At 43.0% G+C, this 70,354-nt stretch overlaps 1 protein-coding gene and 1 pseudogene across 1 annotated transcript; one reads left to right on the top strand and one right to left on the bottom strand.

Annotated features, from left to right (window-relative positions):
* Window positions 1-10,008: 10,008 nt before the first annotated feature.
* On the bottom strand, window positions 10,009-55,496 carry LOC106588639 (delta-type opioid receptor). Its single transcript, XM_014177816.3, has 5 exons — window positions 54,908-55,496; window positions 17,724-17,956; window positions 17,348-17,470; window positions 16,613-16,907; window positions 10,009-16,450 (listed from the first exon to the last, which is right to left on the bottom strand). The coding sequence occupies exons 1-5, from the start codon at window positions 55,150-55,152 to the stop codon at window positions 16,210-16,212; spliced, it is 1,137 nt and encodes a 378-aa protein (XP_014033291.1). The 5' UTR covers window positions 55,153-55,496; the 3' UTR covers window positions 10,009-16,209.
* On the top strand, window positions 41,912-51,233 carry LOC145864349 (glycerol-3-phosphate dehydrogenase, mitochondrial-like; annotated as a pseudogene).
* Window positions 55,497-70,354: the final 14,858 nt, after the last annotated feature.

Raw genomic sequence — 70,354 nt, 5'->3', positions numbered from 1 at the left:
ACAAACACACACCTACTTATGGGACTCCCAATCAGAGGCAACTAGAAACACCTGCCTCCAATTGAGAGTCCAGCACCCAAAACTACACATAGAAAAACAAACCTAGAACCTATACCAAACTAATACACCCCACTACACCACACACAAAAACCCCATAATACAAAACAAATATACCTCTGCCACGTCCTGACCAAATATAATAGAAATAATACCTAAATATTGGTCAGGACGTGACAATATATATATATATATATATATATATATATATATATATATATATATATATATATATATATATATATATATATATATTGCTCAAAAAAATAAAGGGAACACTTAAACAACACATCCCAGATCTGAATGAAAGAAATAATCTTATTAAATACTTTTTTCTTTACATAGTTGAATGTGCTGACAACAAAATCACACAAAAATAATCAATGGAAATCCAATTTATCAACCCATGGAGGATTTGGATTTGGAGTCCACCAAATTAAAGTGGAAAACCACACTGCAGGCTGATCCAACTTTGATGTAATGTCCTTAAAACAAGTCAAAATGAGGCTCAGTAGGTGTGTGTGTGGCCTCCACGTGCCTGTATGACCTCCCTACAACGCCTGGGCATGCTCCTGACGAGGTGGCGGATGGTCTCCTGAGGGATCTCCTCCCAGACCTGGACTAAAGCATCCGCCAACTCCTGGACAGTCTGTGGTGCAACGTGGCGTTGGTGGATGGAGCGAGACATGATGTCCCAGATGTGCTCAATTGGATTCAGGTCTGCGGAACGGGCGGGCCAGTACATAGCATCAATGCCTTCCTCTTGCAGGAACTGCTGACACACTCCAGCCACATGAGGTCTAGCATTGTCTTGCATTAGGAGTAACCCAGGGCCAACCGCACCAGCATATGGTCTCACAAGGGGTCTGAGGATCTCATCTCGGTACCTAATGGCAGTCAGGCTACCTCTGGCGAGCACATGGAGGGCTGTGCGGCCCCCCAAAGAAATGCCACCCCACACCATGACTGACCCACCACCAAACCGGTCATGCTGGAGGATGTTGCAGGCAGCAGAACGTTCTCCACGGCGTCTCCAGACTCTGTCACGTCTGTCACGTGCTCAGTGTGAACCTGCTTTCATCTGTGAAGAGCACAGGGCGCCAGTGGCGAATTTGCCAATCTTGGTGTTCTCTGGCAAATGCCAAACGTCCTGCACGGTGTTGGGCTGTAAGCACAACCTCCACCTGTGGACGTCGGGCCCTCATACCACCCTCATGGAGTCTGTTTCTGACCGTTTGAGCAGACACATGCACATTTGTGGCCTGCTGGAGGTCATTTTGCAGGGCTCTGGCAGTGCTTCTCCTGCTCCTCCTTGCACAAAGGCGGAGGTAGCGGTCCTGCTGCTGGGATGTTCCCCTCCTACGGCCTCCTCCACATCTCCTGATGTACTGGCCTGTCTCCTTGTAGCGCCTCCATGCTCTGGACACTACGCTGACAGACACAGCAAACATTCTTGCCACAGCTCGCATTGATTTGCCATCCTGGATGAGCTGCACTACCTGAGCCACTTGTGTGGGTTGTAGACTCCGTCTCATGCTACCACGAGAGTGAAAGCACCGCCAGCATTCAAAAGTGACCAAAACATCAGCCAGGAAGCATAGGAACTGAGAAGTGGTCTGTGGTCCCCACCTGCAGAACCACTCCTTTATTGGGGGTGTCTTGCTAATTGCCTATAATTTCCACCTGTTGTCTATTCCATTTGCACAACAGCATGTGAAATGTATTGTCAATCATTGTTTCTTCCTAAGTGGACAGTTTGATTTCACAGAAGTGTGATTGACTTGGAGTTACATTGTTTTGTTTAAGTGTTCCCTTTATTTTTTTGAGCAGTGTATATATATCTAAAAAGCTGCATTAGACAGGATTACCTACACATACTGACCAGCTCAAATAGACAGAAGCATGCTACATGACAGATCAATCCAAACTCATCTCTCGGCATGTCCAGCCCACTCATTATTTCAGCCAATCATGGCTAGTGGGATGGTTGCTGTCTTTTTCCGTGGCTAAACCAACTAGGCTCGTAATTTGTATTTACAGATGGCGTACACTTTTATTATTAAGACAAGTGAAAGTTGACATGTTCCAGAAGGGATTTCTGCCCCCAAAAATTATTTTGATAAAAATAAATAGTACGTTCAAATGGCTCTCCTGTGAGGTAGTGATGCACGACATACACCTAGTTTGCTGAAACAAGTCACATTTGTAGATAACTGGCCCTCTTTCTGAGACTCCCCCACAAACAGGACCAAGCCTGGCCTGCTGAGGAGTGACAGACTCCATCCTAGCTGGAGGGGTGCTCTCATCTTATCTACGAACACAGACAGGGCTCTAACTCCTCTAGCTCCACAATGAGATGTTAGCCAGCCTGCCAGCTTACTGGAGTCTGCCACCAACACAGTCAGTGTACTCAGCTCACCTTTCCCAATTGAGACCGTGTCTGTGCCTCAATCTAGGTCAGGCAAAACTAAACATGGCGGTGTTCGCCTTAACAATCTCACTGGAATAAAGCCTCATCTAATCCTGTCATTATTGACAGAGATTGTGATAATACCTCTCATCTCAAAATAGGACTACTTAATGTTAGATTCCTCACTTCCACTCACTAGTCAATGATCTAATCACTGATTATAACCTTGATGTGATTGACCTGACTGAAACTCGGCCCAAGCCTGATAAATTTACTATGTTAAATGAGGCCTCTCCTCCTTGTTACACTCGTGACCATATCCCCTGCGCACCCCAAAAAATATATGACAGCAAATTTCAATCTACAAAAAAGAAGACTGCGTTTTCATCTTTTGAGCTTCTAGTCATGAAATCTATGCAGCTACTCACTCACTTTTCATAGCTACTGTTTACAGGCCTCCTGGAAGGTATACAGCATTCTTCACTGAGTTCCCTGAATTCCTATCGGACCATGGCAGATAATATTCCAATTTTTGGTGTCGTCGATATTTGCATGGAAAAGTCCACAGAGGCTTTTGATTATGAGTTTATTTGTGCTTCTAACGGTGTTCTTTTTCCAGAGGAAAGGAATTTGAACAGGTTTGAGGAGCCAGTGCACAGTGAGCGTGTACCCTCCACATCTGCTATAGCATCCTTGAGAGAAGATGCTGCCAACTCCTTTCAGCAGAGAACAAAAATATGACCATGCATGAGAAGTTAGCCAGAGAATTTCATGAGCGTAAAGTGAAAAATCTGAAGGAAGAACATGAAATTAAAATGAGAATTCTACAGGTTGAATTGGATATGAAGTTGGAAGATAGAGGTATGATCCAAAAAAGATACAGTAATGAGACAATTGTGATTACCAGCCATGGTGAACAATATTATATGTAACAAATAAATGTTTAGTCATTTGGATATTCATGAGTGAGAGTATTTTATTCACCACAAACTAGATTTTAAACCAGCCTTGGTTTAGTCACTCATTTAATTTTGCTGCACACTATTTGAATTTTGTTTCAGAACAAAAGTTATCAAAACAAAAATAACCCATAATGAATACATTCCATATTTAAATACATCTCATCTAGTTGAAGTGCTGCAATGTGAAAGCAACTCTCTGTGCAGGTCCTCGTTGGTCATTGCCTGCCTCAGCCATGGGCGCATCTGGTTGATCCTGATCTTCCATTGGAGGATCAGGACAGCAATGCTGCTTCAGGTAGTTGTGCAGCACAGCTGTAGAAATTATCACCTTGCAGCATCTTCTTGGCTTGAAACAAAGTGTATTAAGTAAACACTGGAATACATTTTTCCAAACTCCAAACATACACTCGACAATCCCTCTCGTGCGGATATGAGCTCTGTGGTATCTTTGCTGCTCAGCTGTTGTGGGATTTATGTATGGAGTGAATAAAATGTTATTCTGACCATATCCACTGTCACCAAGTAATAGTCCACTATGTTGTCCTCCCTGAAACTGAGCACACAATGAAGAATTGAGAAAAATCCTTGAATCGTGAGTTGCACCTTTCCAATGGGCAACAATGTTTGGAAACTGTAGATTAGGAGTGCAAACACACTGAACATTGATGGAAAACCTGTTCGTACGGTTCCTGTGCTCCTCAGCATCAGGGGTTGATGGACACTGGATGGGAACATGACATCCATCTATACAGCCAATCATTCCTGGGAAGTGCTCATATTCATAGAATTGCACTTTATAGTTGGCTTGGCCAGTAGCATCAGGAAACTTGATGTAAAGACTCCTCAGCTCACAAATGGTTCTGCAGACTTTGTGAACTATTCTACACACAGTTACTTCACTGGCACCACACAAATCACCAGTTTCACGATGAAAGATTCCAGATGCCAAAAACCTCAAAGTGATCAGAACTTGGAGAGAATTGGATAAAGGCCTTCTTCTTGAGACAGAGAGGAAAGTCTAGGCTCAAGCAAAGATGTTATCTCCAATTCATTTTCTTTGTACGTACAAAAGTGGACATTTTATGGATTACTCCTGTCCACAAGTACTCGTCTGAATGGCCTCTGTAGTGCATGTTGGTCTTCATTTAGATATTCCAAATAGTCCATGCTCCCTCACAAACAATACTTAGCAGAAGTTAAACCTAAATTAATCTAAAGGATTAATTTAAATTCTAATCCTCCCCTTGCAATCGGCTTTGTTTAATCCATAACAGGCTAAATCTACAACTATTTTAAAATAAATCTGTTCAAGTCGCTTTTTAAGACAGCTCAAACAGGCATTTTAGTCTGGGACTAGGATTAAGCCTTGTCTGTGAAACCGGCCCTAAATGTTTTTACTCATAATCCTGGAGTAACGGACCACCATTTTATTACGTTTGCAATCGCAACAAATAATTTGCTCCGACCCCAACCAATGATTATCAAAAGCCTTCCTATAAATTCTCAGACAAACCATAGATTCCTAGATGCCCTTCCAGACTCCCTCCACCTACCCAAGGATGTCAAAGTACAAACATCAGTTAACTTCCTAACCGAGGATCTAAATTTAACCCTGAAGCAAGCTTCCAGAAATTGGAACGTAAATGGTGCTCCACCAAACTACGTTTTCTGACTATCTTGGAAAGACACTACCGTGCAATATTGAAGAGCCATCACTGCTTCTCGATCAGCCAACTTTCAAAACCTAATTGAGGAGAATAAAAACAAACCAAAATGTAGTTTTGATACGGTCGCAAAGCAAACAGCCTTTTTGAAAAAGGCGTACAGCTAGTGCCCGGCCTCGACATCATCCGGTGAAATTGCAGAGCGCGAAATTCAAAATACAAGATAAATAACCAAATGCGCACCACAAACATTTTCCAACCAAGCAGAGGCGTCACAAAAGTCAGAATATAACGATAAAATAAATCACTTACCTTTGAAGATCTTCCTCTGTTTGCAATCTAAAGTTACCCAACAACGTCACAAATGGTCGTTTTGTTTGATAAAGTCCTTCTTTATATCTAAAAAAAGTCAGTTTAGTTGGCGCGCTTCATTCAATAATCCACCAGTTTCCCTCTTTCAAAATGCATACAAAATGAATTCCAAAAGTTACCAATAAACTTCTTCCAAACATGTCAAACAAAGTTTCTAATCAATCCTCAGGTACCCTAATATGTAAATAAACGATACAATTTAAGACGGAAAATAGTATGTTCATTACCAGAGATAAATAACGAAGTGCACGCTCTCATCCACGCGCGTCATAACACTGGAAGCCATAGGAGCTGCAATCTGGGAGGATTTCCATTGATTTCTCAATAGAAAGGCATTTTAAATGGTGTCACCTCCAAAACAAAAAGTTCTGGATGGATTCTCCTTGGGTTTTGCCTGCTATATCAGTTCTGTTATACTCACAGACATTATTTTAGAGTGTTGTCTATCCAATACTACCAATTATATGCATATCCTAGCTTCTGGGCCTGAGTAACAGGCAGTTTACTTTGGCCACCTCCTTCATCCAAACTTCCGAATACTGCCCCCTATCCCTAAGAAGTTAAAAACAGCTTTCCCCAAGAGAGAGGATGGCCTTCACTTCAGCAGTAATTAATTCTTGAACTTTTTCAATGAAAAGATCATGATCATTAGAAAGTAAATTACGGACTCCTCTTCGAATCTGTATATTTCTCCAAACCTCAGTTGTCCTGAGTCTGCACAGAACTGTCAGGACCTAAGATCAATGGAGACACTCAAGTTTATTAATCCTTTATCTCTCGACATATTCACAAAAATAGTCATGACCTCTAAACCTTCCAGCTGCCTACTGGACCCTATTCCAACTAAACTACTGAAAGAGCTTCTTCCTGTGCTTGGTAGGTTGAACATAATAAATGGCTCTCTATCCTCCGGATCTGTACCAAACTCACTTAAAGTGGCAGAAATAATGCCTCTCATGAAAAAGGCAAACCTTGACCAGGAACATTTTCAAAACTAACGGCCTATATCGAATCTCCCATTCCTCTCAAAATTCTTTGAAAAAGCTGTTGCGCAGCAACACACTGCCTTCCTGAAGAAAAATAATGTATATGAAATGCTCCAGTCTGGTTTTAGACCACATCACAGTACTGAGACTGCACCCGTGAAGGTGGTGAATTACCTTTTAATGGTGTCAGACCAAGGCTCTGCATCTGTCCTTGGGCTCCTAGACCTTAGTGCCGCCTTTGACACCATCGATCACCATATTCTTTTTGAGAGATTGGAAACCCTAATTGGTCTTGCCTCGATCTCAGTTCATCTCTGTGGATGGTTTGTCTTCTGACAAATCAATTGTACATTCCGGTGTTCCTCAAAGTTCCATTTTAGGACCAGTATTGTTTTCACTATATATTCTACCTCTTAGTGATGTAATTCGGAAACACAGCTGTACACTGCACTGCTATGCGGACGACACACAGCTGTACATTTCGATGAAACATGGTGAAGCCCCAAAATTGCCCTCCCTGGAAGCCTGTGTTTCAGACATAAGGAAGTCGATGGCGGAAAATGTTTTACTTTTAAACTCGGACAAAACAGAGATGCTAGTTCTAGGTCTCAAGAAACAAAGAGATCTGCTGTTTGATCTGACAATTAATATCGGTGGTTGTACAGTGGCCTCAAAAAAAATGTGAAGGACCTCTGCGTTCCTCCGGACACTGATCTCTCATTTGACGAACATGTCAAGAATATTTCAAGAGCAGCGTTTTACCATCTTCATAACATTGCAAAAATTGGAACATTTTTGTCCAAAATACGCAGAAAAATAAATCCATGATTTTTGTAATTTCTAGATTAAACTACTACAATGCTCTACTCTCTGGCTACCGATAAAGCACTAAATAAACTTCAGTTAGTGCTAAAATCTTGACTAGAAACAAAACATTTTATCATATTACTCCAGTGCTAGCCTCTCTACCCTGGCTTCCTGTGAAGGCTAGGGCTGATTTAACATTTGTACTGCTAACCTAAAAAGCATTACATGGACTTGTTTCTACTTATCTCTCTGATTTGGTTCTGCCATACATACCTACATGTACGCTACAGTCACAAGACGCAGGCCTCCTTCTTGACCCTATAATTTCTAAGCAAACAGCTGGAGGCAGGGATTTCTCCCATAGAGCTCCATTTCTATGGAATGGTCTGCCTATCCATGTGAGAGACGCAGACTCAGTCTCAACCTTTAAGCTTTACTGAAGACTCATCTCTTCAGTAGGTCCTATGATTGGGTGTAGTCAGTCCCAGGGGTGTGAATGTGAACAGCAAGGCCCTGGAGTGACAAACCACCCTTGCTGTATCTCCCTGACCAGCTCCCCTCTCTCCATTGGGATTCTCTGCCTCTGACCCTATTACGGGGCTGAGTCACTGGCTTACTAATGTTCTTCAATGCCGTCCCTAGGAGTGGTGCGTCACGTCGTGCCAGGCTTTTTTAAGCTGTACTTGACTTGAGTGGGATGAGTCACTGACGTGACCTTCTTGTATGGTTTTGTGCCCACTCGTGCGGTGGAGGAGAACTTTGTGGGCTATACCCTGCCTTGTTTCAGGGTAGTAAGTTAGTTGTCTTTTGATATCCCTCTAGTAGTGTGGGAGCTGTGCTTTGACCAAGTGGGTGGTGTTATATCCTGCCTGGTTGGCCCTGTCCTGGGATATCGTCGGACAGGGCCACAGTGTCCCCCGACCCCTCCCTGTCTCAGCCTCCAGTGTCTGTTCTGCAATAGTCTATCTGCCGGGGGGCTAGGCTCAGTGTGTCCTATCTGGTCAAATTCTCCTGTCTTATTTGGTGTCCTGTGTGAACTTAAGTATGCTGCCTTTAATTCTCCCATCTCTCCCTCTCTCTCGGAGGACCTGAGCCCTGGGACCATGCCTCAGGACTACCTGGCTTGATAACTCGTTGCTGACCCCAGTCCACCTGGTCATGCTGCTGATCCAGTTTCTGCTGTTTTGCCTGCGGCTATGGAAAACTGACCTGTTCAACACACGTGCTATCTTGTCTCGGATCTGCTGTTTTCGACTCTCTCTCTCTCTCTCTCTCTCTCTCTCTCTCTCTCTCTCTCTCGACCTCTCTCTCTCGACCTCTCTCTCTCGACCTCTGAATGCTTGGTTACGAAAGCCAATTGACATTTACTCCTGAGGTGCTGAGGTGCTGACCTCGTGCACCCTCTCAACCACTGTGATTAATATTTTACCTTGCTGGTCATCTATGAACATTTCAACATCTTGAAGAACAATCTGGCCTTAATGGCCATGTACTTTTTAAATCTCCACCGGCACAGCCAGAAGAGGACTGGCCACCCCTCAGAGCCTAGGTTTCTGCCTTTCTAGGGAGTTTTTCCTAGCCAACGTGCTTCTACATCTACATTGCTTGCTGTTTGGGGTTTTAGGCTGGGTTTCTGTATAAACACTTTGTGACATCTGCTGACATCTTATAAATACATGTGATTTGAAATTCCAATATATTTACATACACAGCTCTGATTGGCGAACAGGATTGTCTACACTCTAGCCTAACCCTTCAAAGTAGGAAGATACATTTGCAAATAAAAGGTGACTGGTCATTGTTCAGAATAATCAGATCAGATTGTGATGTCATGCTGTGGGCCACAAACTCCATCCCACCTGAACAGGTTTTTTTTTTTTTTTTTTTAAAAAGCTCTTACAATAAAAGGGCATTTTTCATGAATTCAGTGTTATTTCAACCTCACAGTGTGGAAATATAAATATATATATATATAAAGGATAATTATTTTGACTTCACTGCCCATTTAAGTGAATTCCAAAGACTTATTGGTTCAAAATGAATTATGTAGGGAAGATCTTTGGTTCACACTTGATTTGGATAGTCCAGATTATCCACTTGCTCTGCTACCAACATACTACCAACAAACGATCTGTTGATAAGCAACTGCTTGCTAAAGTTAGGGTTATGGTTAGGTTTAGAATAAGGTTTAGGGTAAGGGTTAATTAAGTAAAGGGTTAGGATAAAGGTTAAGGTTAGGGTTAGAGCGAGGGTTAGGGATACTAGATAGTTAGTTGAAATGCATCTACAGATGGACTATCCAAATAAAGTGTTATCGGTCTTTGTTTTTCTGTTTTTGGCTTTTGACTGTTACAATGTACAGTGAGGACAGTAACTAATAGTTTAGCTATCCATCCACAGTTCCTCAAACTAGACATAGTACACCCCTGACCCTAACCCCTTACCTAGCTAATGCTAGCCACAAATGCTAACGCAACAAGGCGTATGATACTGTACGACCGCTAAGATGTATGATACTGTACTTCCTATATTCTGCCACCAGACCATTCGTAACATATCATAGAAAATGGAGGACGTAATACAGCATACAAAATGGAGAGCATAACATATCATAGAAAATTGAGGGACACAAGAAAAAACATTATATAATGCGAATGGGTGTGAGACACCATTGGCTCTACAAATCAATCCATGGTTTTTACAAATTGGGACACATAATTTGCTACCATGTTCATTTTATTGATTTGTGTTTTTTTTTTAATCAATAATCCGAGACAGGCTTCTTGTAAAACATCTTGGCTTGCTGTTCGTTCATCAATGCATTTTACAATAGATGCTCATCTATCTTAAACTATAAACTATAAGGATTACTGCATGACCACTGCAAGGTTAACCATGATGGACTCAAGTATGAATAGCACAAATACCTTACAGTCTCTGGCAATACATTGAATACAAGCAAACATACATCTTTTTTTTATTAATGTTACAGAAACGTTCCAATATTTTATCGTTTTTAAAGGAGTTCCATATCAATTTATATTAATTCATGAAAAAATTAGCTAACTGCAATATCCAAAGCACGGCAGAAGAAGAGTGATAGAAAAAGTATAGGAAACACTTTGTTTGGATTAGATAGTCAATCTGTAAGCAAAAGACAAGCTGTTGAAATGCTGCTGATTGTCTACAGATAGTTTGTTGAACATCTGTAGATTAACTATTATATAAAGTGTTACCAAAATATAAGTATAAAAAACATGAACGATAGATTGTGAACAAAGAAGATAGGAGATTCAACACAAAGAGTCATTCACATAAAGAGAGTACGCAAAGGTACAATACTGCAGCTATTGACAGCGGTATTTGAGAAAAATGATGCAGGAGTTAGCCTTAATCAAAGTAACATCCATTATTCAATAGCAGACACTCAGAGGCAAGAAGGCTATAGTAGGCTATAGTAGGCTATTAGCAACAGTGGCCATTTTCTATTTTATGACATTAGCACGCTTTTTTCAGTGTGACGTACTGTACTCTTTACCATTATGGTCCCACGGTGTATTAAAGGGTGTTAAAACCATACTTAGATGGCCATTATATTGCCATGTACAGTTCATTTACAGAAGGTGTGAACATTGTTACACGGTAGAAAAGTACTTAAATATCTCTACCCGGTAGATTTGTGCTTGTTTGCAAAGCTAATGCATGTCAACATGTCAATATCATATCTGTAATACATAACGATGTGTAGGCTGTTCACATTTTAATACACTATCTTCCTTTGTTGCTACCACGTAAATACATGATTTTAGAATCACATATAAGGTGGGTCTCAGGAATACTGACAAAAGCGAAGAGAACATAAAGCAGAAATTGATTCAGCTGTAAATAATTCAGTAGTCTGTGTTCTTAGTGCTGAAGCATTTTTACTCACTGCCAGGAAATATACTGCAAATAAGACCAGGAATAAAATAGTCTCAGTTAATAATTACATTTGTACAATTTAAGTCGAACTGAATCAGTTTCTTTCTTATTTTTTTTTAGCATTTAGGGCTAGCCTCAGCAGTAGACTATGTGATCAAATATCACTATGAAAATATCATAAAGTTATCATAAAGAAAGCATACAGAATCACATACACCAGTTGTTTCACCTATAACTGAAAAAGAGGGCGAACTTTTGACCTCAGAACAGCCTCAATTTGTCTCTACAAGGTGTCAAAAGCGTTCCACTGGGATGCTGGCCCATTTTGACTCCAATGCTTCTCACAGTTGTCACGTTGGCTGGATGTCCTTCGAGTGGTGGACCATTCTTGATGCACACGGGAAACTGTTGAGCATGAAATACCCAGCAGTGTTGCAGTTCTTGACACACTCAAACCGGTGCGCCTAGCACCTACTACCATACCCCGTTCAAAGGCACTTAAATCTTTTGTCTTGCCCATTCACACTCCGAATGGCACACATACACAATCCATGTCTCAATTGTCTCAAGGCTTAAAAATCCTTCTTTAACCTGTCTCCACCCCTTCATTTACACTGATTGAAGTGGATTTATCAACAATAAGGGATCATAGCTTTCACCTGGATTCACCTGGGCAGTCTATGTCATGGAAAGAGCAGGTGTTCTTAATGTTTTGTATACTACAAAGTCATGTTAAGTGATTTTAGTTTAGAACTGACTTTTGTTTTGGCAGCTGTTGTATCCTTCTGACTTCAGTATGTCCACAGACATACAGATACATATCATTAGAAATATGTAAGAATGAAATCGACATAAGCAGTAATTATATTATATTTTCTTTTTTAGTCTGTGCTAGTTAGTATCATTTGTCAAAATGATTCACAAAACTTTCGTCATCATTTTGGGGTTTGTCACAGTGGTTCGTGACAGAGCATCGTGTTCAAGGTCATTCAAAACTATAACTGCGTCTGAAATGGTCCCCTAATCCTGCATAGTGCACTACTTGGTCAAATGTAGTACACTATGTAGGGAATAGGGTGCCATGTGGGATGCAATCTATGGCAGGATTTACAGGCTGGATATTTCATCAGCATTGATTTTTTGCAAGGTTACCAGGAGAATGTATACCCGATAATAAACTCAAATTATAGCCTATGAAATACAAAGAGTGATTTTCAACTTAATGGCTATCATTGATTGATGCCCTCAAAGTTTAATTGAGCGCTGCTATCATCTATTTTTGGAATTTTATCATGACTTAATGCCATAGTTAAGTCTCTCTAATCTGCCATAGATTTATCTAGACAGATGACACAATGTTTCTCTCCAACTGCACAGTTTCATAGAGCCTGCGTGCCAAATTGCTCCCTATTCCCTATAGTGCACTACATTCTTATAAAAAAATGGTTCCAAATGGGTTCCTTGGCTGTCCCCGTAGGAGAACCCTTTTGGTTACAGGTAGAACCCGTTTGGGTTCCATATGTAGAACCCTCTATGGAAAGGGTTCGACATGGTACTGAAAATGGTTCTACCTGGAACCAAAAAGATTCTATCTGGAACCAAAAAAGGTTATTTAAAGGATTCTCCTTTGGGGACAGCCAAAGAACCCTTTTAGGTTTTAGATATCACCTTTTTTCTAAGAGTGTACTTTTGATCAGAGCAGAATGGACCTGCTGTGTGTTCAAAAGTAATGCACTATATAGAGAATAGATGCCTTTTCAATGCATCCTTATTTAAGCATAGTTTAATCTGCCATAGATTTTATTTGACAAATGACACAATGTTTTTCTCCAATTACACAGTAACACAGATAGTGAGTCCTATTCAAATCTCACTTGGTTCAGCTATATAAATGCTCAGTGAGTCTCAAGAGGTTTGTGGTTTCGGTTTCACAAGCCGCCATACTCTTCCAGTTTAAAGTTGTTTTGCTGTCCACAGTGAGTGTTCTGCAGTTGTTGTTGTTGTCATCAGAGTAGTAATGCATTCACAAAGAGTGTAGATCAAGATTGGACTATGCGGTCCCAGCGGCTTCTGTCTGCTCCTCCAACCTCAATCAGTGGTCTATAACTATTTCATTATTCCTCTCAGTGGTCCCTTCTACCTCTCTGCTCCAACCGATAAAACCTTCCCATGAAAGTAGGCTTGGAGCCGACAGCCAAGGTGTCGTTGGAAAGAAAATGTTATGGTACAGTAGTTTGAACCCTCCTGGATTCTCAGCTATAGGGCACAAGTAGGTACAGAGCTCTGTGGTAGATTTCGATGTAGAAATGTTCCATGTTGCGAATGTCATAAAATATAAAATATTGAGTGTTCTAACATTATCTCACTTTGACAACAACGGCGGTGTCGGAGCGTATTTTCAGTCAGTAGGGAATTCTCTAAGCAATGTTTTTATTTACAGTATATAGTATAAAAAAATAATGTTGGCTACAGAATCACATAGCTATCAGCCCCATTTTCCCATTTTGTTTATGTGTCTCGTGCCCTAGTGCTTTGCACTAAAGTATGCTTTCATCCATCATCCAACCTGTCAAAAATAATCTGTAGTTTCTTCTTCTTCCGTAGCATGTGAAATGTAATTGTTTTTCCTTTTGAAGTAGATGGGAAAGTGGAAAATAATGTTTGGTTTTTCCCATTAGATCTTAGTTTGACTCCATGGAAGTAGAGTTAAGTGTGCTTAGAACATGCCTCAGCAGTCTTTAAAGTTCCTCATCAATGTTAGTTTACAGGTGCTTGCTTCCCAGGGAATAAAAAGAAGATCAAACAAGGTTGAACATTCATGCTTCTCCACTTTCTCAGTTTGTCAAAGCACAAGGCTACTGTGAGGAGCATTGACATCACACACTCAGTGTACTGTAGCCAAACTAAAGTCTGTCCTTTTCTATTCTCACTACTTCAAGATGGATGATGCAGTTTCTGGTACATGAGATACAAATCGACCACTGTTTAGTATTTGGAATCTTTGCCAAGTCCGTTAGCTGTAACTGTCATTTTCACTGAACTGTTTTGGGTGTTTTCTCTTCCCCCTCCAGGGCCAAAAGTCCATATTTCAGATGTCCACATGCAATGCATTCGGAAAGTATTCAGACCCCTTGACCTTTCCACATTTTGTTACAGCCTTTTTCTAAAATGTATAAAAATATTTTTTTGTCCTCATCAATCTACACACAATACCCCAAAATGACAAAGTGAAAACAGGTTTTTTGATATTTTTGCAAATGTATTCAAATTAAAAAACCGAAAACGTATTTACATAAGTATTCAGACCCTTTCCATTGATCATCACTGAGATGTTTTTACAACTTTATTGGACTCCACTTGTGATAAATTCAGTTGATTGGACATCATTTGGAAAGGCACACACCTGTTTGTATAAGGTCACACAGGTGACAGTGCATGTCAGAGAAAAATCTAAGCTATGAGGTCAAAGGAATTGTCCGTTGAGCTCCGAGACAGGATTGTGTTGAGGCAAAGATCTGGGGAAGGGTACCAAAAAATGTTTGCAGCATTGGAGGTCCACAAGAAAAGAGTGGCCTCCATCATTCTTAAATGGAAGATGTTTGGAACAATCAAGACTATTCTTAGAGCTGGCTGGCCGCCCGGCCAAACTGAGCAATTGTGGAGAAGGGCCTTGGTCAGGGAGTTGAACAAGAACCCGATGCTCAATCTGGCAGAGGTCCAGCGTTCCTCTGTGGAGTTGGGAGAACCTTCCAGAAGGACAACCATCTCTGCAGCACTCCACCAATCAGGCCTTTATGGTAGAGTGGCCAGACAGAAGCCACCCCTCAGTAAAAGGCACATGACAGCCAGCTTGGAGTTTCCGAAAGACACCTAAAGAACTCTCAGACCATGAGAAACAAGATTCTCTGGTCTGATGAAACCAAAATTTAACTCTTTGGCCTGAATGCCAAGCGTCACATCTCGAGGAAACCTGGCAACATCCCTACGGTGAAATATGGTGGTGGCAGCATCATGCTGTCGGGATGTTTTTCAGCAGCAGGGACTGGGAGACTAGTCAGGATCAAGGGAAAGATCAACGGAGCAAAGTATAGAGAGATCCTTGATGAAAACCTGCTCAAGAGGGCTCAGAACCTCAGACTGCGGTGAAGGTTCACCTTCCATCAGGACAATGACCCTAACCACACAGCCAAGACAGCGCAGGACTGGCTTTGGGGCAAGTCTCTGAATGTCATTGAGTGGCCCAGCCAGAGTCCGAACTTAAACCCAATCAAACATCTCTGGAGAGACCTGAAAATAACTGTGCAGTGACGCTCCCCATCCAACCTGACAGAGCTTGAGAGGATCTGTAGAGAAGAAGGGGAGAAACTCCCCAAATACAGATGTGCCAAGCTTGTAGTGTCATACCCAAGAAGACTTGAGGCTGTAATTGAATACATTTTAGAATAAGGCAGTAACATAACAAAATGTAGAAAAGGGGTCTGAATAGTTGCCGAATGCACTGTATGTACTCATTTGGTGGTTTCCCTTACCCTGTTGCCTATATTTTAAAAACATCCCCAGTCCCATATTTGTGCAGCTTGTCATCAGTCAGAAACAAGGATGACTAATTGATGAAACCATGTGGCACTCTTTGGACAACTGTCCTTGACAACATCCTGTGTATTCTCTCTGCAGCCAGACATCCATTTGTCACAAACCAGAAATGCGCTACTCAAAAAGCCCTGGCACCGTCACAGATTGTCTCTGGATAGCGGGAAACGATTTATGGTGAAACATTGAATCTGTCTCCTTCTGAGCAACAATAAAGAACATTCCTAAATCTCACTGGGAGGAATATTAATGATGTGGTCAAAAAAAAACCTATGCTGTGGTTTGGGTCCCTCTTTACTGACAACTGTGTGAGTCTCACTAAATCATTGTTTATCCTGTCAGAACTCTGTTGTGGAGATCTGGGTGACCTCAGACTGCAAGTCTTGCTGGGCCCTCCTGGATTGAGAACCAGAACCACAAGGGATCTGGTCCATGCCTAGTCATACAGGCTTCCTTTCCTTCCCAGCTGCAATCGGAGCGCAGACTGACACGGGTTCCCTGTTGGCATTCCGACCCGTGTTGAGAGAGTTGCGTTCCACGCGGGTCTGGCAGGGCAGGCAGAAGTCCCGGAAGCACCTCTTGAAGTTCTCATCCAGGAAAGCGTAGAGAACGGGGTTGAGACTACTGTTCATGTAGCCCAGTGCAATGCAGAGGTGCCAACTGGCTTTCACGTAGGGGTTCCTGTTAATAATAAGCAATGATAAATGATGTATAATTCATTTTATTTTATGCCCTTTTTCCAAGTAATTTGACCTAATAAAATAAGCAAGATTAATAAAAAGCAATACAAGCACACAGTAAAATTAACAAGAAAATAAAAGTACACAAAACATAAATTCTTACCTAGAGTTGATCTCCACCAGGGTCTTGATGATGATGAAGATGTGGATGGGTGTCCAGCAGATGATGAAGGCCGCGACGATCACGAGGACCATGCGGGTGATGCGGCGCATGTTGCGATCCTTCTCCTTAGAGCCGGAGAGCAGGCGGACACTGCGCAGACGCAGTATCATCAGACCATAGCAGATGGTGATGACCATGACAGGGACGATGAAGGCAAAGATGAACACGCAGATCTTAGTGACCGTGTCCCAGTACCAGTCAGGGTCGGGGAACTTCAGCGTGCACATAGTCTGACCTAGGAAGAGAGGGGTGAAGGGGCGGAGAGAGGGGTGAAGAGGCGGAGAGAGAGGTGAAGAGCCGGAGAGAGGGGTGAAAGGCGGAGAGAGGGGTTTTGACCAAAGATTTAACATGCTGTAAATTTGCAGGAAGAGAGACTTATCCCCTTATTTAATGGGATTAAAAAACAGACAGTTCTAGAGAGAAGACTGTAGTAGGTTTATGTTATAGAGATCATTCATATGTTGACCAAAGATTTAATATACTGTACATTTTTGTAGTAAGAGGGATTTATCCCCTTATTTAATGAGATTAAAAAACCAAGAATTTAACAGAAATATTCCCCAAAACATGTTGAGTTTCAAATGATGAAAACTCCAACATGGGTGAGGCTATACAAGAAATCCTTTGAAAGAAGTGTAAAAAAACGTGCTTGCTAGTTTAACGATGCTGTCTCACCACTGTCTGTCGTTTTGGTCACAGCCATGACCATGATGGGCACTCCAATGGCAGAGGACAGAACCCAGATCAGAACATTGATGATCTTACCCTTGGCAGGCGTCCTGAACTCCAGGGCTCTCACTGGGTGACACAGAAAATTACGGTTCAATTGCAACATATATTACAGCGACTGCTGGACTTTTTTCATTTTTATGTGGTGGATTATTGGTTCTAAGCACCCTTTCATTTATTTACGCGAGATGATAGGAGTTGATCTGGATGCATTCCAAATGGCACCCTATTCCCTACTAAGTGCGCTACTTTTAAGCTCTGGTTAAAAGTAGTGCACTATAAAGGGAATAGTGTGCCATGTGGAATGCTTTTCTCCCTTTACCTGGGTGGCACACAGCGATGTAACGGTCCACAGACATCATGGTCAGGGTGAAGATGCTGGTGAACATGTTGTAGTAGTCGATGGCGATGACCACCTTACAGAGGACCTCTCCGAACGCCCAGGTCCCCATCAGGTACTTGGCGCTCTGGAAGGGCAGTGTGCTGGTGGCTAGGGCGTCCGCTAGAGCCAGATTAAAGATGTAGATGTTGGTGGATGTCTTCATCTTGGTGTATCTGTGGACAGAGGCAGAGAAATGAGTTAAGTAGATGTTGCTATAAAAGCGTCTGTTGGTTTCTTCGAAGATGAGTAAAGATAATTGATCTCTTGCTGTGTGTTGAACATGCGTGGAACAGCAAAACATGCTGTTCTAATTGTTTTCGGAAACATTTCTATTTCTATCTGAATGAGTGATTAAAGATTAAAGCATTACTGAGCTACAAGTAGCTCTAACCACATAATTCAGTGTATAGTTTTTCTAAAGCATTGTCATGATCAGATCATGATCACTGTTTAAAGATGAACATTTTCCTGATAACATTTCCCACTATGGGATCTGTATTAGATCATAACTACTTCTGATACTTTTTTGTTCTATTCCTCTAAAAAAAGGCCAATTTCGAATTTCCGTAACTCCCCCACAGATAAGTTTTCTTTAGAGTTTATTAATTAGACCTTCTCAAGAGCATGTTGGTTGACTCACTAGTTACAGAGATATTGGCTTAATGGGGACAGCAACTCTCTGAAGGCACAATATACAACTGAAGTCGTAAGTTTACATACACCTTAGCCAAATACATTTAAACTCATTTTTTTTTCACAATTCCTGACATCTAATCCTAGTAAAAATTCCCTGTCTTAGGTCAGTTAGGATCACCACTTTATTATAAGAACTTGAAATGTCAGAATAATAGTAGAGAGAATGATTTATTTATTTATTTTATATTCCCAGTGGGTCATTAGTTTACATACACTCAATTAGTATTTGTCAGCAATGCCTTTAAATTGTTTAACTTGGGTCAAATATTTCAGGTAGCCTTCCACAAGCTTCCCACAATAAGTTGGGTGAATTTTGGCCCATTCCTCCTGACAGAGCTGGTGTAACTGAGTCAGGTTTGAAGGCCTCCTTGCTTGCACACGCTTTTTAAGTTCTGCCCACACATTTTCTATAGGATTGCGGTCAGGGCTTTGTGATGGCCACTCCAATACCTTGTCTATTTGGAAGACCCATTTGCGACCAAGCTTTAACCTCCTGACTGGCCGCTCAGCAAGGAAGAAGCCACTACTCCAAAACTGCCATAAAAAAGCCACTCTACGGTTTGCAACTGCACATGGGGACATAGACTGTACTTTTTGAGAAATGTCCTCTGGTCTGATGAAACAAAAATAGAACTGTTTGGCCATAATGACCATCGTTATGTTTGGAGGAAAAAGGGGGAGGCTTGCAAGCTGAAGAACACCATCCCAACCGTGAAGCAGCATCATGTTGTCAGGGTGCTTTGCTGCAGGAGGGACTGGTGCACTTCACAAAATAGATGTCAGGAAAATTATGTGGATATATTGAAGCAACATCTCAAGACATCAGTCAGGAAGTTAAAGCTAGGTCACAAATGGGTCTTCCAAATAGACAATCACCCCAAGCATACTTCCAAAGTTGTGGCAAAATGGCTTAAGGACAACAAAGTCAAGGTATTGGAGTGGCCATCACAAAGCCCTGACCTCAATCCTATAGAAAATTTGTGGGCAGAACTTAAAAGCATGTGCGAGAAAGGAGGCCTACAAACCTGACTCAGTTACACCAGCTCTGTCAGGAGGAATGGGCCAAAATTCACCCAACTTGTGGGAAGCTTGTGAAAGGCTACCCGAAACGTTTGACCCAAGTTAAACAATTTAAAGGCAATGCTACCAAATACTAATTGAGTGTATGTAAACTTCTGACCCACTGGGAATGTGATGAAAGAAGTAAAAGCTGAAATAAATCATTCTCTCCGCTATTATTCGGACAATTCACATTCTTAAAATAAAGTGGTGATCCTAAATGACCTAAGATAGGGAATTTTTACGAGGATTAAATGTCAGGAATTGTGAAAAGCTGAGTTTAAATGTATTTGGCTAAGGTGTATGTAAACTTCCGACTTCAACTGTATATTCTATCTTAACTGACTTTGTCTTCAAAACAGTTTTCTGTTAGTCATAGCCCATGGGTCTGTATGTAAAAGGCTGTAGAGGTACAGACTACACTAGTGTTGTCATTGGTTTGCCTAAAAGAGTACAGTGCTTGTCGATTAGATTTTTGCACTCCGCTGCACGGCTTTGTGGATAAATTAAGTCAATTTAGTCAATGGTCCAGATGTGTGTGTTCACCATAAAAGCTATTGCCTTTCAAACACCAAAAGGACAACAAAATTAAACCAAACAACACTCAGAATGAAGTAAACAACATTTACTGGAATATGGAAATCAGCTCTTGGCGTTGGTCAGTTGTTGACAGTGACTGTAAGCTCCAAACCTTACTGTTCCCTGTTGCCCAGTAATAAATACATTGTAGCCTGTTGATTTTCCTCTCCTTGGTCGATAACATGTATTAACAGTCCGTGCACTTCCAGCTCATACTGCATAAACACTACCAGCCAATTCCCTCTGGGGACTGGTGCTATAATGGAAGTCAGCAAAGAGACCTAGAGCCAGAATTGTGATGACCATCCCATGTTTAGGCATCCCATTTGCGTATGAGATTAATGGTGGGTTAGGGGTGAGAAGGGGCAGGGCTGTCGAGTGCCTGCTGCTTTGAGCTGCTGGTCATTTGCTGCTTTCTCTTCTGCTCCTTCGGCTCCTACAGAAGTGTTAAACCCTGCTGACTTTGCACTTGACCTGCTATTCATTTCAGTCAAAATACGTCTCATCAAGTCACACAGACACGCATGCCAATGCACACATAGACACACACATCTAATTACCAGACAACTGGAGGCTCTAGTCCTCGATCTTGATCAGGGGAGGGTTGCGATTTAATCACAATTGGTTTTGGAGTTGGAATTTGATAAATGTCCTCCTTTCTGTAATGCATTCTCCCTGTAGTTAAGGAACTAATCAATATGTGGTATGGTAAGACACAGAGCTCTGAGCTCTGAGCTGGGGTGGATTTATCTTTCGTTGTGCTCCTCTTGCACACAAAAGTCTCTTCGCTGTCCTTATTCTGCCTAATATCATGGAGCAATGAACTGAGACAATCAAAATGGCCTATTGCATACATATCATCTCAGTTCCCCGAGACATACAGTGAGGGAAAAAAGTATTTGATCCCCTGCTGATTTTGTACGTTTGCCCACTGACAATGAAATTATCAGTCTATAATTTTAATGGTAGGTTTATTTGAACAGTGAGAGACAGAAAAACAACAAAAAAATCCAGAAAAACGCATGTCAAAAATGTTATAAATTGATTTGCATTTTAATGAGGGAAATAAGTACTTGACCCCTCTGCAAAACATGACTTAGTACTTGGTGGCAAAACCCTTGTAGGTAATCACAGAGGTCAGACGTTTCTTGTAGTTGTCCACCAGATTTGCACACATCTCAGGAGGGATTTTGTCCACTCCTTTGTTGCCTTGGCCGTGTGTTTTGGGTCATTGTCATGCTGGAATAGCCATCCACGACCCATTTTCAATGCCCTGGCTGAGGGAAGGAGGTTCTCACCCAAGATTTGACGGTACATGGCCCCGTCCATCGTCCCTTTGATGCGGAGAAGTTGTCCTGTCCCCTTTGACGGTGGGGATGGTGTTCTTGGGGTCATAGGCAGCATTCCTCCTCCTCCAAACATGGCGAGTTGAGTTGATGCCAAAGAGCTCCATTTTGGTCTCAGCTGACCACAACACTTTCACCCAGTTGTCCTCTGAATCATTCAGATGTTCATTGGCAAACTTCAGACGGGCATGTATATGTGCTTTCTTGAGCAGGGGGACATTGCGGGTGCTGCAGGATTTCAGTCCTTCACGGCGTAGTGTGTTACCAATTGTTTTCTTGGTGACTATGGTCCCAGCTGCCTTGAAATCATTGACAAGATCCTCCCGTGTAGTTCTGGGCTGATTCCTCACCGTTCTCATGATCATTGCAACTCCATGAGGTGAGATCTTGCATGGAGCCCCAGGCTGAGGGAGATTGAAAGTACTTTTGTGTTTCTTCCATTTGCGAATAATCGCACCAACTGTTGTCACCTTCTCACCAAGCTGCTTGGCGATAGTCTTGTAGCCCATTCCAGCCTTGTGTAGGTCTACAATCTTGTCCCTGACATCCTTGGAGAGCTCTTTGGTCTTGGCCATGGTGGAGAGTTTGGAATCTGATTGATTGATTGCTTCTGTGGACAGGTGTCTTTTATACAGGTAACAAACTGAGATTAGGAGCACTCCCTTTAAGAGTGTGCTCCTAATCTCAGCTCGTTACCTGTATAAAAGACACCTGGGAGCCAGTAATCTTTCTGATTGAGAGGGGGTCAAATACTTATTTCCCTCATTAAAATGCAAATCAATTTATAACATTTTTGACATGCGTTTTTGTGGATTTTTGTTATTCTGTCTCTCACTGTTCAAATAAACCTACCATTAAAATTATAGACTGATCATTTCTTTGTCAGTGGGCAAACATACAAAATCAGCAGGGGATCAAATACTTTCCCTCACTGTAATAACATATTTCTATTGATCAGGTGGAGGGCGATCTATTGCATGACGGATGGCTGAAAGACCTGTCAATCATGGGAGATATCTGAATTCTTATTAGCCAATGCCCGTCGTCACGTGATTGGGTCCTTCTCACAGGCATCTCAGCTCCACAGTAGGCTACAAGTGAAGACAGACACACCTGGGATGCAACTGCACTTGTTCTTCTTACTGAATTCTGAGGTGCATATTGAAGATCTTAGAACTGTCTACATTTAGTTTTCGCCCGCCAACAAGATGAGTATGCCTGACGAACAGCAAAAGCACTAGCCTACAGGTATGTCAATCTACTATGCCCCAAGGTACATTAAGTTTACCTAACCTATTGGTCAACTTGTCATTCTGTGCGAGTAAACAATATTCCATACATACTCTGGGACAGTTGTGGGATGCGATAGATCCAAAATGAATATAACCACTCACATCAAAAAAAAATTTAAACAATGAGGCTAATGCAACAGAGAGGCTATTTCTTCATATTATAAGTGCAGCAATACGCAAACGGCAGTAGATTATAAGTGCAAGTCAGAGCCAGAGTAAAACTATTGCCTGGAGTTTCTGGTGCTCAGATGTGTTCTGAGGCAGAATATAGCAGGATACAGACATTTATACTGTTCTTGATGGGAGGTTTCTTTCGCCGTCTGTTAGAACCCTTTGATTCAGCATAACTTAATCTATGAATCCGTCTGTGCTTCCTAGCTCCACTGTCAGCACTGTCTCATATTTAGCATATTTATAAAACAATAGTGAATCAGAGGGAGTTGTTATACCCCTTGGATGGGTTTTCTCTCTGCATATGTAGAATCATCATCGCCAGCCCTAAGCTGGCGTGATCGGGACTACATTCCTACACTACACCCTCCACACACACACGCACATGCACACATACACACACACATCTCCTTCACCACCAAGTCCCTTCTGGTGTTAACTGTCCAAACCATGGCCTACTTCCATCTGCCTTGAGCCAATGTTACAGGAGCCAGGGCTTACACATGATGCACACACACACAGACACACACTCTTGCACACACGCACACTGAGACGGAGATGCGACGAGAGACGCATCGAGTGGGTGGCCTCTGGGCTCTGTGGGTGGATGTTGATGAAGTGGCTAGAGAAGGAGAGAAGACGTGGGTGGTGGGGGAAGAGCCATGATGTCATATGCACAGTGTCACACACACACACACAGGAGCTGAAACACACCAGTACTGGCAGGATGGTAAAAGGATACGGTGTTCTGTACAGCACTGTACGGTACGGTCGGTTCAGGGAACTGGCTTGGATATTTTTACGGGGGTGCAGCTGCCAACCCGAAGCATTTTCTCAGCAGGTTACAGCATCAAGGCAGGATTCATCACAACGTGTTATGTTGATGACAGCTGTGCATGCATTAATCACAGAAGACGGAGAAGATTAGCTTTGATATTTGCCCACAGTGCCCACTCTGTTAATGCTATCCTTTTAACTGGTTCTGGACCTGTAGTAGTTAGCTAATGTCACAAGTTTATAGGGGTGGTTTTGTATGTCCATCCTCCCTGTTGGAAGCTTGAAAAAAAAAAGTGGGATATTTGTTCCAACGTTGTATTAAATCATGCTGTTCACAACGATAAACACGAACTCTGATAGTATCATAGACCCCTGTCTAATTGGGGATTGTAGCGCTGTAGCTGTCATTGCTGTGTCCCTAGAGCAGCGGTTCACAACCATTTCCATTCTGTGGACCACCAAATCACCGTCAAAACATCTTGAGGACCACCATTTGCAGAGTCATGACATTTATTTTACATAAAATATCTTGCCGGACAAATATAGACTACATTTTATCATTGAATGATTAAAGGTGTCACGATTCTCTAAAGCTGAACCCAGAAGCTGACCAGGACAAGGTGAGTAAAATGAAGGTGAGTATTTATTTACAGTCTCGAGGTGAAAATAGAATAATCCAGGAGACGGAGCGGCAGCGGAGGTGAGTTGATGAGAGTGAATAGGCAGATCCAATGATGTCACTGAAACCACCGACGGCCAGGCAAGGGAGTTGAATGTTCTGGGAGGATGACTGTAGACAGAGTAAACGGGGCTGAATAACCGGCAAAAAGTACAGAACAACAAAACTAACTCTGGTAAGGGAATGGATGTCAGGTCAGGGCTTATGAAGAGAAGAGGTGATGATCAGGACCAGGTGTGCAGATGGCTGATGAGATGCAGGTGCGGGTAATCAAGAGTTCTCCCGCCTAGCTTCGTCGCCTGGCAACCAGACAGGGTGCATTCAGGAACCTCAGGAAACAGACTCCAAAACAAAAAACAGTCAGCTCAGGCAGAAAACAGACTCGGGAAGCGGAATTCCTGACAGTACCCCACCTACGACGAACGCCACCGGGCGGACAACCCGGATGGAGGCGGTAGAAGTCACGAAGGAGGGCATCATCGAGGATCTGACGCCGAGGAATCCAACTCCTCTCCTCAGGACCATACCCCTCCCAGTCCACGAGATACTGGAAACCCCGACCCCGCCGTCTGGAATCCATGATGCGGCGCACCGTGTAGACTGGACCACCTCTGATCATCCGAGGAGGAAGAGGCGGAGGAGGTAGCAGAGGACTGAGGGGCACAGGCTTGAGGCAGGAGACATGAAAGGTGGGGTGGACTCTGAGCGTTCTAGGCAACTTGAGTCGAACCACAACAGGATTGATCACTCTCTCCACCACAAACGGACCAATGAACTTCGGTGACAGTTTCTTCGACTCAGTCTGCAGAGGAAGATCCCGTGTAGCCAACCATACCTTATCTCCGATGGCATAAGCGGGGGCTGGAATCCGGCGACGATTCGCCTGGAGCTGATAACGGTCAGAAACTCTAAGGAGAGCCTTTCTGGCCCGATGCCAGGTCCGGTGGCAACAACGAATGTGGGCCTGGACCGAGGGTACCGAGAGATCCTTCTCCTGAGAAGGAAACAAGGGAGGTTGGTAACCGCACAGGCACTGGAAGGGAGACATCCCAGTAGCAGATGTAGGGAGAGTGTTGTGGGCATACTCGACCCATGGCAACTGAGAGGCCCAAGAGGCGGGGTTGGAGGAGACAAGGCAGCGCAGCGTGGATTCCATCTTCTGGTTGGCTCTCTCCGCCTGACCATTAGATTGAGGGTGAAATCCAGATGTGAGATTGACAGTAGCTCCAATGGCCAAAAAGAAGGATTTCCAGACAGCAGAGGTAAACTGAGGACCACGGTCGGAAACTATGTCACTGGGCAACCCGTGGACCCTGAAAACCTCCCTAACCAGGATCTCGGATGTCTCAGAGGCAGAGGGAAGCTTGGAGATGGGTACAAAGTGGGCGAACTTGCTGAATCTGTCCACAATAGTCAGAATGACCATGTTCCCATCAGAAGAGGGCAATCCAGTGACAAAGTCCAGGGCCAGATGCGACCATGGTCGCCGGGGAATAGGTAGGGGGTGAAGAGGTCCAGAGCTGGCACGATTGGCACTTTTATTCTGTGCACATACTGGGCATGCAGCAACAAACCTCCGGGTATCTTCTCCCATGGCAGGCCACCAAAATCGTCTGCGTAGTAACGCCATCGTCCGAGCCACCCCCGGGTGACAAGCCATCTTGCTGGCGTGGGACCATTGGAGGACGGCAGAACGGACAGACTCAGGCACAAACAACCGACCGGGTGGACCGTTACCGGGACCGGGCTGCGTCCGAAGGCCCGCCAGAACCTCCTCCATCCTCCATGTGACTGCTCCCACGAGGAAGTTCTGGGGAAGAATCGTCTCAGTCATGGCCCACTCTCCTCCGTCTTGGAGAACATCCGGGACAAGGCGTCCGCCTTGCGTTCTTAGACCCAGGCCGGAACGTCAGGGAAAAATTAAAGCGTCCAAAAAACAAAGCCCACCTGGCCTGACGCGAGTTGAGACGTCTAGCCGATTGCACGTAAGCAAGATTCTTGTGGTCAGTCCAGACAATAAACGGTTGCTCCGCTCCCTCCAACCAGTGATGCCACTCATCCAAGGCCAGTTTCACCGCGAGAAGCTCCCGGTTACCCACATCGTAATTCCTCTCCGCAGACGAAAGACGACGAGAGTAGAAGGCGCAGGGATGGAGTTTACCGTCAGTGGAGCTTCGCTGGGACCGGATGGCGCCAACCCCCACATCAGACGCGTCCACTTCCATGACAAACTGCCGAGCAGCATCAGGTTGAGAGAGAATCGGGGCGTTGGTGAATCGACTCTTCATTTCCAGAAATGCTAAGTCTGCCTCAGGATTCCAACTGAAGGTCCTGGTGCTAGAAGTCAGGGCAGTTAATGGAGCGGACACACGGCTGTAGTCACGGATAAATCTACGATAGAAATTTGCAAACCCCAGAAACCTCTGGAGCTGCAATCTCGTATCGGGCTGGGCCCAATCCAGAACTGCCCTAACCTTCTCTTGATCCATCTTAATCTCTCCCCGGGAGATGATGTACCCGAGGAAGGATGTAGTGTGGGCGTGAAATTCACACTTTTCGGCCTTCACAAACAGGCGGTTCTCCAACAATCGCTGCAGAACCTGCTTGACATGCTGGACGTGGCTGGAAGGCTCCTTAGAGAAGATCAAACTGTCATCCAGGTAAACGAACACAAACAAACTGATCATATCTCTCAAGACGTCATTAACCATGCTCTGGAACACTGCTGGAGCATTGGTCAATCCAAACGGCATCACCAGATACTCGAAATGACCCATCGGTGTATTGAAACCAGTTAACCACTCGTCCCCCTCTCTGATCCAGACCAGATGATACGCATTGCGTGGATCTAGCTTAGTGAACACCGTAGCACCCTGTAAGGATTCGAAAGCTGAGCTCATCAATGGTAGGGGATACTTGTTCTTGACCGTAATATCATTCAACCCCCGATAATCAATACAAGGTCGAAGAGAGCCATCCTTCTTACTCACAAAAAAGAATCCTGCCCCCAGGGGTGATGACGAGAGACGAATGAGACCAGCAGCTAGAGACTCCTTTATGTAGGTCTCCAAAGCTACCCGTTCAGGTTGAGAGATACTGTATAACCGTCCCTTGGGATAGGCAGCTCCAGGGAACAGGTTAATGGAACAATCATAAGGTCGGTGGGGAGGAAGTGACAGAGCCTTCTGCTTACTGAACACTTCACCCAATTCGTGATATGTTTCAGGAACCAGGGACAAATCTGGGGGGTTAGAATAACTGACCTGACTGGGAACAGAATGGGAATAGACCGTCGTCAGGCAGTTAGCATGACTTTCAGTGCTCCAACTAGTTACCTTGCCAGTCACCCAATCAAATGTGGGATTGTGTTCTCTTAGCCAGGGGTATCCAAGAACCAGAGGAACATGGGGAGAAGGCAGAATGAAGAAGGAGATAACCTCTGAATGATTCCCTGACAACAACATCTTCACCGGTTCAGTCCTCATAGTGATACGTGCCAGACTACTGCCGTCCAGAGTGGTTGCTTCAATGGCTTCCGGTAACTTCTCCTTGGAAAGCCCCAGCTGTTCCACCAAGTCGGCATCTATAAAGCTGCCATCTGCACCTGAGTCGATAAATGCGTTAATCGCTAAACTCAGTCTTGTTCATGAGTGTAGCAGGAAAAAGGGGTCTAACAGAACTATTGAGAGGTTGAAACTGACTCGCTAAAAGACCTCCCAAACTTAGCGAGCCGAGCAGTTTAACGGGCGCTGGGAACAAGCGGAGATGTAATGTCCCGAGCTACCACAGTAGAGGCAGCTGTTGGTCTCACGTCTACGTTGGCGCTCCTCCTTGGTTAACCAGTGCCGCCCCACTTGCATGGGTTCAGGATCTGGAAGCAGGACCCCTCCACTCATCCCGTGAGGTGAATAATGATCGACTCGTTCCGGTCCACTTCCTGACCCGAATGGTAATCGAGTAGCTGATTGATGGGACGTGCCCCATTGCTTCTCCCTCCTTCTCTCTCGGATTCTGTTATCCACCCGAATCGCTAATGCTACCAGACTGTCCAGGTCACTAGGCTCAGGATAGGAGATCAACTCGTCCTTGAGTTGCTCCGACAACCCCTGGTAAAAAAACGCTTGCAGTGATTCCTCATTCCACCCACTCTCCACAGCCAATGTCCTGAATTCAATAACAAATTCTGCCACACTGCGAGCTCCTTGGCGAAGAGAGAACAAATGCTTAGCTGCGTTCTTACCTCGGACAGGATGGTCAAAAAGGTTCCTCAGCTCTGCCGTGAACTCCTGGTATGACACTATGCAGGTGTCCTGTCGTTCCCATATGGCTGAAGCCCACTCCAGAGCTCTTCCACGCAGCAGTGCAATAACAAAAGCTATCCTAGCCTTGTCTGTGGCGTAAGAGTGGGGCTCCAGATCAAGCACTAGCCCACACTGCATAAGAAATGAACGGTATCTTCCCAAATCCCCTTCGTATTTATCTGGCGTCGGAACCTTGGGCTCACGGAAGGGAACATCTCCAGAAGCGACAGGTGAGAGGGGTGAAGTAGGTGGTGGATGATCTGCCGGCAAACTGAGCTGAGCCTCGATACTCGTCAGACTAGCAGAAAAGTTCCGAACCGAAAGCGCGATCTCCTGTAGCGCCATGCTGTGTTGTCCCAACATCTTCTCCTGATGGGAAATGGCATGGCGAACGGAGTCCAGGTCCGCTGGGTTCATTTCTGGACGGATCGTTCTGTCACGATTCTCTAAAGCTGAACCCAGAAGCAGACCAGGACAAGGTGAGTAAAATGAAGGTGAGTATTTATTTATAGTCTCGAGGTGAAAATAGAATAATCCATGAGACGGAGCGGCAGCGGAGGTGAGTTGATGAGAGTGAATAGGCAGATCCAATGATGTCACTGAAACCACCGACGGCCAGGCAAGGGAGTTGAATGTTCCGGGAGGATGACTGTAGACAGAGTAAACGGGGGTGAGTAACCGGCAAAAAGTACAGAACAACAAAACTAACTCTGGTAACATGAGGCTGATATGCTGACACAACATACTGTTCATTGCTAACGATCCGGCAGGGTATGGATGTCAGGTCAGGGCTTATGAAGAGAAGAGGTGATGATCAGGACCAGGTGTGCAGATGGCTGATGAGATGCAGGTGTGGGTAATCAAGAGTTCTCCCGCCTAGCTTCGTCGCCTGGCAACCAGACAGGGTGCGTTTAGGAACCTCAGGAAACAGACTCCAAAACAAAAAACAGTCAGCTCAGGCAGAAAACAGACTCAGGAAGCGGGATTCCTGACAAAAGGCCTATTATTATTATTATTATTATTATAAACAATTTGCATTGTGAAAAGTAATGTGACATTTTTTATAATATAATTAATAACCCCAAAAAACTGGAGAGTAACCAACATATGGAGGAGGCAGATCCTTAGAATCACTGCTGCAGGCTACAGAGGGCCGTGTGTGTGTGTGTGTGTGTGTGTGTGTGTGTGTGTGTGTGTGTGTGTGTGTGTGTGTGTGTGTGTGTGTGTGTGTGTGTGTGTGTGTGTGTGTGTGTGTGTGTGTGTGTGTGTGTGTGTGCATGCGTGTGTTAGATTCACTGCTGCAGGCTACAGAGGGTCGTGTGTGTGTGCGTGTGTGCGTGCATGCATGTGTTAGATTCACTGCTGCAGGCTACAGAGGGCCGTGTGTGTGTGCGTGCATGCGTGTGTTAGATTCACTGCTGCAGGCTACAGAGGGTCGTGTGTGTGTGTGTGCGTGCTTGCGTGTGTTAGATTCACTGCTGCAGGGAACAGAGGGTAATTTTAAAAATGTCAGTCAGTGGCCTTGGTTCCAGGAGAAACGGGATGGAGATGGAACGCTTCCTTCTCTTGACGCTGGTGAATATTGATTACTGTCTTATTGAACACAGCTTCATCTGACCACAGGCATCATTTGTATGTTAGGCACGTACACCCAGAGTCATTGATCACAGTCTGTCACCACTAGCTAATCACCCGTCCCAATATTGACCATGTTCGCTGGGCTCCAGTCCACAGTGTGTAACTTTCAGACAGTTTAAAAGGCAGCACAACATGAAAATATATCTTGCTACTGTAACGGAAGTGGTATAGTGAACCATTCTTGCTTGATAACTAACCTTGCCTCAGATGAGTTGAGGAAGAGTTGTGTTTGCTTCATGACTTATTACCGAGGGTTTAGCTCAGAAGGCTAACAGAGTTGTGTGGTTCATTGGACACGCAGACTCGAACCCTAGTTAGTCACACTGCTTGTAGACATTCTCTGTTGTGAGGGTGTTTCAATCAGCCAGTTTACTACGAATTGGAGACATTAGCATTTAGACCAGGGGATTGGAGGGCCAAAATATGATCTGAGTGGTAGCCAAACAAATAGACATTATGTATTTAGAAATATAGAAGGTAAACAATAGCTTTTTAGTAAGCAATCATAAAAGCACACTTCAAACAATCAAATTGTAGCCATATAACACCTAACACATTCTGGTTACCAGTAAAGACGTATTTGTAACGAGGGTCGTATAAAGGGGACCAAGGCGCAGCATGTAGAGTGCTCATACTTTACTTTAATGAAAACAGTTAAACAAAACAACAAAACGACAGCCAACAGTTCCGTCAGGTATACTAACGTCGCTGGAGGCTCCGGACTGGGGAGCGTCGCTGGAGGCTCCGGACTGAGGAGCGTCGCTGGGGGCTCCGGACTGAGGAGCGTCGCCGGAGGCTCCGGACTGGGAAGCGTCATTATAGGTTCCGGACTAGTGACCGTTGCTGCTGGCTCCATGCCATGGATCATCTCTATAGGTTACGCGCCAAGGATCATCACTGGAGGCTTCGTGCCATGGATCATCTCTACAGACTTCGGACCATCGATTATCACTGGAGGCTTTATTCGTGGAGCTGGAACAGGTCTCACCGGACTGGGGAGACGCACTGAGGGCCGAGTGCTCAAAGCAGGCACCGGCCGTACTGGGCTATGGAGGCGAACTGGAGGGAGAGTGCGAGGAGCAGGCACAGGACTTACTGGACTATGGAGGCGCACTGGAGGGAGAGCGCGAGGAGCAGGCACAGGACGTACTGGGCTATGGAGGCGCACTGGAGAGAGAGTGTGAGAGGCAGGCACATGCTCACCACAATAAGCACGGGGAGTTGGCTCAGGTCTCACCCCTGGCCCAGCCAAACTACCCGTGTGCCCCCCCCAAAAAAATTGTTTGGGGCTGCCTCTCGTTCTTCCCCGGTAGGCTCCGATATCTCTCTATTACCTGGCCCCAAGTCCATTTTCTCCTTTCCGTCCACTCCTTATGTGACCTGGTGTCCATTTCTGCCTGGGCATGCCGCTTGATCCAATCATGGTGGGTAGTTCTGTCACGAGGGTCGTATAAAGGGGACCAAGGCGCAGCGTGTAGAGTGCTCATACTTTACTTTAATGAAAACACTTAAACAGAACAACAAAACGACAGCCAACAGTTCCGTCAGGTATACTAACAAAACGGAAAACAACTACCCACACCAACACAGGAAAACAGGCTGCCTAAGTATGGCTTCCAATCAGAGACAACGATAGACAGCTGCCTCTGATTGGAAACCATACCTGGCCAAAACATAGAAAACAAAAACATAGAATGCCCACCCACCTATCACACCCTGACCTAACTAAACAGAGAAAACACAGCTCTCCTAGGTCAGAGCGTGACAGCATTTACAAAATTGAACAGTTGAGGCACAGAAACTGCAACCAACTTTCTATGTTCATAAGGCCTTATAGCTTGAATATGTTTCAAATAACTTGAATATTGGAAAGGTGTAACAATTTGTATTTGCAGCAGGAAGTCTGATCTGTCATCATTTCTCCCCCACTGTTTTCTCCATACTCTGCGGCAGTGCCCTCTACCCCTCATCGCTTCCCACCGCCTCCCTGACCAAACACACACTACTCATCCCAGAGCTCTCGCTGTGTTCTTCAAGCTGTCGGGACAGAAGTAGAACACACGCACACTACCGAGTAAGAGAGGAGACATGCAGCAAGACACGGGAGCTGGTGTTGACTCACACCCATCCTAAAAAACACCCCAATAAATCTTCCACTCCACTCGGTACAATATTTCAGGCTGGAATTGATCATCTTTGTGTGTTTGAGTAAACACTTCTCCAAAGAAAGGATTTCGACCTAATCAGAGTTAAACGATGTCAGTTTATGGAGTTTGAAGGTAATCTTACTCAAGTTTATGGGATAATTCTCCCTAGTTTTGGAGAAAGCTTTCCCCCTGAGACAGCTCTACTAATGCCCTACGTATGGATAAACCAAGCACACCACCTACTGTAGTACCCCAGCTACACGACTCAAGCAAGACATTTTATCAACTGCACCCCCACACATTCGTAACATTAGCCATTACAGTTTTTAACAATTGCTAACAATTGCTAACAATTGCTATACTTAAGATACTTTTTCTAAACTCTTAACACAGCAACACACCTACATCACACAATTAGCTAAATAGTTAATTTCTGCTCAAAATCACATTTTGTTAATTAAATACCAAGTCTACATTTCAAAATGCAAAAAACATTCTCTACATACATTCTATCAAAACACGCCAAACCTGACTTAATATCTAATCATTCTGTCAAAACACTAGCACGTTTTCTATCCAAGAGGAACGTATAGTCAATCATAGCACAATGACTTTCAAAATACTAACAGTTGATGCATTACAAAAACTGCATTACTTTTCATGTTTCAGTTCTACCTGCAGACAATAGACAAAATTAAATCCATAGTTTTTCACAATTCAGTTTCTTTTTACTGTAAACCACTCCACATTTTTTGGTTGAGTGTTGAATGTGTGCATTTTTGGCAACATACTATATAAAAGTGAATGAGTCATCTTTACTCCATAGAATGTACAGTAGAAAAAAATAGTAAGTGACAGAATTTCTGCAGTAAAAGCTTTATTAGAAACATGAAATTGCTGCCTTGATCAACAACAAATCCAACATACATGGCCTTGGTTCCAAATGTGTTCAAATAAAACAAAATTACAGTATAAAAAAAGCACAGAAGGGAAAAAACACAAAAATGCACAGTCCTGTTCTAATCTATACGATCTTCGGCATTTGGCCACGTTCTCGTCCACATCACATCTTATGTCGTCTCTCGCTATGCACCTTGGATAGAAATGCTTGGCATGTCTTATCCACCCCTGGCAGTCTTCAACTGAGATGTGTCAGCAGCCGGCATCCATTGCATCCAGGAGGGACATTTGGTCATGTGGCCGATGATCATACACTTTCCATTCCTCAATGGGGTTGAGGAAAGGTGCGTGGGGGGGAGGAAAAGGGAAACCATTCTTGGATGGGCTGCAAACCAGTTTGTGATTGCATGTGAATGGTGGAATGCTACATTGTCCCATGCATTCACAAATGTCCTCATGTTTCCCCCCACCTTTTCCCTTTCTGCTTCTGGCACCATTTGTTGGTGGAGGTTATCTAAAAACAAAAGCTTGTTGTAGGGATCAATCTGACATTTCTGCAGGAACAAACCAGCACTCGAGATTGCAGCACACATTGTGATATTTGCTCCTCTCTGACCTGGTATATCAACGGTGACCCTTTCCCGATTATGTTTCTTCCCCCTGACGGGTGTTCTTGCCATGGTTAGTGCTAGACGTCCCTCTAGTGGGACAACTTCCGGTGAAACTGGAGGGCGCGGAATTCAAATAAATAATCATAAAAATTATGGATATTAAACATTTAGGTACATACAAGTGTCTTATATTGGTTGAAAGCTTAAGTTCTTGTTAATCTAACTGCACTGTCCGATGTACAGTAGCCATTACAGCGAAAGCATGCCATGAGATTGTTTGAGGATGGCGCCCCACATCAAAATATTTTTCCACCGGCACAGTTTTTATAAATTCACAAATTGCGATTAAATATTCACTTACTTTTTGAAAATCTTCCTCTGATTTCTCATCCAAAGGATCCCAGCTATAACATGTAGTGTCATTTTGTTAGATAAAATCCTTCTTTATATCCCAAGAAGTCTGTTTAGTTGGCGCCATCGATTTGAGTAATCCACTCGTTCAACAGGCAGAGAAAGGAATCCAAAAATCTACCCCTAAACTTTGTTTCAACAAGTCAAAATACGTTTCAATTTACTCCTGAGATACCCTATAATGTAATCAAACTATAATACTTCTTATGGAAAGAAGTATGTTCAATAGGAGACCGATTTTAGCAGGTGCGTTCTGTCTTCATCGCTCGCGCATATACACACATTTCCAAGACTGTGTCCCTGTACTAAAACTGATATTTCTTATTCGTTTTTGAAGTTACAAGCCTGAAACCTTGAGCATAGACTGCTGACACCCTGTGGAAGCTGTAGGAATTGCATCCTGGGAGCTAGAATTCAGTATGCCCAAATACTTTCCATTGTAGGATAATCGGCTGTCAAAATAAACATTCTGGTTGGTTTTCCTTTAGATTTTCTCCTACCATATCTATTGTGTTACATTCTCCTACATTATTTTAACATTTCTACCAACTTCAAAGTGTTTTATTTCCAATGGTACCAATTATATGCATATCCTGGCTTCAGGGCCTGAGCAACAAGCAGTTTACTTTGGGCACATCATTCAGGCGGAAATTGAGAAAAAAGGGGCCTAGCCCTAAGACTTTTTAAATTAAAACCTGCCTCGTCTACATAAATGATTTTATGTGGGTTTTGATTAGCCTCCAACTCCTTGACTCTCTGAAAGAAATCAAACACAGTATGTGTAAATGCTTTTCAGTATGTCCTACTGTATGTACTGTAACCCATGTTTACATGTAGAGTAGCATAGTGTAAAACTCACTATAGAACAAGACATATTGGATAGATATCATACCTGGACGTATTGGTGCCGGAGTTCCTTGACCCGCTCACTGTTCCTTTCAAAAGGAACTGTGTACAACTGTTTCATTCCAACTCTGTGTTTGGTCAGAGTCCGAGCAATGGTAGTCAGGCTGATGCTTGCACATTGTTGAATACCAGGTTGTCCCTGCACAATTCTGGTCTGAATTTCTCTCAGTTTTACTGCATTGTCAGCAATGACCAATCCTACAATGGCATGCTCTTGGTCTTCACTGAGGAGCTTTCCTCTTCCTCCAGAGGGAGGAAGACATTGCGTCCTTTAGAGGAACAACAAACAACATACGTATTTGCATTGGGTCTGGTGGCCTACAGTTACTGTCGGACATAGCAACAGTGATGATAGAAGAAGCCCTTGTGAAATGCATTACATACCTGTTGGTTTGTTGAAAATTCTGGATAATGGAAGCCACGGTTGACCGTCTGAGATTAGGCTGGACTCTTTCACTAGCATCTCTCAGCGATAGACCATGGTTTATCACATGGTCCGTGGTGGTGGCTCTTATTTCATCAGTGACAACAGCTCTTACTCTCCTTTGAACATCACCACACATTCTTACTCCTCCCCCTACCTCTCCTTTCCATTGTCCTGGTCCAACTACTCCTCTGCCTGGTCCAACTACTCTTCTGTCTGGTCCAGCTAATCCTCTCCCTGGTCCAACTACTCCTCTCCCTGGTCCAACTACTCCTCTGCCTGGTCCAACTACTCCTCTGCCTGGTCCAGCTAATCCTCTCCCTGGTCCAGCTACTCCTCTGCCTGGTTCAACTACTCCTCTGCCTGGTCCAGCTACTCCTCTGCCTGGTCCAACTATTCCTCTGCCTGGTCCAACTATTCCTCTGCCTGGTTCAGTTACTCCTCTGCCTGGTCCAGCTACTCCTCTGCCTGGTCCAGCTACTCCTCTGCCTGGTCCAAATATTCCTCTGCCTGGTCCAACTATTCCTCTGCCTGGTTCAGATACTGCTCTGCCTGGTTCAGCTACTCCTCTGCCTGGTCCAACTATTCCTATGCCTGGTCCAGCTACTCCTCTGCCTGGTCCAGCTACTCCTCTCCCTGGTGCAACTACTCCACTCCCTGGTCCAGCTACTCCTCTCCCTGGTCCAACTACTCCTCGCCCTGGTCCAACTACTCCTGTAATAATGACAATTACAACAATACTGAATGAACACTTTTATTTTAACTTAATATTATACCTCAATAAAATCAATTTCGTCTCAAATAAATAATGAAACATGTTCAATTTGGTTTAAATAATGCAAAATCAAAGTGTTGGAGAAGAAAGTAAAAGTGCAATATTTGTCATGTAAAAAAGCTAACGTTTAAATTCCTTGCTCAGAACATGAGAACATATGAAAGCTGGTGGTTCCTTTTAACATGAGTCTTCAATATTCCCAGGTAAGACGTTTTAGGTTGTAGTTATTATATGATTATTTCTCTCTATACCATTTGTATTTCATATACCATTGACTATTGGATGTTCTTATAGGCACTATAGTATTGCCAGCCTAATCTTGGCAGTTGACAGGCTTGAAGTCATAAACAGCGCAATGCTTGAAGCACAGCAAAGAGCTGCTGGCAAATGCAGGAAAGTGCTGTTTTGAATGAATGCTTGTTGAGCCTGCTGCTGCCTACCACTGCTCAGTCAGACTGTTCTATCAAATATCAAATCATAGACTTAATTATAATATAATAACACACAGAAATACGAGCCTTAGGTCATTAATATGGTCAAATCCGGAAACTATCTTTTCGAAAACAAAATGTTTATTCTTTCAGTGAAATACAGAACCGTTCCGTATTTTATCTAATGGGTGGCATCCCTAAGTCTAAATATTGCTGTTACATTGCACAACCGTCAATGTTATGTCATAATTATGTACAATTCTGGCAAATTAATTACGGTCTTTGTTAGGAAGAAATGGTCTTCACACAGTTCGCAACGAGCCAGGCAGCCCAAACTGCTGCATATACCCTGACTCTGCTTGCACTGAACGCAAGAGAACTGACACAATTTCCCTAGTTGAAAGAAATTCATGTTAGCAGGCAATATTAACTAAATATGCAGGTTTAAAAATATATACATGTGTATTGATTTTAAGAAAGGCATTGATGTTTATGGTTAGGTACACTTTGGTGCAAGGACAGTGCTTTTTTCGCGAATGCGCTTATTAAATCATCACCCATTTGGCGAAGTAAGCTGTGATTCGATGATAAATTAACAGGCACCGCATCGATTATATGCAACGTAGGACAAGCTAGATAAACTAGTAATATCATCAACCATGTGTAGTTAACTAGTGATTATGTTAAGATTTATTGTTTTTATAAGATAAGTTTAATGCTAGCTAGCAACTTACCTTGGCTCCTTGCTGCACTCGCATAACAGGTAGTCAGCCTGCCATGCAGTCTCCTCATGGAGTGCAATGTAATCGGCCATAATCGGTGTCCAAAAATGCCGATTACCGATTGTTATGAAAACTTGAAATCGGCCCTAATTAATCGGCCATTTCGATTAATCGGTCGACCTCTACTTTAGACTATATTTAAGGTTTTGAATATTAGGTCTTCATTTCTAGCATGCTGTGTGCAAGCATTTGTAAATAAGAAAATAAAGATCCATAATTTAGGTATAGGGTAAGCTTGTATGTAAAGAAAATGTAAGCATTTTAGAAATGCGTTAATTGACTGCATATTCCCCTTAAAAAATAAAATTTAAAAATAAATAATATTGACTGCATATTCTGTGAAAACACCATGAATTGTGTTACAGTTTTTTCCAACTCCTTACACACGTTTTCAAAACTGTCTCTCCTTTTGGATATCATAAGGTGAATGCACCAATTTGTAAGTCGCTCTGGATAAGAGCGTCTGCTAAATGACGTAAATGTAATGTAAATGTAAAACTCTACACACAATTCCCAAAACTGCACACACAAAATGCAAAATGCCTTACATCTCCTTCAAAATGTAACACTACATTCAAAATGCCATAAACACATGTCAGAATGAAGCATTTGCATCAAATGGCAAACACTGCTTTCATAGTAGTACATTTTTGGATATACCATGTAAACACTATTGTTCTGAATCTAAAGCTCTTTGGTCTTTCATAGGCTTATATCTACATTTCAATACAATGTTCTACAGTGAAAGTAATCTGCTGAGAGGGGTAACAAGTACACTGTAAACACCAATGCAATGTAGAAACAGAAAATATTTATTAGGCTAAACATTACTGTTGTATACAGTAACATACAACAAAACCATAAACATATGTAAACCAAAAGTATATTCTTTAGAATACAATAAAGAACACAATTGTGTGTGTGGGGTCCCGGGGGGGCAGTCCAGGAATTGGTGGTGGTGGGGGGGCAGTCACCAGTGCTAATCTACGCTTCATCTCTTCTCCGGGCTGGGTCAAGCCACAATACTTCGTCCACATCACAAGATACGTTTTCTCTTGCCAAACATCGAGGGAAGTATCTCCTAGCATGGCGTATCCAACCTTGGACAGAGGCAACCTTTATGTCCCCACATGCGTCCTCCATTGCCTGGAGAAGCGGCATGCGGGCATAGGGTTGGCGATCATATACTTTCCAGCGCCAGGCTGAGAAGAATTCCTCTATGGGATTTAGAAAAGGTGAATGTGGGGGTAGGTACAAAACTACAAATTGTGGATGGGTGGCAAACCAGTTTTGGACCAGAACAGCCCGGTGAAAACTAACATTGTCCCATAAAACCACAAATCTAGCAGGCTCCTGATCTGGATCAGGGACAAGCATTGTGTAAATTGCATCCAGAAAAGTGAGCATATGGCTGGTGTGGCATTGTGATGGAGGACCCCGTTTTGAGTGATGACACATAGTTATATTAACCCCACGCTGTCCAGGGACATTGGTAATTGCCCTCTGTCCTATTGTGTGTGTGACCTGGTGAATAAGTGTAGCATTTTGATTGGTTGTGTTTGGAAAAGGAAAGCAAGTCACTTCCTGTTAGATTTTTGTGTTTTAGGTAGAGAATTGTGTGTAGTGTTTTGAAAAAAGTGTTTTATGCAATTGACAACTGAGTCAAAGGCTGAGAAATAGCTTATGGTTTTGGATATTTTGTGTGTAGTTTTGCACTTTGAGTGAGAGGTTTCAAAAATCGTGTGACATGAAAAGATTTTGTGTGTAAGCAGTTGGAAAAAACTGTAATGGTATGGTCCACAACAGACGGCTAATTGTGTTTAGCATTTTGAAAATGTGACTACAGATTGGACAAAAGGATGTTAGTGATTGTTAAAAACTGTAAGACGTAAGTCATAGCATAGTACATTGGGTACAATCATCTCTACACTCATACTGCTTCTGTGTGTGTGTGCGTGTGTGCGTGTGTGTGTGTGTGTGTGTGTGTGTGTGTGTGTGTGTGTGTGTGTGTGTGTGTGTGTGTGTGTGTGTGTGTGTGTGTGTGTGTGTGTGTGTGTGTGTGTGTGTGCTGTGTGTCTGTGTGTCTGTGTGTCTTGGATGGCTGACTGTCAAATAAGGAGTGCTGCTGACCTGGACTGTGTTAGATGGATGATCCACAGCAGTGGTGGTGTCAGTTCCAGCTTTCAGCTCTCCCCTCAGTCCCCTTAGTCAGTAATCACAGAGGACTCTTCTTCAGCTCTGTTCCAATATCCACACTAGAATACCACTCAGAATGAAGCAATGTATTGGGCATGCATTATAAGTGATGCTAGCGTGGATACTAGAAAATAACCTTCACATCCACACCAGGTAGCTCTCAATCTGGAGCAGGCTACACCTGGGTTCAGATAGTATTAGTTTTCTTTCAAATACTTTGAGTGTGTGATTTAGCCTGCCTGGAAAGTCAGATGGATACAGTCAACAGCTCTCTAGAACGGAGGGAGGGGATATACTGTACACTCATAAATAGCTGAATTGCTCACTATGCTGTGCTTTTAAAAACGGATATTCAATGCCAATCACGATTCACAGTGAATGAACAATAGCAACTCACTGTGGTGTCTAAGACACTCGTTTTACTCCACTAGTCAATGTTTTATTTCCTGTGTTCCAGACAATTAGAATGCATCGAACCTAAGTCAACGTCACCGCTTTCTCCACACTCTTCCTATCCATTTTAAATTTGTGTAGTTCAATCCTTGATCTGTTCTTGTCTAATGATGTTATGTATTATGTCATGCTTTATGTTTTTGTGTGGACCCCAGGAAGAGTAGCTGCTGCTTCAGTAACAGCTGATGGGGATCCTAATAAAATACTAAATTTGTCTGTTTCTCTCTGTCTCTCTTTCTCTTTCTCTCACTGTTTATCTCTCCGTCTGTCTGTCTCTGTTTTTTTGCTATTTTCCTCGTTCTCTCTCCCTTCACTCTTTCTCTCTCTTTTTTTTCTGTCTCCTTACATTCTAGGGTGGTTGTCGTGGTAACGGCAGGCCATGTGCGAAGAAGAAGAAGAATGCTGAATGCAGAAGGCAGAATGCAGAAGACAGAAGGCATTAAAGTGGTTGTGGCTAGATGGCATGCTCTGTTTTGCTTGTTTACAGCAGGTCATTTCATAGGGAACTGTTGGAGGCGCTCTCATATTGTTACATTGCCAACACTTTGAGAATAAAGACGCAATGTATTGGGCATGCATTATAAACATGGCGTCTAAAACCTGGCCGAACTCTCTTAATATATGGCTCTGGGAGAAACCAACTGTCACGTCCTGATCAGTAAAGGGGTCATTTGTAATTGTAGTTTGGTCAGGGCATGGCAGGGTGTGTTTGTTTTGTGTGTTTTGGGGTTTTTTGGTTCTAGGGGATTTTGGTTCTAGTTTTCTATTTCTATGTTTCTTTTTCTATGTGTGGCCAGGTATGGCTTCCAATCAGAGGCAGGTGTCTTTCGTTGTCTCCATTTGGAAGCCATACTTAGGCAGCCTGTTTTTTCCTGTGTTTTTGTGGGTGGTTGCTTTCTGCATAGTCTGTATACCTTGCAGAACTGTTGATTGTCAGTTTATTGTTTATCGTTTAAGTGTTCACTAAGTGTTCACTTTATTAAGTAATAAAAGAAGATGAGCACTATACCCGCTGTATTTTGGTCTGTCCCTTTCGACGCCTGTGACACCAACTAATGTCCTTTGTCATGAAAACCCCTTTCATTATCTGACAGTAGACAGCAGAAGAGGCCATTAGATGTATATTTTTCCTGACAACCAGAGAGAAAGGTTCATACTGATGGTAGCCTACTGGCTCTTACCATCAAGCTCCATTGAACTATACATATATTACAGAATTGGTGTCAATTCTGAATTAAGATGCAGATTGCCCTTTATTTCCAATTCAATTCATGAATTTGAATTGAATTTGAATTGGATACACTCAACAGGAAGCAGAATTTGAATATAATTTCAATGAAAGGGAGTGGATTTGAATTCAAAGAAATTCATTGAAATTCAAATGGCTTATTTATTCTACACATCACCATAAAAATAAAAAAAAATCCCATCATGTTGTGAATTGTATCACCGTTTTCAATTTACACCGTGGCTCTCCTGGTGTTGTTATCATCAATTGAACATTGAAATCATTGCAGGATCAGGATCAATGGCCTTCTGGAAGGGACAGCTATCATGCGGACCAGGACGGCTGCTGCTCTTCTGGGCCTAACACAACTGTCGGAATACAGAAAGCCACAGAATAAATGGGCACAGACTGGCGTATGTAGCAGCGGAAGGGGGAGTTACATCCATTTAAAGGTGAGCTCCCACCCAGAAAGGCTAAGCTCTCCACCCTGCAAGACACTGAGGAGTTTGATGTCCTTGTCATAAGGGGACGGGCCACGGGCTCCGGATGTGCTGTCACACGCAACCTTAAGACTGCCCTGGTGGAGAGGAATGATTTCTCATTGGGGACCAGCAGCTGGTGCACCAAGCTCAGCCACGGAGTATGCTACCTCCAAAAGGCCATTATTAAATTCGATTATGAACAGTACATGATGGTGAAAGATGCTCTCCATGAGCGCTCCAACCTGCTAGACATCGTCCCTCATCGCCCCACTACCCATTATGTTCCATGTTTTCAGATGGTAGCAGCTGCCATACTCCTGAGCTAGTATAAAGATGTAAGACCTGGTGGCTGGAGGCCAGTGTCTGAAGAGTAGCTATGTCCTCAGTAAAAACAAGGCCCTGGAACTCTTCCCCATGCTGAAGAAAGACAAGCTGGTGGGAGCCATCGTCTACTATGATGGACAGCATAACAATGCAGATTGCCCTGACAGCAGCCAGACACACTGCTGCAATCGCTAACTACAGTACACAGAGGTGGTCCACCTGCTGAAGAAGACAAGTGCCGAGATGGGCAAGGGGAAGATCTGTGGGGCATGATGCAGGGACGTTATCACTGGAAATGTATTTGACGTCAGAGCCAAATTTGTCATCAACTCCACGGGACTGTTTACTGACTCTCTGAGGAAAATGGATGACGGGAAGAACGCTAAAATCTGTCAGCCCAGTGCTGGGGTTCACATAGTCATCCCTGGTTATTACAGTCCTGACATGATGGGTCTCCTGGACCCGGCAACCAGCGACAGCCGTGTCATCTTCTTCCTGCCCTGGGAGATGATGACCATCACCGGGATGACGGACACGCCCACTGACGTCACTGCCTACACCATCCCCAGAGAGGATGGTGTAGGAAGTCCGCAACTACTGTACCTCAGTCCTGATGTAGAGAGGAGACGAGAGGAGAGGAGACATCCTGGCAGTGTGGATTGGTATCCGTCCTCTGGTCATTGAGCCCAACTCTAAAGACAGTCAATCCATCTGCAGGATCCACAGTGGCCTGGTCACCATTGCAGGTGGGTAGGGCTGCCGCCTTATTGGCCCTCAACCAATCATGCTATCTTGATTGTTTTTTGCGTTGTTCGTAACTTGTTTTGTACATAATGTTGCTGCTACCGTCTCTTATGACTGAAAAGAGCTTCTAAACATCAGAACAGCGATTGCTCACCTCAAACTGAACAAAGAGTTTTTCTTCAATGAGTCGGACATGAGGGATATACTGTTGACACCCGACCAGGCCCCGATCCCCGTGATTCGCTGGAGAAGGAAACGGCGATTCCGATGCAAAAGATCAGGGTGCCTTGTGAGGACCAGGCGACGAGTGGCTAATCTGCCCTTGCCCTCCGTTCTGCTAGCTAACGTTCAATCGCTAGAAAATAAATGGGACGAACTGAAAGCACGTATATCCTACCAACGGGACATTACAAACTGTAATATTTATGCTTCACCGAGTCGTGGATGAACGATGACATTAAGAACATAGAGTTGGCGGGTTATACACTCTATCAGCAAGACAGAACAGCAGCCTCTGGTAAGACACGGGGCGGGGGCCTATGCATTTATGTAAACAACAGTTGGTGCATGATATCTAAGGAAGTCTCAAAGTTTTGCTCACCTGAGGTGGAGTATCTTATGATAAGCTGCAGACCTCACTATTTACTCAGAGAGTTTTCATCAGTTTTTTTTGTAGCTGTCTATATACCACCACAGAGCGAGGATGGAACTAAAACCGCACTAAATGAGCTGTATTCCGCCATAAGCAAACAGGAAAACGCTCATCCAGAGGCGGCGTTTCTAGTGGCCGGTGACTTTAACCTCTCTAGGGTCGGCGGGACGAAATCGTCCCACCTACGTAACAGCCAGTGGAATCCTGTGGCGCGTTATTCAAATACCTTAGAAATGCTATTACTTCAATTTCTCAAACATATGACTATTTTACACCATTTTAAAGACAAGACTCTCGTTAATCTAACCACACTGTCCGATTTCAAAAAGGCTTTACAACGAAAGCAAAACATTAGATTATGTCAGCAGAGTACCCAGCCAGAAATAATCAGACACCCATTTTTCAAGCTAGCATATAATGTCACATAAACCCAGAAGACAGATAAATGCAGCACTAACCTTTGATGATCTTCATCAGATGACAACCCTAGGACATTATGTTATACAATACATGCATGTTTTGTTCAATCAAGTTCATATTTATATCAAAAAACAGCTTTTTACATTTGCATGTGACGTTCAGAACTAGCATACCCCCCGCAAACTTCCGGTGAATTTACTAAACATTTACTAAATTACTCATGATAAACGTTCACAAAAAGCATAACAATTATTTTAAGAATTATAGATACAGAACTCCTCTATGCACTCGATATGTCCGATTTTAAAATAGCTTTTCGGTGAAAGCACATTTTGCAATATTCTCAGTAGATAGCCCGGCATCACAGGGCTAGCTATTTAGACACCCAGCAAGTTTAGCACTCACCAAAGTCCGATTTACTATAAGAAAAATGTTATTACCTTTGGTGTTCTTCATCAGAATGCACTCCCAGGACTTCTACTTCAATAACAAATGTTGGTTTGGTTCAAAATAATCCATAGTTATATTCAAATATCCTCTGTTTTGTTCGTGCGTTCAAGACACTATCCGAATGGTAAAGAATGGTGACGAGCACGACGCATTTCGTGACAAAAAAATTCTAAATATTCCATTACCGTACTTCGAAGCATGTCAACCGTTGTTTAAAATCAATTTTTATGCCATTTTTCTCGTAAAAAAGCGATAATATTCCAACCGGGAATCTGCGTTTAGGTAAAAAGACGAAAGAAAATAAAGCATGGGGTCGACTCGTGCACGTGCCTAAGACCATTGTCCTCTGATCAGCCACTTGCCAAAGGCGATAATGTGTTTCAGCCTGGGGCTGCCTCGATATCATTCAGCTTTTTCCCGGGTTCTGAGAGCCTATGGGAGCCGTAGGAAGTGTCACGTTACAGCAAAGATCCTCAGTCTTCAATAAAAAGAGCCAAGATGAACAAGAACTTGTCAGACAGGCCACTTCCTGTTCAGAATCTTCTCAGGTTTTTGCCTGCCATATGAGTTCTGTTATACTCACAGACACCATTCAAACAGTTTTAGAAACTTTAGGGTGTTTTCTATCCAAAGCCAATAATTATATGCTTATTCTAGTTTCTGGGCAGTAGTAATAACCAGATTAAATCGGGTACGTTTTTTATCCGGCCGTGTAAATACTGCCCCCTACCCCCAACTGGTTAATGCAGGGAAACTGAAATCAGGTTTACCGAATTTCTATCAGTATGTTAAATGTGCAACCAGAGGTAAAATAATTCTAGACCACCTGTAGTCCACACACAGAGACGCATACAAAGCTTTCCCTCGGCCTCCATTTGGCAAATCTGACCATAAATCTGACCATGTCCTCCTGATTCGTGCTTACAAGCAAAAATTAAAGCAGGAAGCACCAGTGACTTGGTCTATAAAATAATAGTCAGATGAAGCAGATGCTAAACTACAGGACTGTTTTGCTAGCACAGACTGGAATATGTTCCGGGATTCTTCCGATGGCATTGAGGAGTACAGCACATCTGTCACTGGCTTAATCAATAAGTGCATCAATGATGTCGTCCCCACAGTGACTGTACGTACATACCCCAAACAGAAGCCATGTATTACAGGCAACATTCACACTGACCTAAAGGCTAGAGCTGCCGCTTTCAAGGAGCGGGACACTAACCCGGAAGCCTGTAAGAAATCCCGCTATGCCCTCCAATGAACCATCAACCAGGCAAAGTGTCAATACAGGACTAAGATCGAATCGTACTACATCAGCTCTGACGCTAGTAGGATGTGGCAGAGCTTGCAAACTATTACAGACTACAGAGGGAAGCACAGCTGAGAGCTGCCCAGTGACACGAGCCTACAAGATGAGCTAAATAACTTCTATGCTTGCTTCAAGGAAAGTAACACTAAAACATGCATGAGAGCATCAACTGTTCCGGATGATTGTGTGATCACACTCTCCACAGCCAATGTGAGTAAGACCCTTAACTTCTTTGGGATAGGGGGCAGTATTTTCACGTCCGGATGAAAAGCGTGCCCAAAGTAAACTTCCTGTTTCTCAGGCCCAGAAGCTAGGATTTGCATTTAATTGGTAGATTTGGATAGAAAACACTCTAAAGTTTGTCTGTGAGTATAACAGAACAGATATGGCAGGCAAACATCCGAGGACAAACCATCCCAAAAAACTAATTCAGCTTACCACTGTTTTCAATGGCTTGAACTTTAATTATAAGCCCAAGTCCTCCCAAATTGCAGTTCCTGGGACTTCCACTAGATGTCAACAGTCTTTAGAAAGAGTTTCAGGCTGGTTCTTAGAAAAATGACCAGGAAATTGTAGTTTTTCTAGGTGGCTCCCATTTTGGCTTTAGTGATTCCAAGCGTGTGGAGGAAAGCGTGTGTTATTTGTAGTTTATCTCCAGTAAAGACAATAACGATTCTCCGTCTTATATTTGATCATTTATTTGCGTATTAGGATACCTAAGGATTGATTACAAACGATGTTTGACTTGTTTGGAAAAGTTTATTAGTAACGTATGGGATTCATTTTGTATGTATTTTGACGGAGGGAAACTGAATGGATTATTGACTGATGTGCGCCAGCTAAACAGAGTTTTTATGGATATAAAAAATGACATTATCAAACAAAAGGACCATTTGTGATGTTTATGGGACATTTTGGAGTGCCAACAGAAGAAGATCTTCAAAGGTACGGCATTAATTATATCGTTATTTCTGAGGTTTGTGTCGCGCCTGGCGGGTTGAAATATGATTCTCATGTGTTTGTTTGATGGGGTGCTGTCCTCAGATAATCGCATGGTATGCTTTTGCCGTAAAGCCTTTTTGAAATCTGGCACCTTGGCTGATTAACAAGAAGTTAAGCTTTATTTTGATATATTGCACGTGTATTTTCAAGAATGTTAAATATTTACAATTCTGTAGTTTGAATTTGGAGCCCTGCACTTTCACTGGATGTTGGTCAGGTGGGACGGTAGCATCCCATCTAGCCTAGAGAGGTTAAACAGCTCAACATTCACAAGGCCTCTGGGCCAGACGGATTACCAGGACGTGTACTCCGAGTATGCGCTGACCAACTGGCAAGTGTCTTCACTGACATTTTCAGCTGCTCCCTGTCTGAGTCTGCAATACCAACGTGTTTCAAGCAGACCAGCATAGTCCCTGTACCCAAGAACACTATTTTCTTTGTGATAGGGGGCAGTATTTTCACGTCCGGATAAAAAACGTACCCGATTTAATCTGGTTACTACTCCTGCCCAGAAACTAGAATATGCATATAATTAGTAGATTTGGATAGAAAACACTCTAAAGTTTCTAAAACTGTTTGAATGGTGTCTGTGAGTATAACAGAACTCATATGGCAGGCCAAAACCTGAGAAGATTCCATACAGGAAGTGCCCTGTCTGACAATTTTTTGTCCTTCTGTTGCATCTCTATCGAAAATACAGCATCTGTGCTGTAACATGACATTTTCTAAGGCTTCCATTGGCTCTCTAAAGCCGCCAGAAAGTGGAATGGGGTGTCTGCTGTCTCTGGGCGAAGAACAGCAGCAGAATTTGTGAGTGGTCAGCCTGGGGACAGTGACACTGGAGATGCGCGGTCACGAGACTACTCCATTTTTTTCTTTCTGCCTTTGAATGAATACAACGTTGCCCGGTTGGAATATTATCGCTATTTTCTGAGAAAAATAGCATAAAAATAGATTTTAAACAGCGTTTGACATGCTTCTAAGTACGGTAATGGAATATTTAGAAATGTTTTGTCACGAAATGCGCTTGCGCATCACCCTTCGGATAGTGACCTGAACGCACGAACAAAACGGAGCTATTTGAATATAACTATGGATAATTTGGAAGCAAAACAACATTTGTTGTTGAAGTAGAAGTCCTGGGAATGCATTCTGATGAAGAACAGCAAAGGTAATCCAATTTTTCTAATAGTAATTCTGAGTTTAGGTTGTCCCATACTTGGTGGGTGTCAAAATAGCTAGCCGTGATGGCCGAGCTATGTACTCAGAATATTGCAAAATGTGCTTTCGCCGAAAAGCTATTTTAAAATCTGACACCGCGATTGCATAAAGGACTTCTGTATCTATAATTCTTAAAATAATTTGTATGTATTTTGTGAACGTTTATCATGAGTAATTTAGTAAATTCACCGGAAGTTTGCGGTGGGTATGCTAGTTCTGAACAACACATGCTAATGTAAAAAGCTGGTTTTTGATATAAATATGAACTTCATTGAACAAAACATGCATGTATTGTATAATGTCCTAGAAGTGTCATCTGATGAAGATCATCAAAGGTTAGTGCTGCATTTAGCTGTGGTTTGGGTTGATGTGACATATATGCTTGCTTGGAAAATGGCTGTGTGATTATTTTTGGCAGGGTACTCTCCTAACATAATCTAATGTGAGAATGCTATTCATTGACTACAGCTCAACGTTCAACACCATAGTGCCCTCAAAACTCATCACTAAGCTAAGGACCCTGTGACTAAACAGCTCCCTCTGCAACTGGATCCTGGACTTCCTGATGGTCCGCCCCCAGGTGGTAAGGGTAGGTAACAACACATCCGCCACACGGATCCTCAACACAGGGGCCCCTCAGGGGTGTGTGCTCAGTCCCCTCCTGTGCTTCCTGTTCAGTCATGACTGCACTACCAGGCACAACTCCAACACCATCATAAAGTTTGCTGATGACACAACAGTGGTAGGCCTGATCACTGACAACGATGAGACAGCCTATAGGGAGGAGGTCAGAGACCTGACCATGTGGTGCAAGGACAACAACCTCTCCCTCAATGTAATCAAGACAAAGGAGATGATTGTGTACTACAGGAAACAGAGGACTGGGCATGCCCCCATTCTCATCAACGGAGCTGTAGTAGAGCAGGTTGAGAGCTTCAAGTTCCTTGGCGTCCGCATCAACAACAAACTAACATGGTCCAAGCACACTAAGACAGTCGTGAAGAGGGCATGACAAAACCTATTCCCCCTCAGGAGACTGAAAAGATTTGGCATGGGTCCTCAGATCCTCAAAAGAGTTTACAGCTGCACCATCGAGAGCATCCTGATGGGTTGCATCACTGCCTGGTATGGCAGAGGGTAGTGCGTACGGCCCTGTACATCACTGGGGCCAAGCTTCCTGCCATCCAGGACCTCTATACCAGGCGGTGTCAGAGGAAGGCCCTAAAAATCGTAAAAGACTCCAGCCACCCTAGTCATAGACTGTTCTCTCTGCTACCGCACGGCAAGCGGTACCGGAGCACCAAGTCTAGGTCCAAGGGGCTTCTAAACAGATTCTACCCCCAAACCATACGGGGCGGCAGGTAGCCTAGTGATTAGAGTGTTGGACTAGTAACCGCATGATAGCAAGGTCAAATCCCCAAGCTGACAAGGTAAAAATATGAAAATAAGAATTTGTTCTTAACTTACTTGCCTAGTTAAATAAAGGTAAAAAAAAAATAAGACTCCTGAATAGCTAATCAAATGGCTACCCAGACTATTTGCACCCCCCACACTGCTAATACTCTCCGTTATTATCTATGCATAGCCACTTTAACAACCCTACCTGCATGTACATAATTACCTTGACACTGGTGCCCCCGCACATTGACTCTGTACCGGTACCTCCTGTATATAGCCCTGCTATTGTTATTCACTGCTGCTCTTTAATTATTTGTTTTTCTTATGTTACTTAATTTGTATTTTTTAGGTATTTTCTTAAAACTGCATCATTGGTTAAAGGCTTGTAAGTAAGCATTTCACTGTAATGTCTACACCTGTTGTATTTGGTGTATGTGACAAATACAATTTATTTGATTTTGTCAACATACTGTTCCATGGCGTTGGAGACCTGTCACGTCCTGACCAGCAGAGGGAGGTATTGTATTAGTTTTGGTCAGGACGTGGCAGGTTTTTTTGTGTGTTAAGTGTTATGTTGGTGATTAGGACTCCCAATTGAAGGCAGGTGTGTTGAGTTGCATTTGATTGGGAGTCCTATATAGGAGTGTGTGTTTTTCTTTGGGGTTGTGGGTAGTTGTTCTTGCATTGCGTTTTGTGTGCCTGCAAGACTGTTGCTGTCGTGTATTGTTTTTGTCCGGTGGATACTTTACTCCTTTTTTAAATTAAAATATGAGTATCCACATTCCCGCTGCGCCTTGGTCCATTTCTGAAGACAGCTGTTACAAGACCCTGGACACAGCGGTTGCATGCCACAGGCTGGGGGTGGGCCGAGTAAGACAGTGGGCCTGATGCTCGAGGGGGGCCAAGACTGGACCCCCACCTTGTACATTCGACTGGTGCAGGACTACGGCCTGGAGAACGAGGTTGCTCAGCACCTGGCAGCGATGTACGGGGAAAGCATTTGAAGTGGCCAAGATGGCACGGGTCACTGGGAAGAGGTGGCCCACCGTAGGGAAGAGACTGGTCTCTGAATTCCATTACATTGAGAGTGAGGTGAGGTATGCCATTAAGGAGTATGCCTGTACGCACACGGCTGGGTTTCCTCAAAGTGTAGGCTGCTGATGAGGCTCTGCCACGTATCGTAGTGATCATGGGTAAGATGTTGGACTAGTGGTGAAGAAAAGAGGACTGAGGATCTGGAAGCTGCTAAGAAGTTCCTGTACCTTGAGATGGGTTACAGGTTCCGCTCTGTGCAGCTGACCGGGACCCTAGAGATCACACTGGGTGCACAGGAAGTGGCAAAGTACACAAAACAGTTCCAAACATTTGACAAAGATGGTAAAGGCTTCATCACCACAGTGGCCTTTCAGAGGGTCTTACAGAACATCAGTGTCCAGATTGATGAGAACGCTCGCCAAGAAATCCTCTATGGAGTGGACCTCAACAAGAACGGACAGGTGAATCTGAACGACTTTTTACAGCTGGTGAGTGCTGTGAAGAAGAGCCAGGTGTCTAACAGCAGGTTGGCCAACCTCATGAAGACAGCTGAGGAGAGCCTGGACCTGTGGGGACCTGTATCTGTGGACAGCAATGGAGGAGGGGTGTGACGTGAACCCATCCGTACCACCACACCATACCACCACACTAACCAGAGCTGGGGTGCTAAGAATGACAGGGGTGGACGGGATGGATGGAAGGGATGCCAAGAAGTAGATTGCCTAGTACCTGGTGTCTTATGGAAGGGTTGCCAAGAAGTAGACTTCTTAGTACCTGGTGCCATTATGGAAGGGATACCAGGAAGTAGACTGCCTTGTACCTGGTGTCATTATGGAAAGGATACCAGGAAGTAGACCGCCTAGTACCTGGTGTCATTATGGAAGGGATACCAGGAAGTAGACTGCCTAGTACCTGGTGTCATTATGGTTCAACATTGCAGTGATAGGGATAAGTCATTGGGTGATGTAGGAATTTGAAATAGAAATATTCTAAACAACAAGAGTATAAATTATATTTTATTCAAATTTAATCTAGATGAGTATGTCAACCCTGGGTGTTTTATTGCAAAGTTGAGGCTAAATAGGGGCGCCAGGTAGCCTAGCGGTTAAGAGCATTGGGCCAGTAACCGAAAGGTTGTGTGCTCTTGAGCAAGGCACTTAAGAGCGTCTGCTAAATAACTGACAGGCTGACTACACCGCTCGCGTCGCTTGTGCGAGCGTTGCAAAATAAAATTAGAAATCTATATTATTAAATTATTGCACCCACACTGCTCGCATGCACCAACGAGCGTCTGCGTTGCCAAGGGCTAAAATAGAGGTCAGTTCTATTTTTGACGGAGATCACGCTGCAAGCCCTGCCTCTCCCATCTCCTCATTGGTTTATAGAAGCAGGTACCCAGGTGCCATCTCCTTATTGGTTATACCCACATGGGTGACTGAAAGATGAACGAGCTCAGTGGTGGCAATGTACCTAATTTATGAAAGTTGCCAATCGCAATATAAAGTCAAGAGAAGAAAAAGCCTAGAAGAAGGAGAGATGACTAGAAACAATGTGGTTGACCATTTTCTGTGTGGATTAATTGTCGGAGTAGAGGACCTTATGCATTTCAGGTAAAAAACCAACTCAATGTTTATATCCCAGGACAAATTAGCTAGCAACAACAAGCCAGCTAAATAGGACAAATTAGCTAGCAAGTGCAAGCTAGCTAGTTAAATTGCCATAAATGTTTAATGCTTTTCGACCTGTCCCCAAATGAATGTGGTGGTTCAGAGTTTGTTTTGATATTTTAACCTGCGTGTCGTGATCGCATTTGATGTGGGGGGACAAAATACACTCTCTCTCTGTGTGTGTGTGGGGGATTGTATGGGCGGAGACAGGTGTGCTGGAGTCAAAGCAGATCCCCACCAGCTGCAACCTGTTCCGTAATCAAGACCTCTACAAATCCAAATACCCTGCCACTTCCACACTGCCAGATCGTAATCTCTGCTCAGTCAGTCTATGCTTCTAGCCGTTTGTTACTGTTAGAGCCTGTTGTGCCTGTTTTCTTTGCCTTGCGCTCTTTTCCTCTTCACTACAGTTCCGCCCGCTCTGACTGTGTCCCTGTCTACAGTTCCACGTCTCGTCATCCTGCTACTCTGTCCTGGATTCCCCACTTTACAACTCCCTTGGATTCCCCTCCGGACCTGCTTACCCTGTACAAACCCCTCTCGCTCCAGCCTCAGCCTCCGCATCTGGTTCCCTGCAACCCATCTGATCTTCCCCTGGCCTGCACTCCATCTTCCCCCTGTGTTTCAATAAATACCTTGGTTACTTCATCTCAGTTTCCTCATCTGAGTCTGCTCTTGGGTTCCCCTGTTCCACTCCGCATAACATAAGGTTGAACATTTTCATTTGCAAAACTCATTCTCGTAAAATAATTGTAAATAATTATAGTGGTCTGGAAATATTCTACAATTGTGTTGTGGGTTTTCTATAATTATCCATAATTCCATTAGTGTTCTAAACGTTAGAAAAAAAGAAAAATCCCAGAATCCATTAGATTAAACACTGCAGTATGGAAGGGAACAATCTAACATCTCACAGCAAAGAAACATACTGCTTGACATCTTTGAGTTATAATCTAATTAATATTTTAAATGGTATGTCTATTCTTTGCTTTAATAAGTGGCATAAACTTTTGATAAAATATTTTTTAAATGAATGAGACTTATGTTTCACATCTCAGTTTAAATGGTTTTAATTGGTTTTAATCCAATTCTACTTCCTTCAATTCAAATGTTGCTTCCTGTGGGATGTAGCCAATTCAATTCAAATTCATTGTTGGAATTGAATTAAATAAAACTAATCCGAATTTACTACAACCCTAAAACTATTAGTGGATTCAGAGCTACTAGACTGGTCACTGTTTTATAATGTCTGACTGCAGTGGGCAATAAAGCTATTAGAAGACATCAGAGGAAGTAAGTGCATTAGACTGGACATCCAGTTTACTAGACTTGACACTCACTGTCTTATAATGCCAGACAGTTTAGTAGACTAATACGGTTCAGTTTAGTATACACTGTGAGGGTTCAGTCCACAAAGTTTGGCCATGGCCTGCCATGTCTTTAAACATGTCAGAGGGAGTCGCCTGTGGTGCAGTGGTTCAAGCATTTTAGTGATGTGGGCATAATTATACTCCTTAAGGATACACTCAGCATGGCAAGGTCATCGTAAACAGTAACCCCATCACTGAAATCAATACTATTTCAATTAAGGGAGGGTGCAGATTGGGAATAGCCAATTATAATGGCAGTAATTGCAATTTGAATCCTGTTGATCTTAATGTCTGTAAAGTTGGAGCATTTAAAATAAAATATGTTTTAAATTTTGCCAAATTTGAGGATTATTTTAAATATAATCCTTTCACTTCCAACCAAATCAAAAGAAAGAAAGCCGTCATACTTACCAGCTAGAGATGGAGGTAAAAGAGACTCCCTGCTTGACCTGGCCCAGCTCTCTAGCCATATGCTGTGTGTGTCTCTCTCTCTGTGTGTGTGTGTGTGTGTGTGTGTGTGTGTGTGTGTGTGTGTGTGTGTGTGTGTGTGTGTGTGTGTGTGTGTGTGTGTGTGTGTGTGTGTGTGTGGGGGGGTGTGTGTGTGTGTGTGTGTGTGTGTGTGTGTGTGTGTGTGAGAGAGAGAGAGAGAGAGAGAGAGTGAGTGTGTGTGTCCGCGCGCGCGTGCAATGTGGAATCGGGCTGAACTGAGGACGACTGCATGTGAAATATGAAAGCGAGTCCGAAGCATGCACGCAAGCTAGTAGGCGCGCACACATACACAAACACACAAACGCACACACCCTCCACCAGACTCCATATCTTTCATCTGGTTCTCAAGCGCGAGTAAACATTGATTCACTGTTTCACCAGCAAAAATGTATCATCGTTGAACGAAAGCAAAGTATTAGTATTTTTTTGGCCAAAAAATGTATAATACAGTTTAGCAACTTCAAGTCACCGACAATTGACTTTCAGTGCTTGCATTTGACAAATCAACGTTATGCTTAGATAACATGGTGAGGCACACATCAAATATTGTCATATAAAAAAACGGAATTTCCATACGAAATACACGATTCCCTTATAGCCTAAAAGTTTTTGGGAGAAAAGTACTTTTTCAATCATGCATTTCTCCAAAAGGAAATGCATTCACAAGCTTTCTTACGGACAATAATAGGAATACAATATCAAAAGTAAGTTGTCACCAATGATAGTAGGCTAAGTAGAGTCGCAGTAGAAAGCCCTTACCTCACCACCCCGTACATCACAAGGACATTCCCGAGCAATCCCACCACGCAGATAACGGAGTAGAGCGCCGTGATGGAGATGGCTACTATAATATTGGAGGCGCTCTGAACCGGGAGCTGATGTGTGTAGTTTCCCCCATTGGGCTCGAACCCCATTTCGTCGTCCGGGTAGGTTACATTGGATGGAATCACCGAGTACAACTCGAAATCAGCCAGTTCAGCACCGGGGGCAGTGGATGGATCCATGGTTATACTATTGTCGCGCGCGCCTGTGACTGTCGCTGTTCTCTGGTTCGTGGTGCTGAAAACTTCACCAAACACTACTGGTCGGCTAGGAGGGCACGGCTTGCGCTTTTGTTTCGCCTACTGGGCGTTTTATTGGTTGGAAGGTGTGTACTTATCCTTACGCGCCAAAGGGCGAGTTGGTCGGTTGGTCTGTCTCACCAAACGGTCGATCCTGATTAACAGAATGATGACAGCCTTTACCACCCAAAAAATAAGAATGGAAAAGCAAAAATGATTTCACAATTTTTTTAGATTTCACAGAAAATGATGATCCAATAACTGTTCCTTCATGTATCTAGCTGAAAGAGAGGAGTCTGGTTCTCAGGAGGATCGGTCTGTGTAGTGTTGACGGTAGCCGTTAGTGGAAAAGGTGCACAAAGTGATTTGTCTCGCTCTCCAAACGCCTAATGTTACCCCATGGCCCTGCAAGTGGTTTCTTATAACCAAAGTTATACGTCAAGATCAAAGTTGTGCATAGTTGGCTGATAATTGTTTTAGCCTATTCAGCTGAACAAAAGAAGCCAATTAATATCTACGCTTATCGTAGGCTATGCGACAGAACATATGATAAACATATTGTTCACATACAATAGCATGATGATGCAAGTTTATTTGAATAAATAACCAAATGCAGTACTTTGAATGAAATAATACTGGGCCTAGGCCTATTAGTGATAGAATTAGCCTTTGTCTAGATGTGTAGTTCTAGGCTTGGTGCTTGGTGAGCACATAGAGAAAATAATCTAAATAGGAATTGAAAGGTGCCTCAGCTGGTTTTGATGTGGCAATTTTCATCTTAATGGAAAATGCTTGTGGAAAAACTGGTCCTCGTTAGATAGCCGACATTTGCTAATGTTCTTTATAATCATTGATATTTCTCAGATGAAAATCATCTGTGGAATACTACCCCAACACCCTAACATTGAGCCAATAGGGTTAACCCTCTTGGTGGGAATTGTAACATGGCTCATACAGTGATTTCAGACCCCTTGATATTTTCTGCCATTTTGTTACATTACAGCCTTATTGTAAAATGGATTAAATTGCTTTTTCCCCTTATCAATCTACAAACAATACCGCATAATGACAAAGCAAAAACAGGTTTTTAGAAACTGTTCCAAATGTATTTTTCATTAAACGGAAAAGGAAAAGATTTTCATCAAGGATCTCGCTGTACTTTGCTCTGTTCATCTTTGCCTCGATCCTGACTAGTCTCCCAGTCCATGCCATTGAAAAACATCTCAACAGCATGATGCTGCAACCGCCATGCTTCACCATAGGGATGTGAGATGTGACACTTGGCATTCAGGTCAAAGAGTTCAATCTTGGTTTCATCAGACTAGAGAATGTTGTTTCTCATGGTCTGAGAGTCTTTAGGTGACTTTTGGCAAACTTAGAGTGCGCTGTCATGTACCTCTTACTGAGGAGTGGCTTCCGTCTGGCCACTCTACCATAAAAGCCTAATTGGTGGAGTGCTGCAGAGATGGTTGTCTATCTGGAAGGTTCTCCCAACCCCACAGAGGAACTCTAGAGCTCTGTCAGAGTGACCGTCGGGTTCTTGGTCACCTCCCTGACCAAGGCCCTTCCATTTAAGAATGATGGAGGCCACTGTGTTCTTGGGGACCTTCAGTGCTGCATAAATGTGTTGATACCCTTCCCCAGATCTGTGCCTCAACACCATCCTGTCTCGGTGCTCTACGGACAATTCTTTCGACCTCATGGCTTGGTTTTTGCTCTGACATGCACTGTCAACTGTGGGACCTTATATAGACCTGTAGGTACCTTTCCAAATCATGTCCAATCAATTGAATTTACCACAGGTGGACTCCAATCAAGTTGTAGATACATCTCAAGGATGATCAATAGAAACAGTATGGACCTGAGCTTAATTTCGAGTCTCATAGCAAAGGGTCTGAATACTTATGTAAATAAAGTATTTCTGTTGTTTTTTTAATATATTTTCTAACATTTCTTCAAGCATGTTTTAACTTTGTCATTATGTGGTATTGTGTGTAGATTGTTGAGGATTTTTTAAATGTGTTTAATACATTTTAGAATAAGGCTGTAATGTAACAAAATGTGGAAAAGGTCAAGGGTTCTGAATACTTTCCGAAGGCACTGTATATGTACTACCTGTGTTTCAAAGCTTGAGATTGATAGAGCTAGCGGAGCTACAAGACTGGATATGCTACGGTACCAGTATTTGGACACTAGATTGATGCAAATGACTCAAAGCTTAATATTTTATATCAGAGAGAGGTACAGATTTTCTTGTCTTTCTTTTCGTTTCTGTGTCGCTAGTTGTTTCTCTATCTCTCTCACTCGCTTCTTCCCTCTCCCCCTCTCTCTCTCCCGCTCACTTTCTTCATTTCATAATTTAATTGATTCCTCTCCTACTGTGTTGATTACTTTTCTCTGAGTCCTTCTCCTCATTACTCTCCACTTTACCAGGCTCCATAATGGCCCTTCATTTCCTGCTATGTAAAGTGGCTATACAAGCTCTTGTTCACACACAACTAAATCCTTCAGGAAATATACAACACTCTTCTGCCCGCAGGGCTTAGAGGTCCAGTTCATTATTAGTAATATAAGCTTCATGGACCTTTGGAGTTCACACAGGTTGAATCTTATGTGGCAACCAATACCCTATATAGGGCCCTACTTTGACCAGAGCCCTATGGGTAGTGCACAAAAGTAGTGCACTATATAGGTGATATATTTGCATGATTTAGCATAATTAATTAATCATTACCATTTTGTTTCATTCATGTGACCGACCAATACTGGTTCATAACATGTGACAGACAAACACCTCACGAGGCTTCTTCTCTCTAAGCTGAGACCTTGAAATTGAGATATCTTTAGTTCGTTCTCAAAATAAGGTCATGGGCGTACTGCCAAATTGCAGCTACTGAGAGTGAGGATTCATTCAGTCAGCCACTTGCATGAACACAGAAATTGGTTAATAGAACAGCATATGCATAGAACACAGATATTAGTTATAAGAAAAGCACAAACATTAAAATTCCCATTACATTCCATCCGCTTATCACTTGTCTGATAATAACCATAATATTTTAATGTAAGAATTTAGATTTTAGCTTCTATATCAAAATATCCTATACTCCTGTTAAAGTAAGGGAAATCAACATAAAAAAACAAACACTTCATAATTTCAAACCATTCATTCTGGGTTGTACAATCCAATTAGTATGGTAAAACTATAATCATAATAAAGGTTATACTTCTATTAATGGGAGTGAGTATCAAAAATACACATATACACAAGGGATCTGTAGATTCAGAGGTGAATAAATATCTCAAGGTTAACCATTGTTTGCATATCTATTTTACCACAATCGGGTTGCATTGACCTATGTTTTTCACTAACTGTCCCTGGGACAGTAAATATATAACCCTGTTGTTTAATCCAACCACATTGTCCGATTTCAAAAAGGCTTTACAGTGAAAGCAAAACATTAGATTATGTTAGGAGAGTACACAGCCCAAAATAATCACACAGCCATTTTCAAAGCAAGCATATATGTCACAAAAACCCAAAACACAGCTAAATGCAGCACTAACCTTGGATGATCTTCATCAGATGACACTCCTAGGACATTATGTTATACAATACATGCATGTTTTGTTCAATGAAGTTCATATTTATATCAAAAAACAGCTTTTTACATTAGCATGTGATGTTCAGAACTAGCATTCCCACCCAAAACTTCCGGTGATTTTACTAAATTACTCATGATAAACGTTGACAAAATACATAACAATTACTTTAAGAATTATAGATACAGAACTCCTTTATGCAATCGCGGTGTCAGATTTTAAAATAGCTTTTCGGCGAAAGCACATTTTGCAATATTCTGAGTACATAGCTCAGCTATCACAGGCTAGCTATTCAGACACCCGCCAACTTCGGGGCTCACTAAACTCCGAATTACTATTAGAAAAAGTGTATTACCTTTGCTGTTCTTCGTCAGAATGCACTCCCAGGACTGCTACTTCCACAACAAATGTTGTTTTTGTTCCAAATAATCTATAGTTATGTCCAAATACCCCCGTTTTGTTCGTGCGTTCAGGTCACTATCCAAAGGGTAAGTCGCGACCGCATTTCCAGACAACAAAATTCAAAATGTTCCATTACCGTACTTAGAAGCATGTCAAACGCTGTTTAAAATCTATTTTTATGCTATTTTTCTCGTAAAATAGCGATAATATTCCAACCGGACAATGCTGTATTCATTCAAAAAGGAAGAGAAAAAACGGCGAGGTCTCGTGAATGCGCATCTCCAATCTCTTTGTCACCAGGCAGTCCACTGACAAACTGTGCTCCTGTTATCTGCCCAGAGACAGGAGACGCCTCAATCCGGTTTCTGAAGGCTTTAGAGAGCCAATGGAAGCCTCAGAAAGTGTCACGTAACAGCTCAGATACTGTAGTTTTGATAGAGAAGCAACAGAAGGACTACACATTCGCAGACAGGCCACTTCCTGTTTGGAATCTTCTCAGGTTTTTGCCTGCCATATGAGCTCTGTTATACTCACAGACACCATTCAAACAGTTTTAGAAATAATATGCATATTCTCATTTCTGGGCAAGAGTAGTAACCAGTTTAAATCGGGTAAGTTTTTTATCCTGTTAGGGCTAGGGGGCAGTATGGACACGGCTGGATAAAAAATGTACCCGATTTAATATGGTTACTACTCCTGCCCAGTAACTAGAATATGCATATAATTATTGGCATTGGATAGAAAGCACCCTAAAGTTTCTAAAACTGTTTGAATGGTGTCTGTGAGTATAACAGAACTCATATGGCAGGCCAAAACCTGAGAAGATTCCATGCAGGAAGTGGCCTGTCTGACAATTTCTTCCCCTTCTTGATTATCTCTATCCATTACAAAGGATCTCTGCTGTTACGTGACACTTCCTACGGCTCCCATGGCCTCTCAGAAGGCGGCAAAAAGCTGAATCGTGGCTTTGCAGGCTCTGGTTGAAACAAAGTAGCGCGTTTGGGTAGTGGCTGGTTACAGTACTGTGAGACTCAGGTGCGTGCCCGCGTCGACCGAATGCTTTGTTTTCTTTCCTCTGTTTACCTAAACGGAGATTCCTGGTCTGAATATTATCGCTTTTTTACGAGAAAAATTGCATAAAAATGGATTTTAAACAGCGGTTGACATGCTTCGAAGTACGGTAATGGAATATTTAGAAATCTTTTGTCACGAATTGCGCCATGCTCGTGACCCTGATTTACCATTTCGGATAGTGTCTGGAACGCACAAACAAAATGCCGCTATTTGGATATAACGATGGATTATTTTGGACCAAACCAACATTTGTTATTGAAGTAGCAGTCCTGGGAGTGCATTCTGATGAAGACAACAAAGGTAATCAAACTTTTGTAATAGTAAATCTGACTTTGGTCAGGGCTAAACTTGGTGGGTGTCTAAATGGCTAGCCGTGATGGCTGGGCTATCTACTGAGAATATTGCTAAATGTGCTTTCACCGAAAAGCTATTTTAAAATCGGACACCTCGATTGCACAAAGGAGTTCTGTATCTATAATTCTTAAAATAATTGTTATGTTTTTTGTGAACGTTTATCGTGAGTAATTTAGTAAATTGTTAGTAAATTCCCCGGAAGTTTGCGGGGGGTATGCTAGTTCTGAACGTCACATGCTAATGTAAAAAGCTGTTTTTTTATATAAATATGAACTTGATTGAACAAAACATGCATGTATTGCATAACATAATGTCCTAGGTGTGTCATCTGATGAAGATCATCAAAAGGTTAGTGCTGCATTTAGCTGTCTTCTGGGTTTTTGTGTCATTATATGCTAGCTTGAAAAATGGGTGTCTGATTATTTCTGGCTGGGTACTCTGCTGACATAATCTAATGTTTTGCTTTCGTTGTAAAGCCTTTTTGAAATCGGACAGTGTGGTTAGATTAACGAGAGTCTTGTCTTTAAAATGGTGTAAAATAGTCATATGTTTGAGAAATTGAAGTAATAGCATTTCTAAGGTATTTGAAAATCGCGCCACGGGATTCAACTGGCTGTTGCGTAGGTGGGACGAATTCGTCCCGCCTAGACCAGAGAGGTTATCCGGCCGTGAAAATACTACCCCCTATCCCAGACAGGTTAACCACCAACAAATATTCATTAACAGGTGGGTTCTGTGTGGGTGCTGGCGTGTGTGTTGCAAAAATCGTAGGGTAAACACAAACAAAATGACCAGGCCTTGCTTAATTTGGGAGGTCCCAACTGCTTAAGGATCGGACCATTTTTATAAATTTTCGCCTAAAATGACATACCCAAATCTAACTGCCTGTAGCTCGGGACCCCAAGCAAGGATATGCATATTCTTGATACCATTTGAAAGGAAACACTTTGAAGTATGTGGTAATGTAAAATTAATGTAGGAGAATATAACACATTAGATCTGGTAAAAGATAACACAAAGAAAAATACATATTTTTTCATCATCTTTGAAATGTAAGAGAAAGTTCACAATGTATTATTCCAGGTTAGGCGCAATTTCGATTTTGGCCACTAGATGGTAGCAGTGTACGTGCACATTTTAGACTGATCCAATGAACCATTGCATTTCTGTTCAAAATGTATCAAGTCTGTCCAAATGTGCCTAACTGGTTTAGTGATACATTTTCAAGTTAATAACTGTGCACTCTCCTCAAACAATAGCATGATATTCTTTCACTGTAATAGCTACTGTAAATTGGACAGTGCAGTTAGATTAACAACAATTTAAGCTTTCTGCCCATATCAGTTATGTCTATGTCCTGGGAAATGTTATTGTTACTTACAACCTCATGCTAATCACATTAGCCTATGTTAGCTCAATCGTCCCGCGGGGGGGACACCGATCCAGTAGAGGTTTTAACAGCTGGATCTGGGCACTTTTAACTGCTCTCCTAAGACACCTGCCTCAGGAAGCCTTTCAAAGGGAGAGATACAGAATCATTGATAAACATGAAAAAAAAAACTTGGTAGCAGACATTCCATCAGTCCTGGAAGAAAGAAAATAAACATGTACTTAGTTTTCGCTGTGCTACATTTTAATCAGTCCTAAAAATTGTTAATCATTAATCAAGTTTACTGCATCATGGGCAGGAAGTCTCAATAAACCAATGCGTATACAGAATTATTTATACTTCAGACACATCAGATGATACGGTGTCCCGTAAAGCTGAAGTGGGCACCTTCTAAAGTAAACAACTCTCTTGTAATCTTAATCTCTTTGACCTGCTGCATTGACATACAATTATGTACAAACTATCCCTAATTTCCCCACTGTGTCTCTCACAGCCTGTTTGAGTTCAGTATGTACTGGCGGCTATCTATTGTTCCACAGGAAGGCTATCTCTAACCCAAACAACAGATGACTTAAACACGAGAGCAGTGGACCAGGCCTTGAAGAGTGAGCAGCCTCTGATTTAATATCATTCTCAATGCTCAATCCCTCTGTCTTACTCCTTCAAATTACTAAAATATTGCATTATTGGATTGCTATCTGAAAGCCAATTACCATTCACTTTGTTACTTTCACTAGTCTCCATAATTTGTTTCCTTTCACTAGGACTCCCTTCTTCCCAATAGGAAGACCTTCTCAATTTATTACTTATACAAATGGATCACTCTCAAACAACATTCTGCTTTCCCCCTACTGCAAATTTTAAAACAAAACAAACATGATAACTTTATTTTGGCATTGTTTTCATTTGAGTATACCTTCAAAAAGTTACTCTATGTTTTTATTACCAATCTATTTTTATTACTTGGTTGGCACTGTCTCAATCCCCAGTAGATGACATGCTCTGTCCATAATAAGTCTTTACCTAACACTTTAAACGGTTGAGTAGATTAATACAGAAACGTTAACAGGGTATGGGCTTATTTCAAAATGCATTACCAGGGTGGAGGAAATATTCTAAGCATTCATTAGTTCTATTGGTTAAGGGAAAGTCAAGTCCTGTACAATGCTTTAACCTTACCATTCTCAAACGATCCATAAAGGGACCACTCTGAACATTCCTCAGAATACTTTTTTCACCACTTACGTACATCTACGTGTGAGTGTGCAGGCTGTATATTATTATTATTTTTCAGATCATCATAATAATCCATTATACAAATATTATGTTACTTTATCTCTAGTAACCCATTATACATTTGTGCTACATCACAAATTCCTCTACACAATTGTTCTATTCATACAGGGGTTTCAATATTTACTCTAGTGTTCTATTTAACAGTATCCTCAGAAATAGTACTTTCTCCTTGCATATCTCCATACAGAATCCCTTTATAACATTATAAATATTAAGGTTTTCACCTCCACAATGCGGCAACAATCACAGCGCAGAAGCATGAGTGGTACACATATCTTTCAATGGCTTCTCCTGTCAGTACTCACTACCTGTAGATCGATGGGCGGTGGTGAACAGAACCCCTAGATAACGTTATAGATCTAAAAACTCAGCTCAGAATGGTTGGAGTATCCATTCTTTCACGCACTCAGTAATCCTCTTTCACACTGGAGCTAGTCCCTTGACAGCTCTCATTCACTCTGTACAGTCAGCTTAATATCCACATTTCAATCTCTTAACATCCAAATGTCAATCAATCATTTTATTATCCAAATTCCAATGAGTTTAACACCCAAATTTCAATCAATCAGCTTACTATCCAAATTTCAATCAGCTTAACATATCCTTTCCACACAACCATACAAAACTTTTACATACATTTAGTACTATTTAGTACTATTCCCAAACACACTCGGCAATCTCCCTTATTACCCTCGTGCATCTTCAACAATTCTATGTCGTTACCTTCTATGCACCATATGTACAGTGCTTTGCAAAAGTATTCATCCCCCTTGGCGTTTTTCTTATTTTGTTGCATTACAACCTATAATTTAAATAGATGTTTATTTGGATTTCATGTAATGGACATACACAAAATAGTCCAAATTGGTGAAGAGAAATGAACATAATTACTTGTTTCAAGAAATGGGTGCATATGTATTCACCCCCTTTGCTAGGAAATCCCCTAAACAAGATATGGTGCAAACAATTACCTTCAGAAGTCACATAATTAGTTAAATAAAGACCCAATGTGTGCAATCTAAGTTTCACATGATCTGTCACATTATCTCAGTATATATACACCTGTTCTGAAAGACTCCAGAGTCTGCAACACCACTAAGCAAGGGGCACCACAAAGCAAGCGGCACCATGAAGACCAAGGAGCTCTCCAAACAGGTCAGGGACAAAGTTGTGGAGAAGTACATATCAGGGTTGGATTAAAAAAAAGAAACTTTGAACATCCCACGGAGCACCATGAAATTCATTATCAAAAAATTGAAAAATTATGTCACCATAACAAACCTGCCAAGAGAGGGCTGCCCATCAAAACTCACGGACCACGCAAGGAGGGCATTAATCAGAGATTCAACAAAGAGACCAAAGATAACCCTGAAGGAGCTGCAAAGCTCCACAGCGGAGATTGGAGTATCTGTCCATAGGAACAATTTAAGCCGTACACTCCACAGAGCTGGGCTTTACGGAAGAGTTGCCAGAAAAAAAAGCCATTGCTTAAAGAAAAAGAAGGAAGAAGGTACTCTGGTCAGATGAGACTAAAATTGAGCTATTTGGCCATCAAGGAAAATGCTATGTCTGGCTCAAAACCCAACACCTCACCATCCCCACAGTGAAGCATGGGGGTGGCAGCATCATGCCGTGAAGAGAGTTTTTCATTGGTAGGGATTGGTAAACTGGTCAGAATTGAAGGAATGATGAATGCCGCTTAATACAGGGAAATTCATCAGGGAAACCTGTTTCAGTCTTCCAGGGATTTGAGACTGGGATGGAGGTTCACCTTCCAGCCGGACAATGACCCAAAGCATACTGCTAAAGCAACTCTCGAGTGGATTAAGGGGAAACATTTAAATGTCTTGGAATGGCCTAGTCAAAGCCCAGACCTCAATCCAATTGAGAGTCTGTGGTAGGACTTAAAGATTGCTGTACACAAGCGGAACCCATCCAACTTGAAGGAGCTGGAGCAGTTTTGCGTTGAAGAATGGGTAAAAATCCCAGTGGCTAGATGTGCCAAGCTTATAGAGACATACCCCAAGAGACTTGCAGCTGTAATTGCTGCAAAAGGTGGCTCTTCAAAGTATTGACTTAAGGGGGATGAATAGTTATGTACGCTCAAGTTTTGTCTTTTTGTCTTATTTCTTGTTTGTTTCACCCAAAAATATTTTGCATCTTCAAAGTGGTAGGCATGTTGTGTAAATCAAATGTTACAACCCCCCCCCCAAAAAAAATATTCTAAGACTAGCTCTAAACTTCTTCCACGTCATATGTATTTCAACGGTTCCTCTGTAGTCTCTACAGTCGCCATAGTATCTACAGTATTCATGGTCCCCGAGCATCTATAGTCCCTCAGCATCCATAGTATCAATAGTTTATAGTCATAAATGCTATGGTCTCTGTAGGCTCTACAGTCTTGCCGCTTCCCATACATGTAAATAACACCCCGTATTCACAATTTAAATCTCCTATCCCTTCCCTATCTCCTTGTGTCTGTCTGACAACCACCTCCACAACCACATATCCAAATAGAAATGTATTCTCATTTAAACACAGAGCAGAACAAAGCATGTTAGGAAGGTTTGTTCCTCCACCTCTCATGGTGACAGAGAGACAGACAAACAAACATACACATCTTGCTGAACTTCGGAGGCCTGTGGATGGGATGGGCTCCTCCAGAGCAGCTTTCCATCTGGGCCTGGCTGAGAGGAGGGGAAAGGCTTCCCCATTAAAGAGAAAGGGAGACAGGCCCACCACAGGTAGAGGGGCCACAACTAGGCAGTTGAGTGAGGTATTGACAGACTGGCCACAGTAAGCCCAGCAGCAGTTCTCGTTGGAAATTGGTTCTAATGACATCATTCTACCAATTAGAGAGAGAGTGGGAGATGCAGGCCACAATCAGAGAAGTAAGCTTCCTCCTCACCATAATATATCATGACAGCGTAGATCCCTGGTGTCACACCCTTTATTTTTCCTCCTTTCAATAACTCTTAATTTTAAGGGATCCTAATTACAGTGTAATTACATATGTAATTACTGACCACCTCAGTGACAAATCTGTGTAATAAAGGGCTATGGAGTCTGCCCAGGCCCAATGGCAAAAACGGGTTTACAAACAGTTCACATAAAACATGACTTAACCATCAATTAAACACTTAGATATTAGACACGTTAATAAACAGGTATGGTTAAAATTGTGAGATCATCATTTGTGCTTCCCAAATTGTAAGCCTATTAAGCTTGGTTGAATAATGGTTTATAAATGCACTTAAATGGTCATACGACAGAATTCCATCATGTAACCTTGCAAGTTTCACTGTTGAGGAACATTCTTACTTTTGGATGGGATGCATTGGTGCAATTATTTATTTATCCCAGGAATTAAGACATCATGTCAAGATCTGCCCATCTGTGCCACACGACGACCTTGAACGTGCCCACGTGTTGACACTGACGTCATGTGACAGTGAGCAAAGAACGGTGTCTAGAAGAAGGTCGGTATGCAAAATTGAGATTGCTGCAAAACAAAAAACACTGTTGTGAACTCGACAAAAACGTCAACACAGGAGAGAGAAAGTAAGTTTTACATGCAATTTGTTTTGCTTTTTTGGATACATGAATTCTACTGGACAATTTAGCATAGATATTTAGTTAACTAGCTAGCATTTTCCAGCTAGCTAGCCTCATGTTGGCTAGCTAGCTAACATTAGCTAGCTAGCTAGCAAACCTTTCAACTATTTTTCTAACCTTGACTAGCCAACTACCGGCTAAATCTGGCTAATAGCTTATGCTATGGTCGCTACTCGCTGGCTAAATAGATTGCTAACATTAGCTGGGCTCTATGGTCTTATCAATTCTTTGTGGTCATATCTTCCCTGAACCTGAATCTCAGGGTGTCCGTACCCCAAAGGTATTACGTGAGACCCACCCAGCATGTTAACATTAGCTAGCTAGCTACTTGTGTCAACACACTATGCCGAGTAATGTTAGCTAGTTCCTTTTCAATGTAGCTAAATGTAGCTTATTAGTGTTAGCAAGCACTATTAATTCTGCTGGATAACACAACAACTACTAGCTAGACCTAGCCTAAACTACAGAAATTATGATTATGATGATGATAACTAGTATAGGGTAAAGTACAGTGTCTATGATAAATTGTCATACATTCTTCTTGTCTACCACAGGCCTCAGACTCCAGGATGTGAAAATGCTTACAAGAAAGAAATAGATGAAGACAGAGTTGTCAATTTCCATTGTTCCTTGTAATATCCAGGCTACTCAACAGACTAGCTATAGGCTGCAGATATGAGTCACCACTAGTTATTTTTCTGTTATTGAGTAGGCCAATATATTTGTTTAATCTATTTAATCAAATTATTAATCTAACAATAAAAATCCTTATTATTTTGTATGAAATTAAATATCTTTAAACGTTGCAATGAAGTTGACTAAAGTAGAAGATCATCTTTTGCTTGTATGTATTTTTACTTGGTAATGATTAATAATTAATTATCTAGAAATTGCTCATTGGTAACTACTGTATAAAGTTACACTTCACTTTAAATTGTCACATCTGCTCCTGCCACGCCCTCTAGTGCTCATCCGGTGTCTCCTTGACCTGCCGCCACTCTCCCAGTGCTCTCTCCCTCTCCCCCTCTCTGTGTGTGTGATTGTGTGGGTGGAGACAGGTGTGCTGGAGTCAGAGCAGATCCCCACCATCTGCAACTTATTCCATAATCAAGACCTCTACAAATACTCAGTCCTGCCACTTCCACACTGCCAGATTGTAATCTCTGCCCAGTCAGTCCATGCTTCTAGCCGTTTGTTCCTGTTGTGCCTGTTTTGCCTTGCCTGACGCTGTTTTCCTCTCCGCTACAGTTCTGTCCGCTCTGACTCTGGTCCCTGTCTCCAGTCCGACTTCTCGTCAGTCCTGCTACTCTGTCCTGGATTCCCTACTCTACGCTCCCTTTGATTCCCCTTCGGACCTGCTTACCCTGTCCCCACACCTCTCACTCCAGCCTCAGCCCCCGCACCTGGTTTCTTGCAACCCGCCCGAGCTTCGCCTGGCCTGCACTCAATTTTCCCCCTGTGTTTCAATAAATACCTTGGTTACCTCATCCCAGTCTCCTCGTCTGAGTCTGCTCTTCGATTCAACTGTTCCGCTCCGCGTGACAGTATGATCTGGCCAAAGACATGAACCCAGCAGATTCAGATCCACTCCGCCAAACCCTTGCCGGCCAAGACGCCCTGCTCGAGCAAAATGACCAAGCCCTGAAAACCCTTCTGGAGCACATCAAGGAGTTTCACAGAGCCTGTCTGACCTGCAGGGCCAAACCTTTGCCCGGAGCTTGCAACCAGCTCCTAGTTCGTCTCCTTTGTTCCGTGAGCCATTCGCCCTGGCCCCCGAGCGTTATGACGGCCACCTCTGAGCTTTTAGAGCCTTTTTGTTACAATGTTCACTGGTAGACGAGCAACAGCCCTACGCTTATGCTAGCGAACGGGACAAGATTTCCTTCCTGATTGGCAGTCTCTGTGGAGCAGCGCTTTCTTGGGCCACAGCTGTGTGGGAGAAACAGTCCCCTGTCTGCTCCTCCTTCTCCAGCTTCACAGAGGACATGCGGAAAGTCTTTGACCACCCTGTCTGCGGTAAGGATGCTACCAAGCGACTCCTATCCCTCCGTCAAGGCTCTCATAGTGTCGCTGAGATGGTGATCGAGTTTTGCACCCTCGCCGCTGAGATCTGCTGGAATGAGGAGGCACTTCAGGGAGAATTCCAGAACGCTCTCACCGAAACCATCAAGGATGAGTTGGTGTCCAGGGATTAGCCTGATGGACTCGAGAAGCTCATCTCTCTCACCAGCTGCATTGACAACCATCTCCGTGAGCGTCGGAGAGAGAGGGCAGAACCCGAACCCACACGGCTCGACTGGGCCCGTATCTCTCTTGAGGAGAGGCAGCAGTGAGTCAGCACTAGGAGCTGCCTATACCGTGGCCAGTTTGGTCACTTTGTCTCCACTTGTTCACTGTGGCCAGCTAAAGGGGGTGGGTTGGCTGTTGTGGGGGATATACTGTTGTGTCAAAGCGCCGGGCCATCTTCCCTCAGACCCTTGCTAGACGGCACTCTTGTATGGCAAAGCCAGACTTTTTCTCTGCCTGCCCTCATCGACTCGGGTGCCGACAAGAGTTTCCTGGGTGGCGGTCTTGTTACCCAGTTGGGTCGGGACACTGTTCCACTCGATTCACCCCTCGATGCCAATGCTTTCAATGGACAGCTGCTCGCCTGTGTCAGTGAGAGATCCATGCCGGTCATCCTGCGTCTCTCTGGGAATCACATTTTGTCACTCTAATTGTCTACATTCTGCCCTTCCCCCTGCCCTGACTGTGCCCCAGTCCATTCCAGAACCCTCAGACCTGTCATCAGTTCCTCCAGAGTATCACGATCAAGCTCCTGTGTTCAGCAAGCACCACACCCTGTCTCTGCCGCCTCATCGGCCGTACGACTGCGCTATTGACCTCCAGCCTGGAGCTCCTCTCCCCTATAGCCGGTTGTATAACCTCTCTCACCCCGAGAAAGAGGCTATGGAGGGGTACATCCAGGATTTCCTGACTGAAGGACATGTCAGGCCTTCTTCCTCTCCGGTAGGGGCTGTTTTTTTCTTTGTCAAGAAAAAAGATGGGTCACTGAGGCCGTGTATAGACTTCTGTGGGCTGAATAGTATCACTGTTAGGAACAAGTATCCCTTGCCACTCATCAGTTCTGCTTTTGCCCCCTCAATGGTGCCACGGCGTTCACTAAACTCGACCTCCAGAATGCCTACCACCTTGTCCGCATCAGAGAGAGGGACGAGTGGAAAACGGCGTTCAACACACCACTTGGACACTTTGAGTATTTGGTCATGCCGTTTGGTCTCACTAACGCTCCTTCTGTTTTTCAGAGCTTGGTTAATGATGTTCTGAGGGATGTGATTGGATGCTTCATTTCTGTGTATGTGGATGACATAAAAAAAAATTCTAAGGACCCTGAGGCTCGACAACAACACG

Source organism: Salmo salar, chromosome 27 (genome assembly GCF_965601325.2).
Source record: "Salmo salar chromosome 27, fSalSal1, whole genome shotgun sequence".
In the NCBI taxonomy this organism is placed as follows: Eukaryota; Metazoa; Chordata; class Actinopteri; order Salmoniformes; family Salmonidae; genus Salmo; species Salmo salar.
This window is presented reverse-complemented; position numbering and strand designations above follow the sequence as displayed.

What these genes read in the sequence shown, in the direction of transcription:
- LOC106588639 (XM_014177816.3), bottom strand. Translation starts at nt 55,152, where the DNA reads ATGGATCCATCCACTGCCCCCGGTGCTGAACTGGCTGATTTCGAGTTG. An exon ending in GTGATGTACGGGGTGGTGAG is followed by an intron (nt 17,957 to 54,907) that starts GTAAGGGCTTTC and finishes CTCTGTCCACAG; the next exon opens with ATACACCAAGATGAAGACAT. An exon ending in CATCGCTGTGTGCCACCCAG is followed by an intron (nt 17,471 to 17,723) that starts GTAAAGGGAGAA and finishes TGTGTCACCCAG; the next exon opens with TGAGAGCCCTGGAGTTCAGG.